Here is a 71,731-nt window from a genome sequence, read left to right as displayed (position 1 = left end):
CAAATTCTCTTTTTTTTTATTTCTCCCCTTTGCTTCTAATTTATGAATCTTTATTTATTTGTAGAGGCCAAAAGTCAGAAAGTGTTTTCATCCTTTCCCTGCATATAGGCACAATACGGTGATTTACCATGCAACCGAAGACTTTAGATTTATTACCTCACAGCATTTATTGTTTTATTTATCCACACAATTCTTATTTATCCATTCAAAGGATTCATCCTGGCACAATTCAGTTTATTGCAGTGGTGAGATTCTCATTCAAATGTTGAGCTTTGGTGTTCTTTATCAAAGTTACTATTTTAAAAACCTCCTTATCTCCAAATACCCTTCATTCGCAGCTGCGAGATATCTGTGTGGGAAATAAGAGACAACTTAAAATTGCATGCCAGATCTGCTTTATTTGCAGATGTGCCATGTACACAGAACGGCCACCTGTCCTTGCCAGCAGTAAAAAAGATGTACATTAATGTCTGCATCCAGCTTTGCAACGACGAAAGCTTTCTTTTCAAGGAAAAAACTCTGGACATTTCATGCACTTATATGGTATTTTGTAGCCCTAGTACTTTAGAGCCAAAGGAAATGTACACGTCCAAGAGAGTTTGCTGGATACACAGACAGTATTCTTGGAACTGGGTTTAACTGTAATCATCAGGGAAATCACTTTGTTGCTTTCCTTATGCTAGTATAGCCAATGTGCAATGCAGTGCGAGCCTTCATCCAGAGCAGGAACTTTTCCGTTCTTTCTGAAAGCCACAATTTCATACATGATAGACTGATGAACAACACACATACACAAAAACATACAGACTTTTGTTCTCTTTGCACTTTATCTCTGGGAAGCCTCACACTCACATGTATATTATTAATCTACCAGGTCTATTCTGGAGACTTCCAGTTCTGCTCCAGATCTGCCTCACGGGCTGAGAGTCATCTCACCTAACATTAGGCATCTGTAGCATAGACGTCTACAGCTAAACTAGGCATCTGAATTGCCTTTTGTAGTCAGTGGAGAGAAACAGGCATTTTCAGGGACCAAAGTTAGGGACCTTTTTATTCAGAGCTGGTCTGTGTTAGATATTTAGCCTGGATGAAATGGATTTTGCCCTAAAATCCACTTAATAGATCTTCACTGTCTATAAAAGGAGCTTGGGTGATTGGCTCAGATGTATACATATATGTTATAGTGACAGCTGAGCCCTATCCCTTCTGTTCAAAGTAAAATCTCATTCTGATTTGACATCTTCTGTGGATGCGTAGTGGGTTTATCTCCATCTAACTAACGGAGACATTTCAGCCTTCGCTACCAAAACCTGTTTATCACTTTCTCCGTCACCATGTACTGTACCACGATCTTGCTTGTCAGTCAGACCCATATGCTGGGTATCAGTTTTGACTTCTTTCACCTCTTTTGAATTCATTTAAATACAGACTTTCCCAATTGTTCAGGTTCCTCTAGGATAAAGCCTTTCCTATGCATCTCACAGGCAAAAATTCTGTGCAAGCTTTAGGTCTTTTTCATGAGTAAGCTGTAGAAATTGTCTACAATCAAACTACTTAAGAGTATGAAACTCATTGATAACTTTACTCAGAATATGGATATCTCTAACTATGCAGTAGTTATATACAATCCATATATTATATGCATAGCCACATCTATACTATTTTACTGGCTTCCCCTTCTGTGTTCATCAAACCTCAGCTGTATCTCTTCACCTTCACTGATGTCCACAGCTTTTCCTTCCTCTGTCTTCCTATCATCCAAGTTGAGAGAGCGGCTCCTGCTTCTGTCTCATACCCTATTTGCCACGTTTTCAGAAAAAACTGTTCCCATTAAATATCTATCAATCAGCCCTGCTCATTGTTCTCCTTCAGATTCCTCCTCGTAGCTCTCCTTGGCCCTGATGCCTAGAAAATACTTGGCAATACATGCTGTCTTGCTGACTAACGCAGTTGCATCGTTTCCTCACTCTCCATATCGGTCTGTTGTCTTTTGTCTTGGATTTAGATTGTAAAGCTATTTCCCCATGTGTATACAGTGCTGAGCTCAACTGCTGAGCTCACCATAGTACAACGAGTAAATAATAACAACATCAGATACACAAATTTTGAAAAATCAGGGGTAAATAACTTTTCACAAAAACTTTCCTGCAGAGATATCCACTGTCCTCTTTCATAAACACTAGCACTGTGCTCCCTTTGTTATAAACTCTTCATTCTTCTGGTTTGGATTCTTTCACTCTTCTAGTTGAAAAACTTCAGCTAGGTCCTGAAGCCAACACACTGTTGCAAGTATGCGCTTTTTTGGTAAAATTCTTTTATTTTGTTTGTGTCTGTAAATTACCACATTTTAGGACAAAAGATCACTACCTTTTTGGATGTGCCCAAAGCAGGCAGAAAACTTCCAGGCTGCAGCAGGTTTCTCCCATCTGTTGCTCAGACAGAAAGGGTTACACACTTCAGTTGGGTATTGGTGAGACAAGGTTTATTGGTGATCTTTGTTATTAGACCAGCTGGTATAAGTTGAAAAATTAGACAGCTTTCCAAAACATAAGCCCTTCCTATGTCCCAAATATGTCCAAAATGTAATGTATATAAAATGGTTTAACATATCTCATGCCATAGAAACAAGAAACAGATAAAACACACCAGGAAAGGTGTAATATACAGCTAAGCCCTGAGATACCACTACATTTGGTCTAGAAAGAACACAGTCAATGCTACGTCAATAATCTAAGGATTATTTTTGTCAAAGGATGCTATTCTACGTAAGTAGATGGAGTTTTTGAAATAGGTATTTAAATACCTCATAAGGAATTCTTTCAGAACAGAAAGAAAACCTCCACTGATTTTATGGAGTGGCTAACAAGTGCCATCCTAGCATGGAACCCACACAGAGCAGTTACGGCTGTGATTACAGTCTTACGAGATAAATATCTTACTTTGAAAAAGTCCTTCTAGACCTCCCGTCCTACCCTCAAACAACCCTCATGTTTGAACCTAGAGTGTCATTTACAGAGCTGCAGCTTCTCCGGGTCTTTTGTTTTGTGTGGTGACTCATTTCTGTTTTATCATCTCCAGTGAAATCTAGGTGGGGAGATAATAGGTGGAAGAATTAAACTACTACGCTGCAGTAATTAATAATGCAAATATCTTTGAGAGGTGAGAACTATGTATTCACTGAACTTGTTTTTCCCAAATGTATGAAAACTGAGCACTGTCAGGAGGCAAAAACAGTTGATCAGGGAACTAGCTCGGGTGCCTGTCACCATTAAAAATCTATCTGTGCCTGCTCTAGGGTTAAAGCATCTGTCAATGCAGACTGTGGCTGAACGGAGCTGCTCAGAAATGGATATAGATGGCTACAGGGGTTTCATCAGGAATAGAAATCCTTACAAGCTCCATCTCAGTGCAATCAGTCAGCATTCCCTCTGAACTCTGCCAAGCCTTTTGTAGGCACCTCAACAGCTTTGCCTTGCCTTGTGTGCCCTGTTCCTCTGGATAACTGTTTCCTGCTCTCCACTAAACATGCCTTCGGTGTCGGGAAATGCTGTTGATCTGGCATGATGCCCGAAAGCTTTTGCAGATGGGCAAAAATGTTTTATTCTGATAAAGGGCTCCAGATGCAAGAATATCAATTCTCAAGAAAAAGGGAGGAGAAACCTGGTGGAATGGAAAGAACCCTCCTTTTCTCAAGGACAAGCGATGTGCTTAATAGTTTTTCTAACTCCCTTTTGTGCTCGGCAGCAGCAACTTGTGCTCTACTCATTATTTTGTCTGTGGAGGAGGACCTAGTCTTCAGCTTGGTGTTTTATCATCCACACAAGTAACTTTTAGGAGAGGCAGTGGACTTTTACCTGATATTAGTCATTTGATTGCAGTGATTGCTGCTGCTTCAAATCTGTTGATCCTGACGTTCTGGTAACATCTGCACACGACTTTATTACAGTTCCAAGCACTGTCACTTTCCTTCTCTTCATCAACATCTTGATCTGATGCAGTGTCTGTGCAGCACTGTGAAATTAGTCACCTTTATGTAACACAGCACTGTTCCAAAAAGCACATCTTTTTTCAATTTATACTTGAAAATTTCAGACTTTATTTAATAGGATCCACTCAACAGGGGCCTATTCACATTCATATTCAGGTATGAGTGTGGTCTGAGAGGAACTAAAGACTGTAATATTAAGCCCTGAGTTAACCTATTCTTTTTTTCTGTTTCAATTGTAAGATTAAAAGTCTTGGATTGTATTGCATCCCTTTACTACACTCTTAGCAAGACACATAGGACAGAAATCGCCCCATCCTAAAGTAAATGCCTAAAACAGAGTAGATGAATGGTGCTGCCTCCTCCCCTGATTGCACATGGACCCCAAGGTGATTAGCTGGGACAAGAGTCACCTCTGCTATGGACGTGGGGCACTGGGGGCAATGAATCCCATCTAAATTGCCTGAAAATACCTGCAAATACTTGAGTAACTGTGTTCCAGCACAGACTATGTATGCTCACAGTTGCTATGGGACAATCACCTCTTTGTACTGCCAATGAATATAGTTCGTCCGTATAGCTGAAGCAGTCAGAGCAGTCAAGCGGATGGGTCAAGATTCACGATAGCTCTACATGCGCAATATTTGTTTCTTTCTTCATCCCTGAAAACCTAAGGAATAAGGGTACTAGTTGTTCAACTATAGCATATATGTTAGGTTTACATCTTTATTTACATAATCACATGGTGTTTTGTCCCACAGAACAGGGTACAGAATGATTTCACAGGAGGAAGGAATTAGGACAGCCTTCCATCTGGCATCTGCTTAGCTTTCCAGCCTATATGCATGATGTTTTGCATAGGGGATATAGGAAATGTAATGGTAAGTTGCCTGTGAATCCTGTTCATGGTGCAGTCAGGGAGTGAGGGGAATGGTAAAGGATGAGAAGACAGTACAGAGAAGTTAAGTTATTTTTCAGCATCGGTTTTCTTCACAAAGCATGTATGCTGGGAAGTGGCAGAGAATGGGAGAAAAAATTAGGTTATTAGCAAAGACTAAGGAAGGAAGTTACGAGAGTGTAGAATAAATGGTAGCATGACTGAAAAACTGTGGATACCCATTGTAGAGCTTTGAAAGAGTTTAAGATTCAATGAGATGCCAATAAAACTATACAGCATGCTTGTGAATGCTCATCCAGTGTTTTAGTGTTGAGAGGACAGGGGAATTCATGTTTATTTTGTGTCTGGAAACTCCAGTATTGGTCTCTGAAAAGGAGCATCAGCAATATGTGCTTCATTTAACCTTTCACTGCTTTCTTAGGTGTAAAACAGAGGCATTGTCAGCCCCATGGTTGCTCTAGTAGCACATCCTGGCTGGACTTAGATCAAGCTCCTCTAGCTCACGCTCTCCTCCTGAATGTTTGTCTATATCGTGCAGACGAGCACGGTATAGAACGCCCTCTAGTAAGTGCTGATCCATACTTGCAAATCCATATAGTAGAGATGTTCCTGATCTTATTCACTGTCATTTTTCTGGAGAAGATGCCCTGCAGAAAGCAGAAGCAGAAAAATGCATCCCATATGAAAGTCATATTGGTAGACCAGCTCCTAGGTTTAAATCCGAAGTGTGATGTTTTATGTTCTTTCCAAAAACCTATTTTGGCCTTGCCAATGGTAAGTCTGGATAGCCTTGGAATGTATGTACATGTCTATTTATCACAGAATCATCTTTAAGTATTGGTCAAGGTGATATATTGTGGCTGTCAGTGTTCTACCCAGCAATGTGCAAAGTTAGCAAGCACTTGTTTTGCCTAGTTGTGAATGTTCCCCAGGGCTACATCCTCCCACCTGAGAACCCAGAGTCCCTGTGCTAATCAGTAAGGTAATACAAATTCAGTGTCACCTCTAGGTCATTCCTGTGTAAGAATGAAAGGGAAAGCTCTTCAAAGGGCTAAAAGCCTCTGAAACTTTTCTGCTGCAGAGCCCTACAAGTGCTAACCACACCAAATTGCCTCCTTTACCTAGCAGCTAACTTCCCTCTCCTTGTATATGTTCCAGGATAAGTATCTGGCAGGCACATACGGGCCACTGCCCTTCAGTCCTGTAAGTCTACTTTTAACTCTCCACCCTGGGTCTCCTGGGGTTTCTTCTCTCACTCCCAGCCACATACCTTACTGTCTTAGGCTCCACAGGCCAACAGCCCATCCACCAGACAGAGTCTATAGACAGATGTTCTCTTCCAGAGCCAGCTGTTGGTGGAAGAAGCGACCACTTCTGCCTGTGTCATCGTGTCTCCCCACCACAGTTGCTATTCTTTCTTCCCTTTTAAAATACCAAAGCCATGGGTTTCTTCTGGTGAAGCAGTGGGAATGCTTCCTAACCCATTTGAGTGAAAAAACAGCCAACTTGGCTTAGAAAGTTTAAATACTTCATTTTCACGATCTAGGTCACTTTTTGCCAGAGATGGGTTTAGAAGTGTTTACACAAACAACTCAGCTGACAGATATGAGGGGTCAGGAATCCATGGAAGAGAGGCAGCGAAGAACATTTGGGAGTGATAACTTCTTCCAGTGTCACAGCTGAATCTAGAGGAAGGTATCGGGTCACAGCCTAAAACTGCCTACTATTCAGAAAGAACGTGGGCAGCCGATGTACACAGCTAGTAACGAAGCCATGCTTCAGTGCCTGGGATACTGGTTAAGCTACAATTCAAAATGGAATGATAAACTAGAAAGATGAACAAAGCATGACAGATCCTTACTCATCTTTTGACAAGGAAATTTATGTCTCGCCCTTACATTATAGTACTCTGAATCCATCAATAAAATAGGAAGAGGAGAAGAATCAGGTGACAGAGAGTTAGACTTGAATGAGCCTTTGAATAAGTTCTTTACAAGGAATAACTAAGCTATCCAAGAGAAGTAAAATACCATCACAGGCCAGACACGGGAGAAATCAGTACTCCCTCCACCCATGTTCATCACGGCCAAGAGTTAACACTGAGTAGCCAAAAGTTCGGAGTAGAAGCTGCAGTACTCGGCACAGCCTTGCCACGCTGCCAAATGGCAGGAGACAGCCTGGTCCTCGCAGCTTGCTGTCCTGCTACAGTACCTGCACTTCTGCTGTAATAACATCTTACACAGACCTGGGAGTGATGATGGGGACAGTGTCACCTACTCTGTCATAAACGCCAGAAGCAATGCTGTCCCCAGATCTATTCTGGCGAGAAGGATTAAATGAGAGAACAAATGCTCTTTCTACTTGCCATGGCTCTTCCAAAGGAAGAGCATCATAAAACAGACATCAATAAAGCATTTTCTACCCAAACTGAACTCTTGCTTACGTAACAAGAAAAACAACTTGTAGTATTATCTGTAAAATTGCCATCTGGGGGCTACTCATATCATATTCCTTGTTTGGAGCAGTGTCCATGGATTTATTTATGAATGTTCATTACTCAGCTGGAAAAGAGGTGAGAAGTAGGGAGGCAAAACCTGCAGACTAGCCAGTATTATTTAAGGAAGGAGAGACCTGGAGACAGAGCAAAGAGTTTCTGAAGGGATATTCTGGGATAATGTGCTCAGCTAGGCCACTGTGTCTAATAAAGAATATAGCTGAAAGAAAGAGGTTGAGAGACGGGCAGTAAAAATCATGTAAGAATGGGAAACCATGGGTATTAAAGTGCTGAAACTTAATTTTAGAAACGGGACGACGAGGGGAGACTGTGATGAAGTGCATGAAATGAACACTTAAAAGAGGCACATTGGGATTCTTCCATTCATGTGCTTTTCACAAGAAGCCATTCACTGAAACAGAATAGTGGTCAGCATGAAAGGAAGGAGGGAAATATTATTTCAAACACTATACAACCTCCATTGACTTCCAAGGTATTAGGGTGAGAGATTAGCTGGGCTGAAGAAAGTATTTTCTGAATTTTTCATGAGTATTTTCTGAGTATTTTCATGAAAAATGCGAACATCCCCACTTAAAAGAACAGAGATCAAATTGTGGTATGGAAGAGATATAAACCCTAAAATTCCACGGCATGAATGTAGCCAAACTGGAAGCGATACTGTTAGGGAGAAACCACTAACCGCAAGTATTCATGCACCTGGTTTTATAGGATCTGTCCATTACCAAGGATAGGATACTTAACTAAACAGATCACCGTTCAGATCCAATATGATCATTCCTATGCAAGCACCAACACTTTAGTGGGCATCCTGATGAAAGATGATGTCAGAAAAATTTAGACTTCTATATTGAATCACCTTGTTTGGCTTTCGGTGTCAACAGTATAAGACAGTGAGATCTGCTTAATCTTGATACAGTGTTTGTAATTTTTTTGTAAAAGACCTTCAGATCCTCCCTCTCACTACAGTGACACTTGAAGTGTCTCGTGCTGTAGCTATTACATGGGAAAATGCGTGCGATAAAACCTTTGTCCTCAGGTGTCTCCGAAAAGGTACACTCTCGATATGAAAACAGGCTCCCACTGAAGGCAGAATTTGGTGGGGGTTCTCGATTGCCTTCTTCTAGCTTTTTTGTTTTTGCAGACTCAGCACAATGTTAAACTCTTTGACAGAACTTCGGCATGTAATTACAGCTGAGAAGGTGCGGAAATGCTGTGTGTATAATAACTGCGTGTGTATACGCATTTAAATTTAGCCATATCTTTAATTGCTGTGAAATTGTAAAGCAAAGTACAATCTGGTTTTAGTACTGGACACACTTCTTCAACCTAGAAACAAGGTAGATGATAACTCTATTTTGATTGTTTGTGGCAGCTGGCTATATTCCAACATCTATTTAAAAAATAAAGCCATGCCAATATGAGCCATAATAATTCCTGGGATTATATTAGAAAACAGAGATATGTGAATTATTTTCTTTACTCAAAAGCTTTTGAGACTTCTCCTTCTGGAGGATGTGTCACCAGCTTTTGGTAAGGAATTTATTACTTTACAAATTGCTATGAATCAGAACTATAGCGTATATGAAATGAAATGAACACGCACAAGGGGAAGACAGACGATCGTGACCAGCAGCCTGACGGCCAGTGCCTGTTTAGCTGCTGTGGGAATCTGTGTATGAGCGTGAGTATCATTAAGATATTACATCTTCTTTAAGTGTGAAATGCCGTTCCCTGGGTAAAACAAAACAAAGGCTAGATTAGGTGATCACCATTGTTACAAATCTTAAGTGAAAACAAAGCAGTCTTCTTTTCTTTTCCAGTATTTAAACATCTCATTGTTGAGGCAAGAGTAAAATAATGCTCTTCTGCAGAAGCCTATACATTATCCTGATGTGCAGCAGCTGAAGATTTAGTCAAGGTTGCTAACTGGGACCTTCTGCCTAAACCTCTGGCCTCCAGTTCAGGTCTTTAACCAAGTGGCTGCATTCCAGCGGGTATCTTCAGGGACCTCGAAAATATGCTGATCTCCAGTTTTCTTTGCAGTCTGTAGTCCAAGATGTAGGCAGGGCTCCTCCAACAACAATTTGAAAATGCAGTTCTAATATTACCTCTTCCATGTGTCTGTATTGTATTGAAACTTGACTTTATAAATAAAATGGTCAGCTTTGAGGTGGTTTTAGCTCTACGGATGAATTGTGAGAATGGTGTTGAACTGTGGCATTTCGCTATGAGCTCAGAGAAGCTTCAGGCTGTGACTCATGGTCACAGGCAGATTAAAAACGGCTGTAGGGGCTGAGACCTATAATGCGAACACAGATTTCAATGATGTCCTCCACTGCGTTGACACTGGAACTTGTCCAGTCCCTTGATGAGCTGGTTCTGGGCACCAAAGTGGTAGGAAACTACTTCAGGGGGAAAAAAAGTGAAAGCTTTCTGCTGATTTATTGCCTCGGAGTGGGTCATCGAGGGTGATATGAGCATGAGAGTTGGCACTAGGAACAAGATGGGATCATATAGCCAGGGACTGATCAGGGTTGTGGCAATTAGACTGGCTTAAATCATCACAGAATTGTCACCAGAGTTGGACAACCACATGGCTGTGGATGGAGATGCTTTCCTGTGCTCAGCTGGGCTAGCTGCGGGTCCCCGGCCTCCTCCTCCCACCAAACGATGCTGTTGCCCGAGATCTGCCAGTAGAGCTGCCCCGTTCAGTCACAGCGAGCCAGGACGCTTACCGTTAAAGGAATTAAGCAAACCTAACTATTTGGGACTGAAGTGGGCTGGGAGACAGGTCTGCCAGCAGACAGGGGACAGTAACCTCCAGAGGAGGAGCATGGCAAGAGGTTCGATGGGCTGGGTACACAGGGTACTCGCAGCGAGTACTCCTGTGGTCATAGCTGTTTATAATATGCATGCTGGTTTCTACCCTTAAAGAGCTTTATGATCTTTATCTTTAAAAAAATAAAAAATAAAAAAAAACAGAGCCAGACTACTAGGTGGCTTGATAACCAAATTTATTCTTACAGGGAAGAAATACCAGGTCTCTTTATTTTAGCGGAGAGAGACATAGCAAGAAGAGATGGTAAGAGCTGGAGCCAGGCAAATTTCACATGAGAAATAAGGCACAATTGTTCAACTGTGAGAGTGATTAACCAGTGGAACAGACTACCACGGGAAGCAGTAGATTTTCCATTTCTTCAAGTCTTCAGCTCAGGACTGGATGTCTTTGTGGAAAATACTTTTAATAAACATGAGATTTTGGGCTCAACACTAACTCGGTAAAATCCTGTTGTGCTTATTAAACAGGAGGTCAAGCTGGATGCTATAATACCCCTTCTACTCTTAAAAATCCATGAAGTGTAAATGAAACAGCTATTGAGCTCCACTATGGAACTGGTCAGGGCATACATTCATATGCTTTCCTTGTCAGTGGCAATGTTTCGGCTGGAATATTGCAGCTCCTGATGATGTGGTATCCAGGACAGCATCCTACTCCTGCTGAATCCTTCTCTGAGGTCAGTCTGTCTCTGTTTGAAGCCCCTTAGCTATGATTACCTCCAATTCAACATTCTTTGTGTCTAATTCAGATTGTGTTATATAAAAGCAGAACCACAAATTATGGGAAGAAGTATGCTTTAGTACCAAGTGAAAGGTAAGTAGAAAGAAGCAAACTTAGATACAACAGATGCTACACGTGAATGAAAGCTGAGTAACAAGCTTTTCATGCAGTCTTAAATCCGCAGTTTTCTCAGAAAGTCATCTCAAAAGCTCTCCGAGTCCTTCAAAATCTGATTTTTTTTCCCCTGAAAATAATAAAGCAGCTCTTAAAAGAGCACTTTCCCTCAATAGGGTCCAAAGTCCATTAGTGAGGAATTCAGCATTATTATTTACTTCAGTTTTATACCTGGAAGTGAAAAAAGCGAGTTGTCCATAGCTAGTCAGAAACTAGTGACAGTGATCCTGCTGCCTATATCTCAGATAAGTATCTGACAAGATTACAAGTATACAAATATCTTTATTACAAGAAACCCAATTTATTTTCTTCAAAGGGTTTTCTGTGGTTGTCTTTTGATAATAATCCTGAAGGAAGCGGGCTAAGGGATTCTCTTGCTCATAGTTGGATCTGGCCCTGATGATTTCTACCAAATACAGTCGAACAACAGACAATATATAGTTAAAAGCTGTAAACATTTCTGGTACCCTCTGGAGTGTCACTTCCATCCATTTAACGTCTCCTTTAGACGTAGTTAAGATGTTAAGAGTCGATCCATAGCCAGCAGTGTGGGTAATGTGCAGCCCAATGGCAAATGAATGATAGCAGGCGGGAGAAGAGTAGAAGCGAAGTGCGGGCTGCTCAGCCTGAAATTCAGCATGCAGCTGTGCAGCTGCTTTGCACGCACAAAGCTAGATGCCTGCCTGCCGCCTGAGTATTTACATGAAACCATGATTAGGAACGGTTAGCAGGTATGCGCTGGGACTGTCTGTAGCACTTGGCTACACAATTTAAAAGCAGGCCTTCAGTTTGAGGCTGAAGGAAAAAAAAATAAGGCGGCTATTCCTATCGTTGTTTTACAGTATTACAACGCTGTTTTCATCCGCGGAAGAGTCACAGCAAAGAGCCAAGCATAGGCCACGGTACGCAGAAAGGATCTGAAGGCTCCACAGTTTTCGCAGTGAATTTTTTTCTACCAGCCAACTTGATAAACCACTTCCCAGCAATAAGCCAACATACTCACTGTGGAAACATTAACTCTTAAGTTTCTCAAGGATTGTCAGAAATACGTAGCTACCCTGAGCTCAAATCTTACCTTGGTACTAAAGGTAAAGGGAACAGGCCAATGAGACTTTCCCCTGATTCTGCGGCTATGTAATCTGTTAGACTATTTTATTCTCTACTAATCCCTGTTAATTCTGTGGTTTCTTCTTGTCTGCCCTGCACCTGGAACATGCCTGTATAGAAGGGAACCCAAGAGGCCATTGGCCTCATTGGCCTTATATAGGATCAGTTATGCCTAAAATATTCCTGACTGACATTTCTCTAACCTTAAAGTCTCCATATACCATCCTCCACAGCAATCTTTTCCTTTTCATTATCTATTCCGATAGTTTCCTATACGTAAAGTGAACCTTCTTTACTGTAATTAAAGCCCATTGCTTCTTGTCCTACAGAAAATGAATTATTTCTTCTTTTCAATGGCCTTTCACTTCTTTCATGTCTATTATCATATCTCTTCTCAGATTTCTGTTGTGTAGGGTAAGAAGTTCCAGTTTGTTCCATTTTTCCATTGCAGGTCATGGTTTCAACCCTCTCATCGTTCCTGCTGGTTCTTCTCTGGACACTCTCCAGCTGAGTCATATTGTTCTTGAAGTGTAGTGCCTGGAACTGGATAAACAGATGAGACCTTAGCTGCAGTAGCTGACATTATTCAACCTTTTATCTGTTATAATCCCCTCAGCCTCCTGCCTGAAACCTCATCCTTACTTCTGTGTTCTCTGTCCCATGCTTGTGCAGTTGAACATTTCTGCCTAAGTGTAGTATCTTGAATTTATCCCCATCAAAAAGCTATTTTCAGACCCTTTTAGAAGTATGTGAAGAGCTTTTGGAATTCTAATCCTATACCCCAGTGTATTTTCAGTCCCCTCTCACCTCTTTGTCATTTCCATGTGGAATGTGCCCATTTTCCATTCCAACAGCTAAATTATTAGTGAATAGATTGAAAAAGACTTAACGAGGGAGAGTTCCACTTGGTAATGCTGCTATACTAATAAAGGATGGCAGCAAGGAACAGTACAACGCCATTGCAACAGCACTCTGCTAGTCTGGTAGTACCCAACACAGACATTGACCAAGTTTGTCATCTCCAAACATTTTCAAGGTCTTCAAGTGGAAAAGTGGTGCAAAGCCATGTTGGGCTATGGTTTAACCTCTTATTTTTAAAAGCAGCATCAGCGTATGTATTCCGTTCCCTACCTTCCCTTTGGCACTTGCTCATACCCCTGCACAGCCTCTTCCGTCAGGCCAACACAACTATTTGTGTAGCCAAGTGGTAAACCAGGTTGCGGGAAAACTAAAACAGCACAAAGGGGAGAAGTATAGCTCATGGCTAAATGCATGCCCTGAACCAGGTCACTGTGGAGCTTGTGCCCACACAAGGAAGAGGACAGGAAAGTGTGCCTGGACGTGTATGCTCACAACGGGTTTAAGAAGAACTCAGCCCTTGCTGCTGCTCAGAGAAATGGCCCCATGCACCTCTCTGCTCTTGTCTTCTCTCTGAGACTGGGTGTAGTACTTAAAACTACTCTATTCTTTCTGGCTTGGTTAGTTTTCAACCTGATCGGATCCCTGATCTGGCTGACCGCATATCTAAACAGTCGGTAATGTTGGCTCAAGACAGGCATTGGACATAGCAGAGAGGTCCCTCAGAAAATAGTTTCATGACTGGCTTTCATCTAGCTAAAATGGCCCAGAAAAGTTGCCTTTATTGTGCCTTCCCGCAGCTCAGTGTGTGGCTGCGTGACTGACAGAAAGGACACAGCAAGTACCAGCAGCGTACCCTGGGGCTGTTGCACCAGTGCCTGAGGTGCCTTAGCCTTCCGTATTGCTAAGGGCCTTCCATCTGCAACTCCGTACCTGCTTTCCGCCCCCAGCTCTGTGTCCTCTCACCCCAGCCGCCTTGGCAATGTTTCCCAGAGCCTCTGGAGCAGTAGCTTTCCCTTGTTTTTCTCATGCTGTTGTTCTCATGCTGTTGTTCTCATGACCTTGCACCTGCAAACCCCCGATAAGTGTTCGCGGCAGGTTCTCATGGGAAGCGATTGCCACCAGTGTGAGAATCACCCCTTCTTCCCCGCTTTTCCTACTCTTTCATTGTAGCTTTTGGTTTACATTACAGGGGGCACAAAGCTTAACAACCACCCGGCGTGCGGCACCTGCAACACAAGGGGTTACAACCGATAGCATTTGGGTGGGTCCCAATAAACATTATATCGTTACCATGGGAAAAGCACTACCGGGGGGGCCTGGAGAGGAGTCCAGGAGAGGATGCTTTCTGGGGACCCTCCCCTCACTTTTTTCTCAGCTGCCCACTTAGAAGAGTTCTCCCTTTCCCTTCTCTTTCTCAATTTCTCTCTCTTCAGTTTATTTCACTCCTAGATTCAATGTATGCCCTCAGCTATGAACCCCACTAATAAATCTTTGTGCATGTGAACTTGTCCCCACACCCTATGTGCAACAGGGGAAAGGCGTCGAAGGCAGGAGTTCCCCTGACAGCCCCTTGCTTTAGCAACAACGCAGTCTTAGACTAGCTTTGCAGCATCTTACAGGGAAGAGTGCAGTTCCATGCAGTTTAAATTAATGGGTTTAATCGATGGGTTTGCCATCACGTGTAATGGAGGGGAGGGAACACAGGGCTGAGGCAGGAGGGAGAGTGACGGTGGAATGGCAGCTGCATTGGATTGGAACAGAGTGAAACCATACTCTAAGTGGGAAGAAAAGCCATTAATACCCAAGACTTTCCTCTTTGTAGAGAGTTAACAAGTTTACGTGAACTGGTGTGACCAGAGGAACGGTTCAGGAATAGAAAGCCGTCAGTCACCACAGAGACAGGTAGATCCTGGGGAGCAGGGTTCCTGGGAGAAGAAAGAGCAACAGCAAAGTCATGAGGTGATAGGACACAGGAGCTGCTCCAGCAGCTGGTGGCGTGGACTGTTGCCCCCTTAGCACTGCTGGCAAATCTGCGCCTGCACCCTGTTACAAGGTTTCACAGTTACTTTGGAGTTTTTCCAGTACAACTACTGAAAAATTAAACTGAAATATGAGCTGAGAGAATAACCCATTTATTTAAAAATAGATTAACCTTAAGTGTCAGACCATTTTTCCCAGCAAACAATTCCTGCACCATGCAGCTCAAGAAAGCCTGGATTAGAAAGAGTAAGTATGTCTCTAAGGCATATCTAAATCATCAGATTTTGTTGCAGCTAATCATTGCACTGATATTTAGCACTGTGAGTAGCTTCCGAAGATGATGCCAACACAGTCATCATGGCTCTGTGTGTTTCAGTGGAAAATAATTTGGGCTAAGCATTGTGCGTGGCTAGAAAAATATTTAAGGGAAAGTGTATTGTCATGCTAAATTACATAGAAAAACTAGGGTGGGGCATGGGAAAAAAGGCAAAAAGTACATACAAATAGAAAAAGGCAAAAGCTACATTTTGCAAAATTTTATTCAGTTATCCATATATTTTTTGCATTAGCTGTTCCTTTGGTGAGTGATGCTTACACAGAACCGACGACGCGGCGCAAGGACCGACTCTCTACGAACTTCCCCGCGGACTGGCTGTGTCACAGGGTTGTTTATCTAAGAGGATTCCCTGGTGTTAAGGAGAGAGCCAGGCCAAGGGTAGCCTGCCCAAGAGGCACCAAGGGGTAATGGAAGCATGGGGCTTCTTCCCTGGATGCTCCTGACCTCTTGCATCTTTCCCAAGTTGAATGCAAATCTTGGTGGGGATCATCCTTGTAGTGTTTTTTGGGAAGATGTGGAGAAAATTCTAGGGAGGCAGCTGCACATACTTCTGTTCACTATACAGACAGGGCAAGTGAAATACAGTTTATCTGAACCTTAGTTTCTTATACCGGCCTTTCAGATTCTTTGATGCTATGGTGATGGATTTAGTACTTTACCATTCACGCTTCTAGGAACAAGTTCTGGGACGGCCAAAAGTATGGACATCAGCCCTTAGCATTTAGCACATTTTTAATTGCTGCTGATACAGGCGTATCTGCCACACCAGCAACTGAGTCCCTGTTGGTGATGGAGGCTGCATTGCTATTGGACTTTGTCACAGAGCCAGCGTGGGGCTGCAGATCCCCCACATTTCTTCCATAAACTGGGGTCTAAAGTCCCTTTGTAAATATGCTTCATACACTGTAAATGTGCCTTGCTGGTTCAGTGAGAGCTCCTTCACACACAGAACAAGCTATTCTGGAAGAAAGGTCACTTTAAACTAGACTAAAGGCTCTGTTCACATGAGCTGTGGGTCCATGAGGATTTATTTGGTGACGATACTGGCTTAAGTAATTCTGGCTTTTTTCCTCCCACCTCCCTCTCTTCCCACCAATTGTTCATGTGCCACTCCCTGCACTGCGCCAGCAGAACTGTTTGTGTAGCTACATCGTGAACAAACAAGGGAACTGAGCTAATACAACTAGGCAAAATGGAGAAATAGTTTGTCGTCTTCTGCCAGCTCGTTTGACCTGTGTGATTCATTACACAGCTATATAAATCACTCCCTGGCAGAGAACAGGAGGGCAGGTGGAAGCAGAAGAAATCAGACGGATGGGGTGGGATGGGACTGCCTGAGCAGCGCTGCTGCTGACCCTGAAACCACAGACTGAGTTTAGGCTTTACTGATGCTAACTGCACGTTGTTGCCCCTCTGTCATCACGGCAGCAGAGTTGTTAAGAGTAGCATAGACAGTCCTATTTGACCCAGTTTGGGTCAAACTCTTTCACCCTTGAAGACAAACCGCAAACTCAAGTGGCACACAGGGAGATTTCAGGAGATTGCTGAGCTGTAGCTCACCACTACCATCAGGACGAGATCTTGTTTCTCAGCCATCTTTCAATCCTGGCTGCAGCTTCCAGCCTTCCTTTGCACCAGTTCTGGTGGTCATCAGAGAGTTTGCAAAAGTCTGGTCTCGTTCCTTATCTAAAGAGAAAAGATCAAGTTACTTTGTGCTTGATCAGTTTTCTTCTGGGTTAGTGAGCTGAACTGGCTCATTGATAGCCTTTTGAAAAGCAGAGCCCATGCAAGAGAAGTGGTGGAAAACCAGAACTAGGAACATGGAGAAGGTTTGGAAAGTGGGGTGGGTGAGATAGCCTTCCTTCAGTAGTGTTGAGTTGTTAGATCAACTCAGCTGTCTCATCTTCTGATTCAGATACACCTTCCATTTTTATGCAGGTTGTTAGCTCTAGCAGATGGATAAAATACATGACTTTTATCCACATCATCCTGAACTTCTGCAGCAAGATTTATATGTGTGAGCTGTTCCTTGCTTTCAGAGCATGAGTCAGCTAAAGGTTTGACCCATTAATCTTTCAAAAGTGAGAAGGAAAAAAAGACCGCAGCCTTTTCTGGCTGTTGCATTCCCATTATGCAGAAGGGATGCTATATGCTTCTGTGTTAATGCTTTCTCATTGGTTTCTAAATTTGCCGTTTTCATAAGGCAAAAACTACGATGTTAGCTGTCAGACTTACAAACTCAACTGGTGTTCTGAAAATCCAGCTGTGTTTTCAGATTCTTAATAAAAATACCACTAAAACAGCCTCTGTAATTGGAGATTAACTGACAGGGCTCTTGACAACATATGAAGCAGAACAGAATCCACCTCAGTTGCCATGGCTATGTTTTCCCATCGAGCTAACAGAATTAAAAAAATTACTTTTTCCAGTTAATTCAGCAATTCTGACCTATACACACATAGAAAACAGTTAATATCAATAAGAAGGAACACTTTTTATACAGCAGATGCCGGTATCAGGTAATTTAGGTGCAGGGCTATGTCTGTACATAGGTAAAATAACTGTTACCTGAGGCAGCATAATATCAGGGGCAGTGCGAAGGCCAGGGCCCCACTGTAAATGCCGGAGCTCTAAAAAGTCAGACTCATAGCTGCTCCGCTGAGTAACGGCAGAGGTTTGAGGGCAACAGGTACTGCCTGGGGAGAATACCTCTCCAGCCTTTTCCATGCTCCCTGCGGCAGTGGGCACAAGCAGCTTAGTTTTCCAGGGCTCTGCTCCCTGATCTGTCTGCCCACTAGCTCTCTGTTTCAAGGATCCTCCTTTCCCAGCACAGCACAGCCCTTTCGTCTTTCGGATGGCAAAATTCAGCGTTACCTACACAGCTGAGAAACCCTGAGCTAAGTCTTAGTCTCTTTAAACCACCACTATTTGTTACATTCTTTCTTAAGTATCCTCTACTGCCTGCTCTTGGATAAAGAAGTGCTGGGCTACCTGGACCAGCTGTTTGCCAAAACCACCACCAGAAGAATGCAGGAGGGTGGAGGTCCTTCTGTTTTATATAGACTACTTGAAGCATATCAAGGAAGAAAGATGCCAGGGGAGATGTCTTGCTGGACCTGTTGCAAAGAAGAAAGAACTGGTCAAAGATGTGAAGGTGCAGTCTTGGCTGCAGCAAACACAAGACTGTAGAGTTGAAAATCTTGAGAGAAATGAGCAAGGCAAGTAGTAGAATCACAACCCTGGACTTCAGGAAAGCAGATTTCGGCTTACTCGGGAATCTTCCTGGCAGGATCCAATGGGGGACTGCCTTAGAGGGCATGGGGCCCAGGGCAGCTAGTTGATCTTCAAGGAGAGCCTCCTCTAAGACAAAAAGCAGTCCGTTCCGATGTGCAGAAAATCAAGCAAGTATGGCAGGAGGCCAGCATGGATGTACAAGGGACTCCCAGCTGAGCTCCAACACAAAAAGGAAGTGTACAGAAAGTGGAAGCACAGATGGGCTGCCCAGGAGGAATACAGAGACATTGCTTGGGCACGCAGGGCTGGTGTTAGGAAAGCCAAAGCTCAGCTGGAGTTGAAACCAGACAGGGAGGTGAAGGTTAACAGGAAAGGCTTCCGTAGGTACACTGGCAGCAAAAGGAAGGCTGAGGAAAATATGGGTCCGCTGCTCCATGGAGCAGGGGACACAGTGACAAAGGACATGGAAAAGGCTGAGGTACTCATTGTGTTTTTTGCCATGGTTTTCACTGATATGGTCTGCCTTTAGGCTTCCCAGTTCCCCAAGTCTAGTAGCAGCCTGTGAGAGTGAAGCAGTACCCAGCACAGCAGTTAGAGAGCACTGAAGCCAACTGGACATACACAAGTCCACAAGACCCGATGGGATGCAACAAAGGCTGCTGGAGGAGCTGGCCAATGTCATTGCGAGGTCACTATCATCTTTGAAAGGTTATGGAGATCTGGGGAGGTTCTTGATGACTGGAGATGGGTAAAGGTCACACCTGTCTTCAAGGAGGGCAAGAAGAAAGATCCAGGGAATGAGAGGCCAGTCTGCCTAACCTTAGTCCCTGGGAAGGTGATAGAGCAAATCCTCCTGGAAGCCATGTCCAAGCATGGGAAGGACAAGAAGGTGATTGTGAACAGCCAGCATGTATTTATCAGGGCAAACTGATTGCTTTCTACAATGAGGTGACTGGCTGTGTGGAGAAAAGGGGAGCTGTGGACATTGTAAACTTTTTGCAAAGCTTTTGACATGTTTTCCTATAGTATCCTTATAGTCAAATTGGTGAAATACGTCTGGGTAAGTGGACTACAAGGCGGGTGGAAAGTTGGCTTGGCCGTTGGCTCAAAGAGTGATCAGTGGTACAAAGTCCAACTGGCTGCGGGTTACTAGTGGCATCCCTCAGGGATTGATACTGGGGCCGGTACTGTTTAATGTCCTTTACTGATGACCTGGATGATGTGATGGCGGCAATCACAGGGAAGTTGTGGACAATACTAAACTGAGGGCGAATGCTTGATAAGCTGGAGGTCGGGGCTTCTATGCAGAGTGTCCTAGACGGGCTGGAGGAATGGATTCACAGGAACTTCGTGCAGTTCAACAAAGGCAAACGCGAAGTCCCACGCTAGGGGAGAAATAGCTTTATGCAACAGTAAAGGCTGGGGGTCAACAAAGGTGCCGAGCGGAAAAAGACTCGGAGGTCCTGGTGTACAGCGAGTGGAACGTGAGTCAGCAGAGTGCCCTTGCGGCAAAGAAGGTTAACCATACACGAGGCTGTTAGCAGCAAGAGTGTAGCCAGTAAGTTAAGGGAAGCGGTTCTTCCCCTCTATCTGGCCCTTGTGAGACCACATCTTACAACTGTCCAGTTTTGAGCTCCCCAGTACAAGAAACACGTTGATACGCTGGATTGAGCCCAGCAGAGGGCCACCAGGCTGGTCAGGGGACTGGAGCTCATGATGTGCGAAGAGAACCTGAAAGAACTGGGTCTGTTCAGCCCTAAGAGAAAGCTAAGGAGGGAGCTTAGTGCTGTCTACAGCTGCCTAATGGGAGGATGTAGGGAAAACAGATGCACAGGGAAAGGATGAGAGGCAAGGATGAGGGGCAAGGGACACAAACTGAAGCATGGGAATTTCTGACTCATTACAAGGAAGAAAAAAGATTACCATGAGGGTAGTCAAACACTGAAAACAGGGACCACAGTGGCCACAAAATCTCTTGCGTTGAAGGTATTGAAAACTGGACTCAACGAGGCCTTGAGAAACCGGCTTTAACTGGCCCTACTTTGAGCAGGGGTTAGAGATAATGAGCTCTGGAGGTCCCTTCCAGTCTACACGATCCCATGACTCTGTGAAGAAGCGTGCCTTGAAGAGAATGAATGAAAGCAGTGAGACTGATTTACTTTCAACCCACATATATAAAAAGTATTTCAATGTCCCTGACTGATCCAGAAATATGCTGGTATGGGAAAAAAAAACCCCAAACGAGCTCATCTCTTAAGACCCCATGTCTTCAAGGTATTCCAGAAATTCTTTTTTTTTTTTTGACATTTACTATTGCAATCCTATGAGAACTCACCTTTGGCAAAATCCTCCCATATGTATCAAATCCAGCCCTTCCAAGTACCCACCGTATGCTTTTAAAATACCACTAAATCATCGTTACTTGAAACTGACTGCAGATTTTTAAAAAATATTTTATTGTTCTCCCATTTTTCTCTATACACTATGTCAAGGGCCCTATTACTTCTTAGTTAATAGAAGTATGGTATTTATATAGCAGTATCATACTAATTAAACAAATTATGAACTATAATATATATATTTTTTCATAACACCCCCCTGGGATGTAAGAAATGCTTCTGCCATAATACAGTCGAGAAACTGAGGTACAGAAAAGCACGGAGGCTTTCCAAAGAGAATCTTGGCAGAGCACAAATTGAAGCAAATGCTCTGAACTTTCAAGCTTGTGTTTAACCACACAACTAATTATTTAAATAGAAGCTTGATGAAGTGTGCTATGACTTTTGGAAACTCAGCTCCCCTGGTGTACTGGCCTTTCATGTCTTCTGAGAAAGCAAAAAAAGGCAAGTGGTTTAGGCTAAGAACTGTCTAGAGAGGCCAGCAGGATTGTCACCTGGTGAAGGAAGTCCTCTAGCATCCAGAAGATAGGAGAAGGCATAGACCAGTCTGGGCCCAGTAAGTTGGTGATGGAGACTGAACTAGTTGATTCTGGGTGTGGGTGGGGAACCTTCCTGCATGCAGGCCAAGAAGCACAGGCGAGCTGAGGCTTTCACTTCCCTTATGTTTTGGATGAGCCAGGGAAACGTGGTGGAGTTGAATGTGTAGCTGGCCGTCTGGAGGATGTCAGTTGACAGCTGCAAATTGAAGGGGAGCTGTCTTCTCTCCAGTAGCTCAAGGGCACCCATGGGGAGAAGTTAAAAACCCTCACCACTTCAAACTTTGTGCCTGCCCTTCTTTCAACAGGTCTGCAGCACAGTCGTGATTTAGTCTTAATTAAGATGCCAGTCTAAAAACATCCTGTCATATTTTAAAAACAAGCCTGTTCTTTCTTTGTGTATTTTCCCACAAACACTTTTATCACAACCTTGATCTTACAGCACAGACCCGAGCAGAGCTTTTATTAATTGTAAGCTACAACATTTCGCTATATATTATGTAATGCTTCATTGGAGCCTACAGTTCTGCAGATGAAAAGAGAGACCGTTTATTGCCAAAAACACTGTAGCACATGCACCATTTTAAGCATATCTCTTCCTCTTTATCTCTGAAGGTTATGCGAGATTAAATTTTACATACAGGGCACGGCTCACCTCTGTCACTGCCCTCAAAGCAATCACTTTTCGAGACTGGAATGTCTCCCTCAGGGAGGAAAGACTTGTTTCTGCCCCTACAAGAAAAGCAGGTAAGATGCTGTGCCTGTGGGCAGATTACTTTTCCCCTTTGGTAGAAGTTTTTTTACTGTTCATTATTATGACTCTGGGACCTGTGGTTTCTGAAATAAATAAAAATCTGGCAACTGCAGTTACTTCATCTATAGCTGTAATAGGAACTTGCCAGCGAGTACAGTAGCAGGCAGCAGAGCAGAGCCTATCTTCCTTCTCCGGCAACACCATTTTCAGACTAAAAGACTTTTGGAGAGCAAGAAGAGGGAAAAAAAAAAAAACCAAACCCACCCTTTAGGCGCAAGAAATGGCACTCGACAGCCACGCGGAGATGGGACAGAGGGACCGTTAACACCCGTGGGGACAGGAACTGCTTGTTTCTACCTCACACGCGTCCTCGGCCGGCCCTGCCTAGCACGGCCGCGCTACAAGCAGCGATCTAAAGTGCCACTAGCCGTGAAAAGACGGGTTAATTTAACGCCTAGCCCTGCCGAGGCGAGCAGATACCGGGCGGTCCCCTCAGCCACCGGCCCCCTGAGGCGCCGGCAGCCCCTGAGGCGCCGCGCGCCGCCGGGCGCGGGAAGAGGGCTTTTTCAGCAGTGTGGCAGCTCGCCGCTCGCCGGCCGGGGAACGGGGCGCGGGGCTGCTTTACGGCAGGCGTTTCGACCTCCCCGTCCGCGCTTTGCGGCTGCGTGGCGGGGTGGGGGGCGGGGAAGATGTCTGAGCGGGGAGAAGCCCCGGCGGCGGCGGTGGCATCGGCGGGAGAGATGCCGGCGAAGAAGCAGAAGCTGAGCAGCGACGAGAACAGTAACCCCGGGGACCTATCCGGCGACGAGAACGTGAGGCCGGGCGGGGGAGGAGGCGGCTGGAGCAGGGGGGAGGGGCGGTGAGGCGGGAGCGCGCGCGCGCGCGGCGGCCGCGGGGCCTCGCGCCGGTGGCGGGCGGGAGCGCCGAGGCGAGGGGGGGGCCGCCGCCCGCCCGCCCGCCGGGCTCCGCTATGAGGGCACCTCCCGGGCCGGCCCCCTCGGGGTGTCCCGCGGGCCGAGGTCCCCGTCCGACCCCGCCGGGGCTCGGGCGCATCCCGGGCGGGAGAGGAGGTGCGGGTGAAGAGGGAGAGGAGGGTGTCAGCCCGCCCGCCTCGGCTGGGTGGCAGCCCCTCGAGGCCGACGGGCCGTTGGAGGGAGGCCCCGGTGGGAGAGGCCAGCGTGGGTCTGCGGGGGGAGACACTCACTTTTCCTCCACGTGGGTGAGGGAGAATTTGAGGCCCAAACTCTAAGCGGGCTGTGTCTCGGAAGTGTGCTTCAAAATGTCAGACTTTCCTTTTTTTTTTTTTTTTTTTGCTGCAAAACAGCAAAATTTTCCATCTTTCTCGCAGTTTTGCGTCGTGTGTCTTCACCGTCACGTTGCAGAGTAACATGCAGCATAAATTTACGTGTGCAGCCCTTTGGTGAATGAGGAGTAGGGGATAGTGCTCATGAGCTTCTGTCAGCAGAAGGCAGCAGGGGCTGAGGACTGCGATCTCTAAGTTAGGCTACAATCTAGCGTTCAGAACAAGGGTAACGTGACTGATATAGCATAGCTTGATACTTCAAAAACAAACTTAATCTGAGATACCTAGCGATTATTTTATGTAGTTACTGAGTGGGGGATGTTATTTGGATATTAGCTTTATGCAGTGTGGGTTTTTTTTCTGGTTAGAGCAGTTATCCAGAAAGAGAGGGATCTGGACCACATCCCCCACAAACTGTGGCAGTGCTGCTTGTGATGCAACAGGCAGGTCCAAGGTGCTGCGCACCACTGCTGCTGAATTTTTTTACTGCTCAGCAGCATTTGTGAATCTAAGTGTAACTTGGTGACAAAAACATTCAGGTTTGCTTTGGTGTCTGTTGTAGGCTATCGGTGACCACAGATGTGGTCTGTCTGGTTATTGAAAATGTGACCTGTTTCAGTGGTGAAAGGACTCCCTTTTCAGGAGTTTGTTACTGGACTCCACTACTCCTGAAAGGCCAGGATTCTGCTTAAAAGTTGGCAGAATAGTATTGATTTGGAAAAAGGGTGCATTTTCTTCCACAAGTATCCTGGATGCAAGTTTGTCAGTTGTGTTGTAGTTGCATCATACCAGGTACCTGGTGTTCTTATATTGACAATATCTGACTAGTTCAGAGAAAACTTCAGTCTGGTGAAGTATTACGACTGTGATTAGCAAGGGCGCTTGGGAGACGAGAATTTGGCAAGCTCTGAAATTCCTTAGAGTGAAGGAGAAGAAACTGGAAAACGTAAAAATTGTTAAACTCGGTTATGCGCATTAAGGGAAGGTTGGCTCTTTTAGGGGTGTAACGTGAAGGGAATGGCTCCAGGTTTGGGCAGTTCACTTAGAGGCTGTGTGTTGTCTTTCCTCCTTTTTCTCCTGATGTCCTGATTTTCAGAGTTGTTGGGCAACCAAAGACCGGTACACCTCTACCGGCTTCTGATGATACAGATATGAAACTGGGACAAAGAATAAATGTTTGGTGGGAACTGGCATATTAATGTTTATAGCTGACCTTATTCCATATTCCTAGTGGAGCTCCTGATGCAGCTTCATGTTACACTTAATCTCCTCCAGTGACAGGCTGTTGTCTGCCTCTGTCTCCCTTAGTTCAGATCCAGAAATTGCATGGCCGTGGGATGAGTTGTTTTCCCCCCCAAGTGAACAGACTGCCTTGCCAGAAAAAAAAAAAAAAGTTGATTTTTAACAAGCTGAAGTTACTCATATGGAAGTACAGGGTTGCCAGTTATGATGCGGGTGAAGTTGAATTACGTTGTGATGGGTGATGCTGGGAATAGAAATGTCCTTTTGAGTAGTGTCCTGCAGTCAGACTGCATATGAAATTGTAGTTTCTTGTTAATTGTCCAAAGCTGATCTAAAACTGCTCGGTGACTGGGTGGGTTGTTTTGCACACCCCTTTTTTTCAGTTCTCCCCATCTTACCTTAGCTCTGGCTGCTGACGGTTGGAGGGCCAGTTGGATTAGTTAGCTGATCAGACAGCAAACTAATTTTATGTTTGGTTTTGTTGGTTTTTTTAACTTTGCTTTTAGTTGAAGCAAGTATCTAGGAGAGAGCAGGAGGGAGAGGTGGGACTTCCTCTTCTAGTGGCAATGCTGACTTACTGCAGAACTGTGCTGTGCCTGATGCTGCTGAGGGTGTACAGAAGTCTCAGAACAGTTAGATTCTTGGTATGGCTAAGCATAGTGTTTTTACACAAACAACCTCTTCCTTCAGTGCTTCAGAAGTACTCATTTCATCTATGTCAAAGATGTTTTCTAGGGAAAGCGACCACTTCATCTTTAGACATTTTCTTAAGAGCAGCTACCAGTATTCTGAAGAAACTTCACTAGATCACAGTTCACGTCTCTCCCTCTTGGATTAGTCCTCATGTGACTCATGTTCTGTTTCTAGGGAGGAATGCTATTATGTTAGTAATAGATTTAAATACGTGAATCTAAATAACACCAAGTCCTAGGAGATCTTCTGTCCTTATGGAGGAGAAGGCAAAGTGAAAAGGCCAAGTGCTGCAAAATTAGTTGAATTTATACAACAGTTAATGATATCTTTATTACATTCTATATAATTTGAATGTTTTCAGGATGATGCTGTTAGTATTGAAAGCGGTACTAACACTGAACGCCCTGATACACCAACAAACACTCCTAATGCACCAGGAAGAAAAAGCTGGGGGAAAGGAAAATGGAAGTCAAAGAAGTGCAAATATTCCTTCAAATGTGTAAATAGCCTAAAGGTAGGTATGTGCAAGCTTCAACATGGGAATGCTGTGTACCCCTTGCTGGCAGTAATGTTAATGTTGACTGTGAGACAGTGTCAGGATAGATATTTTTAAATATCTGTATACAATTATGTTCCGTGCTCATTTGAAGAAGGTGCCTTTCTTATTTGGAATAGCTGAAGTTTTGAAGAAAGAGGATACTGAGAAATAGGAAACAGTAGGTAGTGCTGCAATTAACCCAATTTTTGTACAGGTTTGCAAAATTACATGTGATATGTTATAATTATGTATTTCATTGAAGCTGTAGTTGCTTGAGATAAAGATAAGAAACTGGATAAACAAATTCAAATAAAACAAAACCTGTGACAACTTGATACAAAGCACAGAACCTGTACAGATTTTTCTACCCATTGAAATGTATTTAAAAAAAACCCCAACAAAACAACCCAACAATCTTGGAGTATCTTTTTCCTCACACTTACCAGATCATGTATTTTCTGTCCTCTGGCAATTGTCATAAATGCTCTATAGTGCAATTTGGTTAATTTATCGTGAGTGTTGTGATTATGTGTTCGCACCTGATCTAGGTCATATTTATCTTCCCACATAATACCTGATGGTGTTAAGGGATGTGGATTCATGGTCTTTACTCCCTGTTCTTGTGTTTTAGGGTATTATTGTTTTCTTCTGCACTGGTGACAGACTATGGTGGACTGAATGAATTTTCTCTTTGATTCTTTTACACTGTCAGGATTCCCCAGCCTTGTGTGGGATATTTATGTGGCAAAAGCTGTAAATATGCCATCTGATTTGATTTTTACAAGATTTCTAAATAAAGAAAAGATTGTGTCTGCAACGAGATGGGAGTTTTGTTAAACTTTATATTTAGCTAACAAGAGGATGTGTGCAGCTTCGTAGTGGATATTTTCTGCAGAATTGCTTTAAGAGGTTTTTGTCATTCCCCCACGCTTAACTGTTGAGCTGTGCTGAGGTAGCTGTTTCTGAACTTCAGCTTCAGACTGCCTCACTGAAATGCTGGGGTAGCTGAGCGGGAGGGGAGGAGAGGTTTGGAGCATGGAAACCTCCTAAATGAGCTTTGCTCATAACAAAAGTTATTTGGGAAACAAGTTGATCTTAATGTGTTTTTTGAAGTATAAGAATTATCTCCAGTCCTTTCAGGGTGTAGGAGGAAGGGAAGTTCTTTCATTTTCACCTAGGTAGGCAGCTGTTCTGTGATTCGCATGAATTGCCCCCGCAGATAGTGCTTTTTGTGGCTTCAAGTCATACTTCAAACACAGGCGTGGGCCTTTCGGCACCCAAACATTTAACAAGTTCTGAGTTTTGCTAAGTATATTTGTTTTCTGTCTGTAGACCAAATATTCCAAAGGGGTTAGTACTTTTCAAGTGTCTTCTGGGAAAACTGAATATTCCCTCACCCCAGTTTCAACCCAGGCCCCACTATAGGGGACCCAAAAGACCACCCTATGAAGTTAAGCAATCCCTGACTTCTGTGGATTTGGATCAGGGCCTGGGAACAGATTCCTGTGCAAGTGGAATCAAGCTGTGAGGGTGTAAATGTAGCGTTTCAGCTAAGTGGGGTATTTTTATTATCTTCTTTTTCCCATTTCTCTTTGAACTGAATTTAATGCTAATAATAATAAATGTGCATGTTAATACAAAGACTAGGTAGCAGCCAAATGTAGTAACTTCTTTTTACTTTATGTTTGAGGAAGCCTCTCCTCTTTTCTTTTTCCTGTTCTTCCATACTAATTTTGCAGATACTGTGGAGATAAACTCTAACGACTGAATGTTGTATATGGGTTCGGAAAGACACTTGTGACTCTTTGGATATCACATCATATATCGCATAGTTTATATGCCTTTGAACTATGCTGTAAGGTACAGGTACTGAAATTAATGAAGAGTCAACATGATTTAAAGACATGGAGATTAATTTTGATATTCTTTAGGGATGTATAAATTATGTGTTTTTCCACTTTCCTACTCTTGTTTTTCCCTCTTATTTTGCTTTTTACTTTTTTTCCTTGGGGAAACAAAGAAATATGGCCATTACAGTCTGCTTTGAATGTTAAATGGTTATGATTCAGCCTGAAAAACTTGGTGCTTGCTAAATATGCTTTTTAAACACTACTGTGGAAGTTATTTTGGGTGAAATTTAAGCATCAGGAAAACAAAAATATAACTTGGAAAATGACAGGAAATAAAAAACTGCCTTTTTTTTTTCTTTTTGCAGTACTAAGTTACTGTAAGGTGTACTGAAAAATCTTTGCTCTCTGTGGGCTGAATGGAAATGTAGTTTATAAATGAGCATATACAGCTAACAGATGCACATCCTCACATACATCCATATATGTTTTGCTTATAGGTCCTTCAGCAAAGAACCATGTGTGTTCTGCTTTGATGTGCTCCCTTTAGAACAATGCTATTATTTGCCCTACCCTTTGCTCTTGCTTAGGATGTGGCTCAGTGGTTGTTAGCAGTCTGGTGTTGTGTCTCAGCTTCTACTTGCTGTCCCCTGAGCTGGGAATCAGTAACCAACCACATGCAGGATTCTAGCTTGTTGATGTGTGAAGGAGAGGTGACTAAAACTACTGCCAGTAATGGCTTGCTTCCACTTCTGAAATCTGGAAATGCATGTGTGGGCAGTTGGTTCCCCGCTGGCAGTGTGGGTGACAGCGTATTGAAATGCGTTCATGTAGTTGCAGGTGATTATTTTTTGTGTTGGCATGGTATTACTTCACTGCCTTCCGTCTAAAAACAGGTCTAGTCTTATTCTCTGACTGAACCTGAGTTGACGTTGAATGAGTAAGGGCAGAACTAACCATTGATTATTTATTTGCTTTTGTAACAATCTTCTGCCTTCTTTCTCTGGTGCATGAAGAACCCGAGTACTTTGGGTTTTGTGCCCTTTATTCATACCAGGGTCAAGATGGCATTTCACAAGTCTACTTTTGGACCAGCATCTGGGTCACTCTTCTGTCTGTAGAAACCAGTGGTCAGATTTGCGTGACATACTTGGCATCTCAGGATAACCATAATGTGCAGCACCTAAGAGTATAATGTTTTTAAAAATGTGCTTCATTGTTTAGCACTTGGGATAAAAATTAGAGCGGACAAGTATTATCGAAATAGCTATGTGCTGTCTCTGACCAGTGAGGATGATGGTAGTTTAAATGAGGTGAGCATAACTTCTTCAGACGCCCTAGTGACTTTCTGCAAGGGCCTCTGCCCGACTCCTTCATCCATTAAACACCAGAAAAACTGCGATATGTACGGTCAGGCTCTTGGAGGTTGTAGCACTCAACATGAGGAATGAAGTGCGGATGATGTAAGTAGTCTAAAGACATTTGTCTTGCAGAGTAATTTTTCCAGGGAAATAGGTTGTCTTTGAAAAAGCTTACTAAATACTTCAGGTATGCACTCAAATATAGAAATATAGAAACAGTATCGCCCTCTGTTGTATCTGTCTACTTATTACGTATCACCCTAGTCTGGGTCCTACCTAGAAAATCACAAACTTATCACAACTTATGCTGGAAAAATATCCTATCTTGAGGGGGAAAAACATCTTCCTTTTCACTTTTCCCATTTCAGTAAATTTATCAGAAACAGTGCACGTGACAGAGAACAAGGTTATTCCAGAAAAACAAGCGCAAAACCTGCTAATATATCGCTGTAATAAAGCAGTAAGAATCCATGCATTTTACCTGTGTTACCTTCATGCAGTATGTCAAAAGCCCTCAGTATTCACCAGCAGGAACTCTTTCACACAGAAATTCAAAACCAACTAATTATTAGTGGAAAATCTTTTTTTTAAGTATTCTGTATTTGACCTCTCAGCCATTCTTTTCAAGGAAGACTTAAATACACTCAAAAAATAAGCCTGGAAAGTAAAATTCGTAACTTTATCGGACACTAAAAATCATGGCCTTGTGTGTGCAATTTTATGGCATACAGTTTTCCTCATTCTTCATCTCTAATTAAACTATAATGCTTTACAGATGCTGAATACCTGCTTTTTCCTTTTGTCCTGGGGTCACTAATAACCTTGCTACTTGCTACCTTTCATTTTATGATGGGTAATACTTCGAGTTAAACTTTGAACAATTCTTTTTAATCTGTATTCAGCTTTGAAAGTTGTTACCTCTCTTTAAGAATTGCAGGACGGCCTTCATCTCTGAAAGATTTTTTTCTCCCTTCTCTTGCTAGCTCTTCTAGCTATTTCTGTTAATAACAGATACTGCCTTTCTCAGTAAATAATGCTTAATTTAAATTAAAGTCTTACAGGCTTCCTTACTTTTCTTTTTCTGAGTAGTGTTGGACTCCCCACCCACACCCCCTCCTCAAATTTATTCTTTGGTTCTTGGGTAGGCCAGAGCTGCCAGGGCTAATATTTCTCGTGTTGTTTCTGAGAAGCACTGCCATTTGAAGGCTGCTTAACAGCCGTCATGAGACACTTCCTTCCTGCCTGCACTGTCCCAGACAGTCCCCTGTGGGGAGGCACTTTAATGAACATTATTCTTACTGAAAACATCCTGTCAGGACAGGCCAAAATACTGTTATCAATTATTAACAAGCACCACCATATTCATCACAATTCATAAACATATCTGCTTCTTTTTTTTTCTCTATTAAACTGATGTAAGCTGTATAAAAATAATACTTGGCATTTCTCTGGTAACTGTGAAGGTGATCTGGAAACACTTCGTAGACATGAACTTTGCAGCAGCATTGTGACGTGCTGGAGAGAGTTCATCGTGTCTGTGATAGAGTTGCAAGACCTAACTGTGCTGTAATAGTTAAATGTGGCCCTTCTCCACCCTTATACCAGTATAATCCTTCTCTGTCCTGATAATTCTCTGTGAAGTTGTAAATCCTTGTGTGGAAGTAATTGTAACAATATAAAATGCATGTAGATGTGGCCTTAGATGCAGAAGTTGCCTTGTTGAAAATTGCAAAACAAAGTAGTAGAGCTGCAAATACAACTCAGGAGTTCTGCCAGCTTCTGGCCATAACTGTGAGACAACAGTTCTTCCCCTTCACTTTTTAAAAGCTTGGTGGGGGAAGAAAGGAGGGGTGTCAGAATATTCTTTTAACCTCCCTTAAGACAGCCAAGTTAAAACGTGATGTTACAAAACTGTTCTTTTTAACTGTTCACTGTCTGAACTTATACTGGATGTGAACGCAGTAGTTTGAGGAGGAAAAAGTCAATTAAACAGTTTACCACCACAGCTGAATTTCACAGAAATAATATGCCTGTGGGTTTTATTTTTTTTGTCTCTAATCTTACTTTACATCTACAGGAGGACCATGGTCAGCCTTTGTTTGGAGTCCAGTTTAACTGGCACAGTAAAGAAGGTGATCCTCTCGTTTTTGCCACTGTAGGCAGCAACAGAGTGAGTAATCTGTTTTTAACCATAAGTCCTTCCGTGTGGTTCTGCTTGCATTCTTTTTTTCAACCAATCCTTTTACCCGTGTTTAGTACGGGCACAGGATGCTTCATATAGAAAGCTTTATTTCTGAGGTGTGTAGCATCTGTTATCTGGGAGAGTTGCATCCTCTGGATTGTTTTATGAAGTCATATGTTAGTTACTGGGGAATTTAGCCTATATAGTAAAGAAAAAAATCCTTCAGTAATATAAACATGGGATAAGGAAGAAAGGTGCGTAAATGTATCTTCTCGCTAAAATTACTCTACTCAGATGTTATTGTTTCCAAAAGGTCATATGCTCTAAAATGGGATGAGAAGTGTCTGCAATGATGCCAGGCAGCTCAGTAGCTAAATTAATGGCCTGTGTGGAGTGAATTTATAGGCTTTTTCTGAACAAGGATCTATGTCATTTCAGTCTTGAAAATAACTCCTGAAGTGCATTCTATGCAAGTGGTGTGAATAAACAAGGAAGCCTTTCATTTCCAGGTTTGTTCCACCTGGCAGTTACCAAAAGTTACTAAGATTAAACAACGTATCAATGGCTCATTGAAAGACCAAGTCATGTTAGAGATGGTGTGGTGAGTTGACCCTGGCTGGGTGCCAGGTGCCCACCAAAGCCGCTCTATCACTCCCCTCCTCAGCTGGACAGGGGAGAGAAAATATACCGAAAGGCTCAGGGGCCGAGATAAGGACAGGGAGAGATCATTCACCAATTACCGTCATGGGCAAAACAGACCTGACTTGGGGAAATTAGTTTAATTTATTACCAATCAAATCAGAGTAGGATAATGAGAAATAAAAACTAAATCTTAAAACACCTTCCCCCCACCCCTCCCTTCTTCCTGGGCTTAACTTTACTACTGAGTTCTCTACCTCCTCCCCGCCAGCAGCACAGGGGGACGGGGAACGGGGGTTTGGGTCAGTTAATCACAGGTTATTTCTGCTGCTCCTTCCTCCTCAGGTGCAGGACTCCTCACACTCTTCCCCTGCTCCAGTGTGGGTGTCCCTCTCATGGGCTGCAGTTCTTCATGAACTGCTCCAGCATGGGTCCCTTCCACGAGGTGCAGTCCTTCAGGAACAGACTGCTCCAGCGTGGGTCCCCTGCGGGGTCACAAGTCCTGCCAGCAAACCTGCTCCAGCCTGGGCTCCTCTCTCCATGGGGCCACAGGTCCTGCCAGGAGCCTGCTCCAGCGTGGGCTTCCCACGGGGTCACAGCCTCCTTCGGGCATCCACCTGCTCTGGCGTGGGGTCCTCCACAGGCTGCAGGTGGATACCTGCTCCACCATGGACCTCCATGGGCTGCAGGGGGACAGCCTGCCTCACCATGGTCTTCCCCACGGGCTGCAGGGGAATCTCTGCTCCGGTGCCTGGAGCACCTCCTCCCCCTCCTTCTTCACTGCCCTTGGTGTCTGCAGAGTTGTTTGTCTCACATATTCTCACTCCTCTCTCTGGCTGCAATTGCTGGGTTTTGTTTTTCCCCCTTCTTAAATCTGTTATCTCAGAGGCGCTACCACCATCGCTGATGGGCTCAGCCTTGGCCAGTGGTGGGTCCGTCTTGGAGCCGGCTGGCATTGGCTCTATCAGACATAGGGGAAGCTTCTAGCAGCTTCTCACAGAAGCCACCCCTGTAGCCCCCCGCTACCAAAACCTTGCCATGCAAACCCAATACAGATGGCTGCAGTAACTAATTCCAAATAGAGTTTAATCTTACTAAGACAATTCAAATAATAGATTTAAATATCTGGGAAGGACTGCTGACAAGTCCTGGAGTGGTGCTTTACTGAAACTGTTGTGAGCATTCTTTTATCAAACCATTTCCACCTGTTGGAAACAAACAGATGATGGATGAGATCTAAACCATAAAGGCACACTACCTCTCCTCATCAGGAAGTGAATACACGGGTGCATGTGATTTCCTTCTGAAATATCACAAGTAAGCAACAATCTCTCCCACTTCTTTTTTTTCTCCAGGTTACTTTATATGAATGTCATTCCCAAGGTGAAATCCGTCTGTTGCAGTCGTACGTGGATGCTGACGTATCCTTTTAAGTTAAAAAGCCACTTGTTTGCTTCCTGTTTATCAAAACTGAAGAGGCTTTGTAGGAAAAAGTATGTGAAGGTTTTGTCTGTGATTTAATACTTTGCTCATGTGGCACATTCCTTATGTTAGGTCCAAGTCTTACCTCTTTCCCACATCCTAGAGTCCCTCCTGTTGAAAAAATATTAAAAACGCAGACTCATGGACCATGCTGTATTAAAATATTTGAAAACTGATTCTCCATCAGTTTAGTCTTCCCAACACTAATATTTGTGTAATGTTTCACATTCACTGCTTTACAGTGGTCTCTGTTTCCCTGTGAACTGGAACTGCGTTTAAAGCCTAAGAATTATGTTTCATGCTCTGAAGTGGTAATAACTTGCGTTGATCATTTGCAGTACACAAGTCAATAACTTGTGAACTCGGTCTTGATTCATCCTCATTTTATGCCCAATCTTCGGATGATTTGGAGAAAGAGGTTGAAAAGTGATGCCAAGAGAGAAGGTGTTCCTTGTATGTTATGGAACAGAAGTGAGGAAATTGGCATCTATAGAAAAGGTGATGTTGCTTGAATTTGCAGATGTATAATCAAATATGTATCTTTTTCTTATTGGGTCCAGCAGAGACTCCTGGGTACTTGCAGAAAATAGCAACAAGTTTACTTAAAAAAAAAAAATCACCTTGTTTAAAAAACCCCCAAAATCTCCTGTTTCTTCTGTGTTCCTTAATGTGAGATGATGTAGGCAGATGAAAATTTCTATACCTGTGCGTGGACATATGATAGCAATACAAGCCATCCTCTTCTGGCTGTGGCAGGGTCCAGGGGTATTATTAGGATAATTAATCCTATTACAATGCAGTGCATAAAGGTGAGTGCTCCAAACTTCGAGATACAGCTTGCGTTTCAGTAAGGCATGAAACTTATGTCTTCTAAGTACGTGTAAACATGAGGGGAAATGATAACTTGGTCTCTGAATTCTATCCCAGCACTACGTGGGCCATGGAAATGCAATCAATGAACTGAAATTCCATCCAAGAGATCCAAATCTCCTTTTATCTGTAAGCAAAGGTGAGGAAAAAAGCCTCTTTTGTTTTTGTATAAATCAGGATACTTTGGATTGGATTTTGGTCTTGAAAATGGCCAAAACCTCCATGAATTTTTTATGAATGGCACTGAACAAGTTTACCTTGAAAGTCTAGAGCAAATCTTGCTCTTTTATGGCTATATATCTTGTACATATTAAATCCATGGCCTACAATAAACATAATCCGCCTGTGGTGCAAAGGGATTGTGAACAGTGCTGCTTTTAGGAAAGAAGAAACATGAGCTTTGGGGTTGCTCTTTCCTTTCTAACAGTCGAGTTAAATTTTTTTCAGTTGTTGAATCATGTTGCCATCTAGTGGGGATGTCTTAATGTCGCAGACGGCATTCACCACTGTGTTCATGGGGAAAACGCCGATTCTCTGTCGCTCAGGAGCAGCTCTGACTTTAATTGGCCTTCGTGTAAAAAGCATATTAGTGAAGGGAGAAGTGAGTTTTTGGTATGGTGTCTTATGGGCTTGTCCAGAACGTCTAAACAGTCACAACTTCCTAATCTTGACTGTTTTGTTAAATAAGGAAATACTTGATCTGCCGCAAGAGCAAGCCTTCAGGAATGCTCGAGTTGGAAACGTTCACATAAGAGGACTTTTGACTTTAGCGTATTTGGTGTTACTGATGAAGCTACATGAGAATAGGTGTTGGGAACCTCTCTGATTCTTGCAACTGTCAAGTTTGGTCTGTGGGTCTGTAACGTTGAATTTCTTGAGTTCTGTGTATTTTTTAGGTTCTCTTTTTATTAACATTTTGACATCAGCCATAGTACTACAAGTTTTAATGTGCAGTCTCTGCACCAGGTACTATCTCCAAGAGGGCATGAGGCAGCAGAATACTGGAGTCTCAGAAGTGCTTGGCTGAGAGATGAGCAGAAAAAGAGGAAAATATTTGGGACTGTGTGGCCTTCCAGTTGGTGTTGCTGTAATTCAGTGCAGTGTACTTGTGGAATCCAAAAGGGAAATACACTCGAGGTTCCCATTTCCAAATGGGAAATAGAGTAGAGGTTCTTCTTTAGAAATTATTAAAACTTTCTTTAAACAAGTGGATTAGTCCGATTGACTTTGGAGTACATATTGTTTATAGAAACAGTTTCTCCCATCACTACAGTCTGTGGTTCTTAAAGATTAAAAAAATGGAAAATCAAAACTTCTCTGAATGCTGATGTAAGAATGGCTGAAAGGAATTCTAGCATTTTTTGATATATACAATTATTTTTGAGATAAGACTCAATAAAAGCATACTTGTCCAAGATCAGACTCTTCTTTGCTTTTCGGATGATCTAAAGATCCAGGTGTATTTTTGTTAGAAGCTGTCCCTAGGGGCGGGGGGTGGGCACACTTTCTCAATTACAGAATTACTCTAACAATAGTTTAGTTGTAATGGCAATTTTAGTTAATGCAGCTCCATTGTTTCTTACAAGTGAAGAAGAATTAAGTGCCTTTCTGATGTTTACATGAACACCTGTTATTGAAAGTAGATAAGCTGAAATATATTATTCATATGTACATATAAAAAGCAGCATGTAATTTTATTTGTTCTTTATAGATCATGCATTGAGACTGTGGAACATCCAGACAGACACGCTGGTTGCAATATTTGGAGGAGTAGAAGGGCACAGGGATGAGGTGTTAAGTGCAGTAAGTGGAAGACTGTGGGGCAGTGATTTAGATTTACAAAGGGTAGTAAGCCTACAATATGCAACTTTTTATCCTCTTGTGCACTGTTTTGATATTATACCTACTTAAAAAAACCCTGAAGTGCATAAATACTGTTTTAAGGGGATAGACAAGTTTAAATCTAAGGTGGTTTGATTGATTTGGCCACCTCTCAATATACAGGACAGGTGTTCACTTTCTGTGTCTTTCAATAGCTAGTTTTCTCACAGTCCAGCCTAGAAGTAAACAAAATAGAGCTCAGTGGGGCTAGAAACAGTAAAAAGTTTTCATGATGGTCCCACTTTTGAAGTTCTTGAGGTCTTATGAAGCCAAAGCAGCAAGAACAAATAAGCCTTGAGAGACATGGTAGTGAAGGAAAGAAGTTATTTCAGGTGAGTTATGCTGCTTTTCAGTGGCTGTGAACAGACACTGGTACCCAGCAAATAGCAACTAGAATAGTTGACTTCTAATACGCTGCTCTTAAGAACTGTTTCCATTCCTGTTGCGTGACCTGAAAGGTGAGGGGTGCATCTGTATGAAACCTGACACTGTATTATTCCCTTGTGGTTCTAAATAGTCGTCACCCATGTCGTAGCCCTGGAATTCTGCCAAAGTTGCTCCATAAAATGAGAACTAGGGAATTTACTGAGGGGGGAGCACTAGCAGTAGATTCATTGTCTGTCAGTGCTGTTGAATATGCCTGTCTTTCTTGAGAGAGAGTAAATATAATTATTAAGATACTGTGCTTCTTTGCAGTGAGCAGGATTAAGTTATTAGTATTTTTCTATTTGAAATACACAGTTTTATTGCATTCTCTAAGCCAAAAATGCTGTTTTGATGGAAATGATGGAATAAAATCTGAGTTGATATAATGCAGCTTAGGCTGAGGGTCCTCAAAATTATTTCATATACATAGGATTATGATCTTCTTGGTGAAAAAATCATGTCCTGTGGGATGGATCACTCTCTAAAACTCTGGAGGATTAATTCCAAGAGAATGATAAATGCCATCAAAGAGTCTTATGAGTACAACCCAAATAAAACCAACAGGTACGTAGTCTTCATCTTCTTGGCTGTCTTTGCAAAACGTGAATATTCTCATCAATGGCCCAGGTTAATTCCTATCCAAATGGGGAGTTCTTGGGGATAGTGAGTGACTTGGGGATTGTGCTGGATACTGAATCTCTCTAGAACATGTGTCTTATTGATGTTTGCTTCGGTAGAGTTTTATTGAATTCAGATTTAAAGTCCTGACACTTTTATTTTTAAATATTTTAATTATTTCTTATCTGCTTGACTAGAAAATGTCTGGAATTATTATCTCTATCATTCTTAATTAAAGCTTGTATTTCACTGTGTTTCAAGATGTCAATGGCTTTTCTTTCCCTCACCTCAAAATTTCTAGGAAAGAATAAAATCCGTGTAATTAAATGTAGCAAATAGTTTTATATTGAGTAGTTATTACTAATTATTGTATCTGTTATTTGACTTTGGGGCGGGGACAAAAATGTTTATGTAGTAATGACCTTAATTTTCATCATTCTCTGATCTGACCTCAGATATGAGTAAATTGTCAAGTAAACATAGCAATTAGATACATGATAGATAAATCCTCCTTTATGAAGTTCCTCAACTTTTTAATCTTAACTTCCAGTTAAACCATTGAGAGAATTGAAGAGTCTAAAACACACTGAACGTGTTCAGCAATGAGACTAGCTGTGAAAATACTCTCGCTTTTTTTGGTAATGTTACCAAATATTAAATGATGCTTTTTTAGCGTGCCTTTTTTAAAATGATGATTTTTTTTTTTTAATAGTGTGCATTTCTATTTAACAATTTAGATGTTGCAGAAGCAGCATCAGGAAAACAGCTTTAATTGGTTTTTGAAGTATTTGGCAACAGGAGCTGTATTCAGCATCTGAAGGAGTGGTTTTGCTCAGCACTATCTCTGCACAGTCTTGTACATGGGAAACTAGTTATTTCATTAGGAATGAGAATGAAAACAGGGACTGTTCTCATTATTATTAAAAAAAAGCAGCATACAAAATATACTTTGTTATAAAACTGTTAAAACAAAAAAGACAGGCTTGTCCTTTGAACATCAAGATACGTTAAAACTGGCCATTAAAAATTAGACTTGTGCTTCTGTGTTTCTCTGAACCTCACTTGGCAATTTTCTCCATAGGCCTTTTATTTCCCAGAAAATTCACTTTCCTGACTTTTCTACGAGAGACATACATAGAAACTATGTTGACTGTGTACGATGGTTGGGAGATCTAATTCTTTCCAAGGTAATGTTGCAGCTTTTTCAGCTACATTACTCTTATTTGCTTGTTTTGAGGATCTTAAACAATACAAGTTTTACTAACGTTGGGTCTTAGGTTAAATGACTATGCTGTGTCAAATGATTTTATGGAGTCTATTGTGAATTTTGTCAGCTGTCAGGGTGTGTGGATAAGCAGCTTGTACTTAAAAAAGTAAAATTATTACTACAGCTGTACCTCTGCTAAAAGTACAGGGATACCAGCTACCCAGAATCTGCATGGAAGGTACAGAAAGAGAATATATAGATACCGATGAGGGGTCCTGCTGCTAAAGGGAGAAAAGAGGGTTTCCATAATGGAGTAACTTTGATTAATGTGTTGTGTCCAGTAGTAACATTTGCTTGCAGATATTAAACGAGGTGGTCCAACTGCCTCGTTGCTAGAAATTGGTGCGTGCAGGGTCCTGTTGGTCAAGGGGATTGGGTGAACAATCCTCAAATCAAGGTTAATTTAAACTGCTCATGAAAGTGTGTTTGAGCACATGTGGTTGACTTCCTCTGAAGTGGGTGAGGGAGGGCTCCTGCAGCCCTGTTACCTGGCAAAGCTGTGAGGGCAGCAGGCTCCCAGCGGTGGGCAGCGATGTATTGTTGGTGATGTGGCTGTGATCTAAGGACAGAGGTGAGATTTTCAGTTGTACTTTTTTTAATGTTATTGGGGAAGCTGTGAGATGAGATATTTGGTTATAATTATAGTTAGACTGAATGTGCAATATAAATTGTAAATATAGGTGATTTTTTTTTTTCATTGTTTCCCCCTAGTCTTGTGAAAATGCCATTGTGTGCTGGAAACCTGGCAAAATGGAAGATGATATAGATAAAATCAAGCCCAGTGAGTCAAATGTGACCATACTTGGGAGATTTGATTACAGCCAGTGTGATATATGGTACATGAGGTTTTCAATGGATTTCTGGCAAAAGGTATGTGTGAGCTTTGACTTTGCTGTATTTGAAGGTGCATAACTTTTCATTGATTCAATATTTATGGGCGTAGGAAGTCTTCGTTCATGTGGTGTGATGTTTGAGAAGCAGAATGATTTGCTGCAAGGGACTTTGTATGAAACTGGAGGAGCTCCAGATTTTTCATTCTTGGTTCTGCCTGGTGGAAAAAGTTCCACCAAATAAATATTTATTTTCCATCAAGGGTATGTTTACTGATATCTTCCTCCCCCATCTGCAGAGGTGAATAATAAAGTGGAAGAAAGGAGGCAAATTTTATAGCATTTCTAGCCCCTCCAGCAAACTCATTAAGTCATTCATGTTCAAACATTCACACACAATTTATCAGCTGTAAGGCTTTTATAAAGTTCTGACTGCCATTCTTTGAGATAGTATTTTGAAACTTCTGTATTCTCTGCTTTCCTTTAAAGATGCTTGCTCTGGGCAATCAGGTTGGCAAACTTTATGTTTGGGATTTAGAAATAGAGGATCCTCATAAAGCCAAGTGAGTGCTTACTTTTTTTTAATTTTGTTTTTGTTAAGACAGGGAGTTGGGGTACTTTCCTTTTTCCTTTACTGATAACTATAGAAATCCTTTAACAGTAGTAGTCACTTTCCATTTTAACTACTAGGTAAATAAACATTCGGAGCCCCTGAAGGTTAACATTTATCATTTTTTACTGATTTATTATTTATATTACAGTAGTGCCAAGAGGCCCCAATCAGATTGTGCTGGGCACCATATGTAGATACAGTAAAAGACAATTTGTTCCTCAAAGAGCTTACAAACTAATTAGGTGGAAAATTTACAAAGCGATTAAGAGAAGATGTGCTAGGTGGGCGTAGCACGTGACAAAGGAGAAATAGGTGAAAGGACTAGAGTAATGAGAGTATAAAGGTTAGCTATGAGCATAATGTGGAGAACACAGTATGGCTTTCTAGTTCCTCACCTGTGTAGCCAGGAAATTTTACAGCAGGTCTTTATATATAAATTTATATATGTATCTCTATAAAAACATACAAATAGATATAAATAAATAATAAATAATGTATATATTATTTATAGATATAATAGGTGTATAAAATGTATATACACTATGTATATAAATAATATGTATTATATTTGTGTATACACTATATAATAAATTATATATACTTATATAATATATAAAATATAATCTATATAAATACATGTTTATGTGTGTATATATACACACACGCAGACACACATGAAGTTCCTGAAAATACTGCAGTCTTTAATCACCCGATTACAATATTTTATTCCTAACCACTGGGAAAGAACACTGATGATGAATCACATTATTTAGGACTTCAATAAGCTTTCAGTCAGTGCTTCAGTGAAAATTGGGTGGATGAGAAACGGCGGTGGGTGAACAGGAAATTACTGCTTTCCCAAGTCCACATTTGGAATACAAATACATCATGAAGGGCATAATCCTGTTGCCCTTCAGTTTGTCCTAGGTCACATAAGGAAGAGGTTGGTGAAACAGCGCTCCGTAACGTAGTAGCAAGTGCAGATTTAACGTTGCAGCTGAATAATTTTCTTTTATTTGTAGGTGTACGACTCTTACCCATCCTAAATGTGTTGCTGCCATTCGACAAACCAGTTTTAGCAGGGATAGTAGTATCCTTATAGCTGTGTGTGATGATGCCAGTATCTGGCGCTGGGACAGACTACGATAAATTACTTTTTCTTAATTCAAAGTAGAAAATATATTTTCAAATTATAATACAGTCTGTTAACTCGCTAGTACGGTAGATGCATTTAGTGTAGACTTTCTCGAAGGTTCGGCAGGCTGGAGCTGAACTTAGTGATGTTTACATTCTGTGTATTGTTCTGCTTGAAATTGCTGCTTTTAATAAAAAGAAGTATTTTTGTAAAGTTTTCTGAATTGTCCATTTTAATTATTTCCCACAATGAGCTTTCACTTATGGCCTGTGAAATTGCTTTGCATACAGCTATCACATAAATATACGGTAATGTGCTAGAAATTTGGTATGTGTATGCTTGCAGCTATATTTGTGCCTTTTTGACTGAAAACCTAATGAAGCTATTGAATATTATCCAGGGACCACACAAAGGAAATACTACACTTAAGAATAGAGTATAAATAAATGTTAAATCACTGCTAAATGTATTTTGAACTTATTCCTTAAGTTAGTTGCACATTGAAATTGATTAAGTTTTAATAAACACAAATTGGGATGTGTTTTTCACCATTTCTGTTACAGATTAGGAGAAAAAACTTTACTGGCTTTTTTTTTTTTTTTGTGGATCACATTGCTCTGCTGTTGGAATTCTGGCTGTTTAGTTACTGCGATTATCTTAAATCAAAAAGTTGGTTATTGGAAATATATTTTAATTGCCTCTGTTGTCAGTATCCCCAAATAGCCTCATCAATGTTTTACTTGCCCTAGGAATAATGAATTCTAAAATCAATACTATTTCATATAGGTTTAAAATATGTACAATTAATAAAAATGAAAGGGGATGGCAGATATCATTAACAGTGATAATCTGTGTTCAAAACACTTGTGTATATCTTGTCAGCGTATAGCTGAAATGTTAGTGTTTGTATTCTGGAAGTGGTCCAAGACATTGCACAATAGCTGTGTGTACCTGAACGAGGAAGAAGGTTAGTAACATTTACTGAAACTGAGCTATTTACATACATTTTTCCTACTGTGCTCTTCTTACCCTTCACCATAACACATTACTTGAAAAGAATGTATTAGGATATTATATAAATACAAGTACACTATCATTGGCAACGTAATAGTGCTTTTTTTGATCAGTAGATTAAGTTAAGTAGTCCTGTCTGCTACTGACCTCTTCAGTGCATATCTGACTTTCATCTTTCAGGATATTGCTTTTTCCTGTTTGTTACAGTTTGGGAAGCTTGTAAATGCTCTGTTTAGATAAACTACATGTTCAGTTTGAAGTAATATGACTAAGCCAGTTTTGATTTGTCTCCTTGGGAGCCTGCAAAAAATGAAGTCCAGAACTGGCAAGCAGTTTACAAGTCTTAGTCTGTAATATATGATTTTTCTAATCCTTTTTTTTTTCTTTTTTAAATGCTTGTCCTTACTAATGGGGAGGTGTGGTAGTACCGTTGTAGCACAGGTCTGTCCAAAACTAGTGTTCAATTGAGCTGGATTCTGGACCTTCTTTTTCTTGCACAAGCCAAGTGGCCAGCATGATCGTTCTCGGAAGGGGTGCCCTTGACTACTGATCATGGGGACACGATCGGGAAGCCAAGTATAAAACCACAGAGTCAGGCAGAACCAGGTACGAGCTTGAGTGCTGGAGGGAGGAGGCTGAAATACCTGCAGAGTTGAACACAAATTAGCTGGAAAAGACGACAGGCGAGACTGGAGCTTGGAGGCTGTTTTTAACCTCTCTTTCTACAGAACTGCTGGCACGGTATGAACCAGCGTTTATGCAACAGCGCTGGCCCGTATACCTCATAGTGCATTCTGTGGAAAGTATGTGGGGTTGGCAGAGTCTGCAAAATTGTGGGGGTGAGGATGCGGTTGGGAGAGCGCTCCAAAAAGGCAGTGGGAGTGCTCAGGCTTCCTACAGCCTTCAAGGAAAGAGCTTTGATCAGATGAGCTAAACTGTATTGAGAACACTTGGGTTGGAGGCTGGTACCATTTAGCCTTTGCAGATGCTTTACGGTAGCATGCTGTTCGACTAGATCTTCTGTGTTTTCCCATGTCCAGGGCTGAGAGTGAAATGGGATACAAAAGCAGGAGGGATTTCTCAGCCACGGTGGGTTTTTTGGTATGTAAGTGGTACGTTCTGACAAATGAGCTGCTCTGTTTGAGAGGAAGGAAAGGAAGGGTGGTGCTTGACTAGAGAAAGGCTTAACACAGTTAGCGTCAGCTTTCATTTTTGTATTAACTTATGAATGTGCTGAAGTCTGTTCTCTTAAAATGCCAACAAATGTTCCAGCAGGTTTGCCCTGAGAAACCTGGATCGAGCTGAAATTAGATTCAAGGTGCTAATGAAGGGAAGAACTAGAGAATGTGAACTTGCAAAAGTAGAGCTGGAGCAAGCCATGGGGAGGAAAAAGTTCTCCTTCACAGCAGTCAGCCCCATCTGCTTTTAGGATTAATAATATCTTGAATATACGCCACAAGGGAAAAAAACTCCTCCTTTTCAACATGCAGATGCAAAAAGCTCAAGTGAACATAGAAGTTGTGTATTTATTTCATTGGGGTGTTTTCTTCCTAGAGTTGCCTAGTTCTAGACTAAAAAAAGGGACAAATCAAATTATTTTTATTGTGCATCTTGTGGAAGATACAGAGCTAGTAAAGTTATAATCATTGCAAAAGAATTTAAAGAAGAAGAGTTTAGTGTTCTCCAAAACCTTTAACCTTTTAATATATACCTTTGTGTAAGCTGAAACTGTGCCCACCCACACACCTTGAGAGCCCTAGTGCCCACGTTCTTCAGCAAAAGTGTGGTTTGACCCTAGTATTGGAGAAACCTACCAAAAATATCCTGAAAGACATTAACACGTGCTCTTTGCCATTGTCTGCAAGCCACCTGTAGTTCTGTTCTTCGACAAATTCTGTAGTCGGCTCCTTCTGTTTCCCATCTCAGCAAAAGGCAGATGAGGGAGAGGGAAAGTCAGGCTCTGCCTGGCTCCAATCTCCTGACTCACACTTGCAGTACAGCCAGGAAACTGTTTCAGGAGGCTGCAAGCGTTACAGATGTCTGTTCTGTATGAACTCTGCGGGAAGAGGACAATCAAGTTGGAAAGTCGCCGTTTCCTTCCACTGTTGCACACTGAGTATCTCTCCAAAGAGATTCATCTTTCATCCCTTCATAAAAAAAATAAGCTGGAGAGAAGAGGTACCTGGAGGTCCTTGTGTTTCTCCACCAACTTTCAGAGACTTAGAAATTGGCTAAACGATTGGCTTGGACTACAGTCCTAATTTTTAGGCAGAGACTTTGCCCAGAGTCAGCAAGAAAGTTTGTAGCACAGCTGGAAGTAGAAAACAGATTCCCGATTGTTAAATCAGTGGTTCAGTTAGAAAGGTCTCTCCTCCTCAGATTAAGGTCATGTTTGCTGGGGTTTTACTCCATCTGGTGGTGACTGAATTAAAAAAAAAAAAGTGTTACCACAATGTAATTTTAAATCAGGTTCTTCTTGAGGCTTCTACTTTTAAGCCAAAGAATTTCATGCAAATGTGGATTGAATTTGCCCTTCCTAGTATATGTAGGAGTGCATGTTTTCTTTGGTGTGTTTCATGCTCTCCTGGGTTTTTTTTTTCACCGCTGATTATGTTGGGGAGCTCCGGTCCCATGGCTGAAAGTCAAGAAATGTACTTCCTCTACAAGCGCTGCAGGGAAGGCTTCAGGCTCGGCTGAGAATGCTTAGCTGTCAGCATAGGAGAGGATCTGTGCGCCAGAAAAATACTTGGTTCATTTCATTATCATGACTCTTTTTGAAAACAAACAAAACTACAAAAAAGCCCTCTGCCTAATTAGAATTTTGACTACTTTTCATGGATTTTGCATCTGTTTCAGCATAAACAGTATTGCTGTTTCAGCATAAACAGCACATATTTGCATTTGTGCTGCTTATATTTTTAAATTTGCCTCTGGGTGTGGGGCTGAGGTGAGGGCAGGCCCAGAAACAGCTAGGCCCCTGTGAAAAGAATCCCCGCTCTGACTAACAATTCGTGTTGACTTGGGAAGAAAAATGATTGGGAAAACATCCCAAAATGGAGGGAAATAAGTCTGTTGTTGTCATGGTCATGAGTCTGCCATGGCAGGGCATCTTCAGCCTCAAAGCCTAATGATCAGTAGACCATCTTTTTTTGTTTCAAGGGGTTTTCCATTTAAGGGACCTGAACTCCTAGTAGCAAGAAACTGGGAACAGCACCAGGGAAAAAATACTGTAAACATAGGAGGACCGTTACAAAATTACGTTACATATAGGTTGTTATTATTACAGGTATTACATCTCTGGAGGTACTCGGGGGAAGGATTTTTTTTTATTGTGTATGGAAAAAAAAAAATCAGTATGTATGTAAAAGGCAGGATAGATTGATGTATGTATTGTATCTTTCTGTTTCTCCTCAGGCTTATTCCTGAACTACTTCTATATAATCCTGTTCTCCCATTTTAAACCACTGTGTTGAGGTAAAAAGTATTGTTGGGAGATATATATGTATATAGATAGATATGTTGAAGAAGTGTTGGGCTGTTCAATCATGAAGACACAGTACAAAGTCCAATCCCTTCCCTGGGATCTCCCATCTGAAAGATGGAGAGAAAAGACACTAAAACACTATTCATCCTGAAACAGGAAAATGCAGCAAGAGGTTTATTCCATTCCTCAACAAGGAAATACTTCCCTGTTCCAGCAGAGAATAATAAAGATAATAATCTTTATTATCCCTCTCACCTCAAAGAAATAGTAAAGACTGTTCTGATATCTCTCAGGACAAAACCATATGGAACAAAAGCTGGCTGAGGTAGAAGATACAGCAACTGCTGAAGCATATAAGGCTCATCTGTCAGCAGATCAGCCGGCAGAATGGGACAGGCTGGTGCAGAACAAGCAAGAACTCGCTGTTCTCCCTGCAGCACACCCAGTGCCTCCGGCAGGCCCGTACAGCCCCTCAGCAGCCTGTCCCCGTGAGTCCGGTGACCTGTCTTCTGATCACCACTCTGGTACAGTATAGGCCGTAGCCCCAGGAGTGTCCATTAGCCCATTCCTCTCCAGTCTTTTTGGCTCTGCTCCTTCCCTCTGCCTGACTGAGTGTCTCTGAGCTTTCCTCGTGAGGATGCTGAATCCACAGGGAAGGATGATTAGCAGCCTGAAGACAAATCCCAAATTAATCGGGCAGAACTAGGAATGACAAAAAACCTGCTGCTCCAAGACCCTGGAGTTTTCTTACATTAAATTTCCCTAGATAAACTAAACGCCTGTTTCCTCAAGCATCCTACATAGTGGTCATATTATCAGATCTCACATCGCTAGTGAAATTCAGCAGTAACTCACCATAACCATACACTTCACAGGTGAGAAAGAAAAAGCACTTATACTTGAGAAGCACAGTTTGGCAGTCCCAACAAACAATCCGTAGAAATTAATGAATTCTTACTTTCATAGCAGTTTTGAAAGGCACCTCTCTTGATACAGTTCGAAGGGGGATGGAATCTTCCTTCTCCAAGTTTCCAATCTGCGAGCTCGGCCACAGCAGGTTGGAAAGAGGAGGAAAGTAATTTACAGTGATGGTCTCAAGCGTGCACCACGTTCACTAAGCTGAGACAACACCTGCTGAACCCACAGTGGCCTCGGCGCTGGGAGAAGTTCTTAATTCACACTGCTGAATTAATTACTCAAAATGCATATGATTACACATATTCATTTACAGCCTTAAAGACTGGAGCCAGGGCAAGAGCAGTCACAAAGCTCGTGCTGGAGAGACCGAGCCATCCCACCCACACGGTCTAGTCTGGCTTCCTGAAGCCAAAACAACAATCCCACCAGCATCAGGGAATAACCAGAACGCAGTTTTGACCAGGCCAGAACAGAAGCAGTTTGTTACTACAACTACAGGAGAGAAGACAGAGCAGCAGAGTGACAGCCTCTGCCGCTATGAACTCTGCCCAGACAGGGCCCTTCCTTACAGAGTATATATACCTTTAGGTTATACGACTCATTCTTCACCAAACCGTGTCAGATAGATAAGCAGGACCATAGAAAATTGCAATGAAGGGTAGTAACACATGGATTACTTCATAGAGGGAGGCTCTGGACAGTCAGATAAGGAAGCTCTAGACATACTTTTTTTTTTTTTTTTACAAATAATTCACTCCTTTTTGTTAATTAAATCGTGCTGATGCAGTGAAGCTGTTGGGTCATGCTGACACACACTTCTTAACTAGTGAGGCCTTGCAAAGGCCTATGAAGTGTTAATTATTTTACTCCCACACCAGGCAGATGCTTCCTTAGAAGCGTGAGAAGCTGAGCAGTGACCACCAGCAGCCTTGGGTGCTGTGTCACAACGTAACCATGCTTTAACTCCGGCTTCCATTTGGTCCCTCTGTCATCTTCTGATACCACTTGTGACATTGTCAGCTACGCGAGGCATCTGCCAGCTGCGTAACAAAACTACCATATCCTACAGCAGGATTTGACAGGTCACACAGGATGATCCTAATGACTGTTGTGGACGAGTGTTTTAGATCACTTAAAGAATCACTGTCAAAGGTATTAGCAAAAGTGATTTTTAACATGAATTTGTAAAAGTGCAACTTAACAGAGTTCAATCGCAAGGTTCACGCTATTACTTACTACATGGAAGAAACATATAGAGGAAAATCAAGTTAGAATCGATTTAGAAAGATTTACACAGAGACCGGAGATGCAAAAAGGTAAGGGAGACCCTCCCATTGAGTCACGAGGTTCAGAGTGGACCCCCGGCTTTCTAAACTCCTCCTCAGAGAGTAGTCTAGGTGTCGCTGGATCCAGACTTAGTCCCAGACTGGGTGAACAGTTTATGGCTAATGGAATTAGCTACATGGATTTCATTAGACATTCACTCAGCATGCTATCAGTCACTTACGGAGGATCTGTGGCAAATAAGGGGTCTCTTACTCTCAGGTAAGGAATTTCAAACCTTGATGTTAAAGAAGCACCTTCCATCCAGGTGTCTGGTGTTAGTTCACTCTGTAGGTCGAACCCTAGGTTTCCCAAAGCAGAGACTCAGGCACAGAATCTTATAAAAATAATTTAATAGAGTGGTACAGCGGCAGGATCAGCTTGAGCTGGGTGCCTCCAGGGAGGGGCCAACCCGAACAAAGAAATCCCTGGGCAATGATACCCTTGCAGACTATTCACCGGCCCTTCACGCACTCTTCACACTCTCTTCACACACCTTCCACACGCCCTTTGGTCCAACAGTGATTCTGGCCTGACACCTTCTGACTCTTTGGATTCCTTCACGGTCTCCAGACAAGCCCTTGGTTATCTTGTTGAGTTGCAGGTGCTGTTGGCAGTTGTAGCCTTGAAGCCTCCTTATCTTCTGATTTAAGGCTGGCTCTGGAGGCCCCTGTTTTAACTAAGTAGGTACACGTTCAGTAAATCTAAGTGAAAGTTTACAGCTTGCGGCCTAAGGCTTCAGCAAATCTAGCTACTCATGCTAAGTAAGTAAAGCTAAGCAAACAGCATACTAAATCACACAACATTATAACTTTAAAAGTGACTCATTCTATTTAAAACAATTATTTAAGCTAAACAACTGATATCTCTTAACATTGAGAGGCGTCCCTGCTCAAGGGGAGAGTTGCCTGGCGTGCAGTCCAGTTGCCGTCAAGGGAGACGACAAATTGGGCTCATCCAACGATCTGTCGGTGGTAAAAGATCTCGTTGCTGGAGATGACCGCCATGCAGCCATGCTGCCTAGCAGGGAGAGCTCCAAGGAAGCTCACTTAGGCTGCCATTTATGGGATAAAGTGGTTGGCTTGTAGTCAAGTTGCATGCAATGGGAGAGGTACGCATGAGACTCCTTGTAGCCACAACTTTCACGGTGTCGCTTTGCTCCTGTGTGGGTTTCCTAGAGGAGTTCTTGCCCCAGCTACGGCTCAGGCCTTTACCTCCATTGCAGCCTGTACCAAACTGCTGCTGGTTTGGTTAAGGGGGGGTTGAGTGCCTCCGTCACAATGACCCATTCTGATTAAGGGAGTTCAGCCTGGGCCTCTGCTAACTGCCCTCATTGCTGCTTCTCCACAAACAGACCGCCTACAGAGGTGTCTTTAAGAAAATTAAGTCCTTGTTGAGCAGGAGACCAAGTATTTCAGGGTTTGGGCCTGGTACGTGGCTTCTGGGAAACAACTCTGAGCTTTCTTCAATAAATTACCTGGGATAGAATTAGTTTTACTTTTCAAAAGCCATTTTTACACAGCTTTCCTGGGTTTCCTCAGTCTTCTCCTGTTTTCCTCCTCTTCTGGCCCCCAGGTTGAGCTCATACCCTTTCTTTCTTGTGAGTCTCTCTGGTGGGGTCTTCAGCTATTATGCAAGGAAAGAGTCCATTTTAGGCTGAGCTGTGAACACTGAGACTGCTCAATGACAGTTCCTAAGGCATCAAAAGGAGTGTGTTTCCATTCTCAGGACAGTTGTTGCTAAGGCTGACTTTACTTGATAAAGGAATCCTTAAAGTCTTTGTTCCTCAGCCGCTGAAACCAATACAAACTTTTATGTTCATGCCAGTGGTTTGGGAGTGAGTCCTCATTCTTAGTTACAGAAAGTAACTGACAAAAGCATGATATATTCTTCAAAATAGTATTTCTGATCAAACTAATCTAGGTCTAGTAAGGAGAAGGGCCACCTGGAGCTCTCCTTCTACAAGATGTCGGGACAGATCTGGCTGAAGCCATCTCACTAGCAGAAATTGCACTCCTAATCAAGAGCCATCCCGTTGGGCCAAGGAGGACCGAGTCAGAAGAGATCATCAGTGCATGCCCTTAGCACAGCAAGCTGCTGTCCCTGTCCTCTGACTTGGATTGAGAGCTTTTTCCCTCCTGCTCATGAGCTGCCAAGCCTGAGAGACAAAAGTCACCTCCTAGGCACTGCTAAACCAAGACTTACACGATGACTTCAATAGCTTCAAAACTCAGCTTCCCCTAGGGGGGGAGAAAAAAAAAGGCTATTTTTCAGAATGTTTTCAAATGCTATTTAGCATCCTGAAGGATCTCCCTAAATGTTTACTCCTTGGTGCACAAACCAACTTAGAAAAGGAAAGAACAGTGTGCACCTGCGATTCACCAGAAAGGGAGAGCTGATCCACAACAGATGGATCTGTACCCTATGCCACACAGGGGCCTTCTAACGTTTGCCATAGGCACCTAGCAAGAAGGACAAGAAGAGAACACACACAATGTTCTCAGGAGTCTGCTCTCACATTACCTTTCCTGTTAATCTCCTTAAAATAATCCCTCTGCTTCTTCGCCTTGGGGGATTTAGTGGGTCTTTCATAGCAGGATTTAAGAACAAAATTCCCCACGTTCAGTGTTACACTGCAGGCTGCAGAAAAGACACCACCAGTTTGCATGAAGGATGCCGCATTCCCTCTGCAGCTTTCATGAATGACCTCATCCTGCCACAGAGATACCTCACAAGTAATCCGCAGTCCGTTGCCTTCAACAGCCCTGAAGGCTTTAGTAGGAAACCAAGTTACATGGGAAGGGATGCCAGTGCCTGGAGGAGCTCTGTCCACATCTTCTAAGGTCTCACTAATCCTTACTGTTAGGAAGTTGAGTCTAATGCAAATCCTCCTTGCTCCAGTTGGAGACCATCTATCATCCCTTATCCCAAGTGTACCTGGAGACCTTTTGCTCTCTGATATGCCAAGAGCGTTTTGCATTCTAATCTTACCCTCTCCTTCACTTGGGTACGAACCCTCCCTGACTAACATCATAGCATCTGTAAAGAGGGAACTCCATCGCTGGGGTCACGAATGGAGCTCCTTGGCAGCGTTAGACTCAGGACACATCCCCCTACGAACAGGCTTCCTGTTTGCCAAGAAATCACTTCTCCCATGCTCCTGAAGAGGCCACTTAAGATACAATTTCTTCACTTAATTCTCACAAAAGGCATGGAAATTTCACAAACACGTGACATGTATGGATCCCATCTTCTATCATACAGAATTCTGTAGAATTCTGCAGGAAATTCTGCACAGGAACATTTCTTAATAATTTTCCTGTAGTCTTCCTGTCTTTTTGTAGTCTCACTCAAAGGGAAGAGGAAAAAGCAGGTGAAACTTGAAGGTGTTGCCCATATTCTTCTCTACGCTCCACAAATTCTGTCTAATGAATGATGATGATTTTGCATGATTGATGGCAGGCTGGCAACACAAAAAGCAATCACTTCTCTATCACGTACATCTTCCAACCCAAGCAAGAATAAGCATGGAGTGTCCTGTGAATGAGTTTTTCCTCAAATAACCTCAGGAGAGGCAGAAAAATCCTGGTAATGCAGTGCTACCCAACATGAGCTGAGAAGCTGCTTGCATCATCCGTCAAGGGTGACAGCAGCAGCCTTACTCACCCGGGAAACAGGATGTCAGGTTTAGGAAGGATGTCAGGAGCTCCAGTTTCTCCCTGGGGAATGACCGAGTTCATCATCCATTTCTTCCTCTGCAATAGGGACAGAGAGAGGCGAGATGATTCCAAGGCAACGACCATGTTGCTAACGAAGGCAGCAAACCTCTCAACTGCTAAAAGCAGCAGCTGCCTCACCAAAGCTCTCCAACAAAGCTCTCTTTCATTAACTATAGTCCCTCCTTACAACAAGCGGACACACTACTACTAGGAACTGATCCTAGGTAGTAATACTGCTAGGCTTTCTGCACAGGTGACACTCAACAGCTTCAACCAGGAGACAAACTCTTGACCAACAGAGAAGCCAGTGGAGGCAAGCACAGCCTGCCTCCCTGGCTTCAGGCAAATCCTTCAGCCAGGCACTGCCTGCTTTCCCACTTATGCTTAATTGGCAAGTGCCTCCATTACCCTGCCTGGTTCTCCTACCCTTTCCTAAGCCTTCAGCGACAGGACACTGGGCTGGATCAATCCTTGGTTTGACCCAACATAGCTCTTCTTTGGATCTCACATGTCATCAAGACAATTGACGACGAGACTAAATCTATAGAGCACCTGTATTACTGTACATAATGTCTAGGCCAAGTGGTCAGACAAATCACGGCGTGCCAGGGGACAGCAGTTCAACAGGCCTTCGAGATTCGGTCTGAAATCCTGTAAGTAGCATTGCCAAAGCAGTAAGACTTGCATTGCTAAGAACTTCTTTAAAGTTTCCTGTTGCATCCAGGCTGAGAAGAAATTTTTCATAAAACCTTCTTTTGGCTTTCTTTTGCCTGATAAAAAGGACACCCATGTCCAGGAAAACAAAATCAATATTCAGTCTGTTTGAGATGCAGCGAGAGATACGCATCACGGTCTCATTTATGCAGTTCTCCACAGTGTCACGGGGATTTGATGTCTCCAAGGCTACGGCGGCATAGTCCAACGGGACAGCTGGTGCAGAATCTATTAAGCCACACAAGAGGAGCAAAGAGACTTACACAGCAAAGACGATAATTGCAGTCAAGTTTCAGCAGCCTTCAGGCCCTCAGGCAATGCCTTGCTACAGAGTGGTGGTCTTGAGCGCCGTGACAAGGCCATCGTAACTCTGCCCACACTCAGTGTGCGGGCACTGAGGGCTTGAGAGACTTAGTATGCCCTGTCAAACATTTCCAATTATGAAGCAAAAGAGAAGAACTCCTCCTGTGAATTACTCAGACCACTCCAAAATCCCATGAATTCATGAGCAAGTGTGACAGCTTTTGGGGCCAGTGACCATTCCTAGACAGCATTATCAGACACCTCACGTCTGTTTCAAAGGGAAACACGATTTTACTCTGTCTTCTTACTGGGAATAATTCTTCTGGCACAGCCAACGTTAAGAATCTTTCTGACAACATTGGACAGTTGAAATATGGGTCTCTGAACGGGCAAACAATCATTCTTTCCCATACATAGCTCTTCCATAAGAGCAGCGAACATCCCCAGCCCAACTATTCTGACACTCCAGAAGCGCAAAAGGAAAAAGGAACATGGACAAGGAGCTGACGTAAAAGTAGCGCAAAGACCCTTCAGCTAGAGGCGATGCAAGGGGTTTCCAACAATTGTGGTACGTTGGGTGGTCTTTCTGCTCTGGCAGTGGGGAGCAGAGAAACTCTGATAGCATTGATCTTTTGAATATAACTAGAGCTGGACTTGGGTTTTTCTGTACACTTACAGAAAAATCTGAATTGTGGCACACTTGTAGAATACATTTTAAAGCAGAAAACCAACATCCCAGAAGTAAAAGAAAGATAAGACTAATTATATTCAATGACTTCGGCAGGGGTCAGGCTGTCAAAACGACCAGAGGGGAGAAACAGGGCATAAATAGCACCTTGCCTGGTGCCAGCTGCTGCTGAATATAATGACACACCTGACCCCAAATTTCCACGATCTCCACAGAGCAAATGAAAGACATATCATGCCCTAAGTCACCAAGCTCACAGCCACGTTCCTAAATCAACGAGATGACGCCACTGTCTTCAAACACCCCCTCCTGCCCCACAGACTACTCACATCCCTGGCAGGGGCTGCATGGCTGAGCTTTCGACTGATTTAAGACGACAAGCCTTCTGCTGACCCCAGGGCAACTCTGGTGCTGAAACAGAAATTGCAAGTGGTTTGCACCCAGGGACACACGTGTCCCGCCATCTGACATCCAAAAGCTGCCGATGGGGAGGTACAAGAAGTGGTGGGAAGAAAGCAGAGGGGGGGCCCTGGCTCTGGCACAGCAAGCAGGATTTCACTGATGGAAAGTAAAACAATTCCTTTCCTGCCCGTGAATTTCAAACCCTCTCTCTGGAGTGGAGTAGGACACTCGCTCATTCTGACAGTCCCTTTCAGACACTGATCGTGAAGAGTAACCAAATGACCAGGGAAAATTGGCCACAGATTTCCATCAAAGCAAGAGGCCAGGGCTGGGCTCCACAGGAGCTGCGAAGACTTGTGAATCCCCAAGTTTCTCATGTGCCATGGCCACTTTCCCCCACATTTGATCCTTGGACAGACAGCCTCTAGACTTCCACCCAAGCAGCTCCAGCTCTTTTAACCAGGCAGGAACCCAGGTTGGCTGATCCCCACTTTGAGGAGAGCTGGAACCCTCTGTGCCCAGCATCATCCAAATCCACTGGAAGTCAGGGCCAGAGCTTGGAGCAGAACCCAGACATTGTGGCTGCCCTATTGTCCCCCTTGGAACAAGCGGTCAGATCTGCCACCAGTCCTGCACACCCACCCACCCCAGACCCCAAGGCTGAGACAGCAGTTACTGTAGTTAACCGTTGTTATGAGAACACTCATGAAATGGCTCCTGATGCTCCTACCTTTGGTCATGCGTGACATGAGTGTTGGAAACAAGACTCTTTCAGATGCCTTGAAGTCACCTTCCCAGGCCCAGAAAAAGGAAGTCATGGTTGTCACACCCACGCTCTAGGTTAGCAGCTGGACCTGAAAGGGCAAAGATATTTCTCACTTGTGCTATCACAACCCCCCTCCTCAACCTCCACTTGACGGAACGGTCCTCCAGCGCTACCTCCCTGCCTCCCTTCTCCTTCACACTGCAAAGCAGCTCAAGCGAAGAGCAGCTGTGAGAGCAGCAGGCAGCACTGCGACCTCCCAGCCACATGCGGGCAGGCAAGGAGAACAGGGCTGGGCAGCAGGAGCCACCGGGTCACAGCCAACCCCACCATCACACATGGATCACAGGAGGGGCTGCGGCCTTCCCTGCTGGAGGAGCATATTTTCTCTCTCCCCTGAATGAAGAAACATGAGAGTTGTTTCTACAGTGTCAGGGAAGAAGCAGTTGAGTGCTATTTGGTATTCCCTTCCTCAGAGCCTGAAATAAGCAGAGAGGTTTCCTCCCACCCATAGAGACCTTTACTTCCTTCCACCATCGTTATCTCCAGAAATTTATGCAAATCCATCATGAACATGTCCATAGGTCTGACTGTGAGGGAGAAACCTAAAACAGCGTATCAGAAAATTAACTTCCACACCCTCTGTACTAAAACATTTCCACACAAGAAACCATTTGCAGAAATTCTGTACAAGTAGGACATGAAGCTCGGTTGCAAGCCTGTACCTGGGCTGCGAGTAGTGAGCCCCAGCCCAGCAGCACTGCACGTTTCCCCTCAGAGGGCTTTAGAGCAGCCTCTCCTCGAGAAAGCAGGACAAGCCAGCAACAGAGAACAGGATGATGCACACACAGACAATGCCTAGAACCCACTCTGAGGCATGATAACTATCCCCGTTTACCCATCAATCGCACTCGAGCGTTTCAAAAGCACTAGGTGGTCTATCTTCTTTTGCAGCAACAACTGGGTGGGGGGAAGAAATAAGGTCTCCTGCTTTCTCTCTCACCACTGCCTTTGTATGCGGCTGCCCCAACACTACACGCAGGAAAACAGACTGCGGGGATGGCAGGCCTACTTCAAACATCAAGCAAAGCATCTGCAACAGACAAGGGTGCTTGGTGTCCTGGTTTTGGCTGGGATAGAGTCATTCTTCATACCGTAATTAGAGAAAGCTGAAGAGAAAGACAAATTCATCAAATACCTGCACTGTCAATAACCTAGCAGCTCTCATCGCACTGAACAGTCCGTGGCTGCAAAGTACAAACCGACAACTCTGAATTGGCCTCTCTCAGCCGTTTCAAAGCTATTTGACTTGCAGCAGGGAAAGAGTCCTCAAAGATTTCTCTTCATTACACTTTTGTACAGGAAAAGTTAAAGATAGGTACCCAGAGATAAAGCTCAATAGTGCCTTCAGGCCAAAAAGAGGGAAATACTGTTGTACCATTTATATGAGCTGGGGACAGGAATATTGATTGTCCACAAAGAACTTACAGTGTAAGTACCAGCAGAAAAACCATCAGCATATTCTCAGTTGCCTGATCACCCTTCAGAATGAGGTAAAGGAGGAAAAACTACATTTATTTTGTTTACAACTAAACACCCCAAAACAGCACACAAGTATGAAACAGCGCTGCCATTTTTCATCTTGTAATTTCTTCCAATTTAAATGCAGTTTCAAAAGAATATTTCTACGCATGCACATGGAACACTGATTTCTTGTTGCAGCCAGGTGCTTCAATGAAAATAAACCACGCCGACAAGTAGTTTTCACGGATTTTAATTTTAAATAATTTTCAAGAGTAATACAAAAGTTACAAGTTTGTCTATTCAGACTAATCGTTTCCTCCCCCCCCCCCCCCCCCCAAAATTCTTCAGTGGAGTTACTTGCTGCATCTTTCAGGTAACTCTGTTTAGAAAGCACTTCAAATGACACAATTTAAGCTTATGTTTTCCAGAAGAGAGGGTTCTGTGTCAGACGTCTCTGGAAGTTCTCATACCTAGGGGAAAAAAAAAAAACAACAAATGCAAACTAAAAACCAGAAGCTGCTGCAATTAAAATGGCTTCAAAAACGATACAGGTAATTTATCGTGTTCTCCGCATAGACTAAATTATATCTACTCCACACCAGGAAGTGAGTAAATCCAAAATCCTCCTTTCTGATTCCACATCAAGAATACTCACAGAGAGACTTGTGTATTTCAACAACAGTGTGTTTTTCATTACAGTGGTATCCCAGAGGATGCTCATTCAAGCTTAGTAAAATTATAAGCTAATTAAAAGTGGCTATTTTGTGCCTAACATTTTTTGGGCTAGGAAATTAAAGTTCGGGCAGGTAGAAGTGTGAATCTGAGGCTGCCCATTATCCTAGTAATCAGGCCGGGTATCTCACAGAAGAAACCCCAGCAAAACCAAACCAAGAAAACCTCATGCCGTTTAGGGATACGCTGTAATACTGGGAAAAACAAGGTCACACCACTGCTTCTGAATCCAGTTCAGCTGTCCCTGTGCTCCCCCTTCAGTGCTGCTCCATCTAGGATGCACAGAGCCAGCTTAGCACTTCTCAGTTCACGAGACAGTGGACACGAGCTAGCAAGCTTCACAGACTCCAGCAGGCTTGCAGAGAGACCACAGCCTCCAATTCAGGATCGCTTCCTCGCAGGCTACGTGTAACCTGCTCACAGGCAAGGAAGAGGGGACTGCAGAGAATTCTGCGCTCAAGGCTATGCATCCATTTGCCTTGCAGTTCCAATAGAAACCTTGAGACAAAGTAGTCCCCGTTACCTTTCCACCCTCACCAAATAATTCTAACTTCCATGTTTTTTATATACAGTAAAGTTTTAGTAAAATTTAATGAGGAAAAATAATTCTCTAACACATAATGGAATCATGTATGCACACATGCTGTCCTAATGTCACTTTCAATACTCACAGAAACAAGCAAGCCACAAACAAACTGAATATCAGAATTCATTATTGACCTACAGTGAAGAAACAGGGAAAGTACACAATTCTTGTGACTTTCAAAAAAAAAAAAAAAGCCTACAAGCTTTGAGCTACAAAAGCCTAAAAACCCCTTTCGATCCCCACAAACCCAAGCTGTAAGGTATCAAAAGGTACTGCCAATGAAACAGAGAAAACAAAAAAAGTTCTTCTACATCTCATAGTTCCTAACCCAATTCAAATGAGAAGAGAGACTCTAAAGGGTTTTAAACCCACTCAAATTAGAGAAGGGCTCATTTATGAATGAATTTTTAAGCCAAACTATTGAATTTCCCTTGCAGCCAGCCCACTGCAGAGATCTAAGATACTCTACATATCACAAGCTGTAATTAAACACATCATAATGACTCACGAACAGAGCCAAAAAATCTTGTTTTTCTGTGGCTGTAATCACATTAACAGATTTCTATACACAAATGTGTTCAGTTTACTAGAGTTATGCCTCACTTCACTGCACTGTTTTGAACAGCCAAAAGCAAATTCAGCATCATCCAGGCAATGACCAGCCATTACCCTGCTTCTTTAGCCTGTCTTCCCTTTGGTTTCTCTCATCAGAGGCCTTACCCACATATGTTCATGGAGTGCGTAGTTACCTTCTAAATAGAAGAGATCTGCATCAAGTTACGCTCCCGAAGAAAATATATTGCTTATGTTAACTGCTTGCATATTTGTGAGATCTGTACTAACGATAAAACTGTAATCAGAGAGCCCAAAATACTGTTTTAAAAAGGGGTTGGGTTAATACTGTAGAGGCTAAAGAGGGCTAGCCTGATAAAATGCAGGAAAGAATTTTTCAGACATCCTAAAGGACTGCCTGCAGTTCACAATTTATCTCCAGACTAGACGGGCTATCCCCATAGACAGTTATTTCTTAAAACAGTCCCTGGAAAACAACTCTCAGACTTTTGTACTTGTGCTCAAGGGTCTTGGTGACAGAACCAGGTCAACTAGGAACATGATTTCTCCACCTCTCCCATATTCTTAAGCAATGTAACTATGCTGGAATTATGTCTAGGAGGAGACCAAGCATAACAAACAAGCACAAGTTGACAAGTATCAGTGTGTTCTGTCTTCCCATGACTCCAGAGCATTTGCAGAATCAGCAACATAGCGCAAATCCACACGTAAAGGGCGACATTTCTAGAAGCAAAAAAAATTCACAGGCTGTATAGCACTTTTCTAATAAAAAACTGATATGAAGAAGCTGACAAATAAATACAAAAACAGTGGACAGAACCTCTCTGTACTCGAGATAAACAACAACAAACACTTTTAAACATTTTTGCATCATCTCACTGAATAGCATGACAGTAGTTCAATACTTAGAAATCAGCTGGTTTAATGCCTAGAAAAAAGAACACTTGTTACTAGAGATCATTGCCATTACCATTTCAGAACTACATTTGCAGGAATGAAAGCTTCAGAAGGATTTGGGGTCATCTGTGCCTGAGTAACAGCAAATGAGGAAGCAAAGTTATAGAAGTTATCCAACATCTTCTGAGTGAACTGAAATAAAAAAAAAAAAAAAAGAGACATTTTAAGTATGTTCTTTTTTCAATTTGAATTTTTGTGCAGAAGTTTAACAGATATACAACTCCTATATGAAGTAAAATCAGCATTGTCATCTAAAGCACAATGGAAAAGTGGATATAGTAAGTCCACGGATGTCAGTTTTAAATTGATCAAAACATCCTAACTCTCAGTCTTGCCCTCAGATCCATCCAGAATCCAGAAATCATTTTCAGAATCTTCACTTGCCCTCTCCCTGCCCAATTTCATCCAACTGGATAAAGACCTTTGGGAAGAACATTTTCTTGTTGTGACAAAGAAGTGATGCAGTGTCAAGAGCTGTCCCTCTCCTCCAAATTAAACCATCAGAAGAACTGTAGACCAGCTCAAAGCTGCCATTCCAGCTCACAGCAACACACTAGTTATTAAACCAGCTGAAAAGTCTGCAATCTGCCTCGTTACAACTCGTCAGACTCCAGCGACAGGGAAATTTCCTTTAGCTTTCACCACAGAAGGGCTGCTATCCTGGCATCCTCTGCCACAAGATCTTGCTGGGGAAAACAAGAAAAAGATGCATAGGAAACTCCTACACTGTAGGAATAAGGAAGAGTGAAAGAGAGGCCAAGAAGTAGCAAGCTCTTTGTGCAGAGGATGAGGCTGTAGGACATTCCCAGCTAGTCTACAAATACCTAAGCCTATGGTACCTCCTTCTTTCCCCTATTCTTCTTATTTTAAAAAAAGTACGCATTGTTTTGGTGGGAGAACAAACTATTTTCATAAGACAGTGAAATGATGGAGCAAAACAGAGCCTAGGGCGATATATGCACACTCTTGTGCTTCCCTCCACCTGCTCTGACAAAAGGAGTGGAAGAACTGATGTCCTAGGACCCAGGAGCCTACCCTCAGTCTCACCCCACTCACATGCAGAACTCTGTGGGTTTGTCCCACTTTTTTCCCATACACCTTTTTTATAATATAACTATATATAAAAAAATATATATACAATCATAAAGCTTCATAAAACTTACTAAAAATGTAGTGGGACAGCAACCCCTTAACTTAAGAGTAGCAACAGATGATTTTGCCTTTAAAAAAATACTTTTATTGCTATAATGTAGCATTTCCAAAGAGATGATGTCAAGTATTAAACAAAAGCCATCAGTCATTCACAAACATGCTCCCAGTCATATCCCCTTCCTCTGCTATCTACTCCCTCAAAGGTTTCCTTCAACTATGACTTCATACGTTTTCTCTGTAGGAGTAACTATTACTTCAGCCTTTGGCTGAGGTGCATTCCTTGAAAGCACTATACAATTTCAGTTAAGATGCTACTCTTTTTTAGTAAAAAATCCACCTAAATGGAAATAACATTTGTAAAAAAGTTATGCAATCATGAGGTTTGTTTTTTCTTTAAATATTATTGCCAGAAAAATCCACCAGCCACCTTGCAAATGACCTCAAGCGGCACATTATTACCTCATGACTTAACTACTGCTATTGTAAAAACTGGTGGAATCAGAAATATTATTTAGATCTCATTTGCCCACAACTCCAGAAAAGCTCAATTAAACGTATTATACAAAAACAGCTGTCAGTCAACTCCTAGTCATGATAGCTTTCTCCAAGAGACCTTACCTATTTGCAGCTATTATGTGTATAAACTGCCAAAGGATATCAGCTACATTATCAGGATTACTGTTCAATTACCAGCCTACCTCAGCAAGCGTCTGTAAGAAAAGCGAGCAAGGAAAGAAAAAAAAGCCTCAAGAAAAGCCTCACCAACTGCTGCAACGTTAAAAGATAATGCCAGAGCCATCAGTGTTAGGGCAATCAAGACCTGCCACGCAGATCTAGCTTGCCTTGAACTGCTGTTAGACGGCCAACTAACTGCCAGTGCTGGCTGAGGATTTCCAGAGGTTCAAACTAACAGACAGGCTGGGTAAAAAATGGCAAGTGTTGCAGCCCAAGGCCTGATCCACAGGGAAAGAACTGGAAAAAAAAAAATAAAATACATCTTTCTGTGGGAGAGGACATGATTCTGTAGTTCTGCAGAACTACATCAGAAGGATTTCTCAAGGGTCAGTGGTACACTTGGATATCTATCTGCACCCATGCCTGTGTCTGCCTTGACTTTTGAGTAATTTTTGACCATCCCTGCAAGTCTACGCACTGGCGTTCCAGCACCTACAAAACAAATCAAAGATCCACTGTCTCTCACATGAATTTAGTCATAGCTGCTCCTAAAAGGGAAGTATCATAAATATTTTTACAGTAGAGTGGCATCAACACAAGTAAGTCTATTGGCCTGATTCCACTGAGCATGCAAAATCCAGTCCTTTACAGGAGACATAGTTTTCTAGTGTAAGAAAAAGTCATTTCAAAATATCAAAGCATCCAGCCAAATGATTGATAATGATGAGGCTGGTTACAATCCTATAGCCACCCATAGCAGGTTTTGTTTTCGTGTTTTTTTTTTTTTTTTTTTTTTTATTAGCTCTTCAGAGGCTCAATTCTTAAGACTTTCATAGTACAGAGAATTTCTGAAAACAGAATGTCCAAGCTACCTCTGTGAATGAATCTACTGATGACACAGCAGCATTTGCAACAGGAGTCTGCTGGGCCAGGTTCTCCAGCAGTTCCACTGAGATTCCAATCTGGGCCACCGTTGGTGTCTGCGGGAGGTTCATGGCACCAAAGGGATGTTGACTTCCCTTCCCTGAAAGCACCACAAACAGCACATTAGATTTGGCACACATGTAAAGACTGCGTTACTTAAATCACTGTGTTTCTTCTGCAGAAGGTATTCCTCAACTCCCACCAGAGAGATCTCCCTATCTCAGAAATACAGAAAAATCACACAGTCCAAGCACAGGCACAAGTACACACAAGCACAACAGATGAAACAGTGGGATAGGTACATTTAAAACACACAGCAGATCTTAAGAAAATTTCTAAAAAAAGGAAAAATTAATTTTAAAGCTCCCTATGAAGTAAATGGATTCAAGAGGAAATACGATCTGTGAGTAAAAGACAGCAGAACCTTTCTCTATAGGAACCAAGCCTTTAATTGACATTGTAACAATTGCAGATAAACAGGAAACATGCAGCACTGCTGCACAGTTGTTTGATTCACTCATTCAAACCAGGTTCTTGTGAACCTGTTTGCGCACTGAAAAATAGAGAATGTTACTTCAAGATGACTCTGACTTGAAGCTATCCCTTTGGAGGGCCGGGCAGCCCCAGATCTCATCTGAACTGCTCAAAACCACCAACAGCAAAGCTCAAAAAAACAGCCACGGAACAGAAAGGCCTCTGACTTTGCAAGAGCCACAAAGAAAACAAGGAATTGGGCAGAAAAACATCCCCAAACTGCATACCACTCATACAGGCATCATCCCAGCCCTCTGCCATCACTTCTGACCTTTGTCTACTGAGTATTAACCAGTACTTTCAGTCCCAGCTTCAGCCAGGGTCTCTGCAAACAATGACAGACACCTAGAGTCACTTAAATCATGCACTCCTCTTCGTCAGCATCTGTAAAGGAAAACACAGGAAAAAGGCCTGGGGGACCACAATGCTATTAGTAAACAAATACTAATACTCCACCTAAGTTTGAGTGAACACAATAGACAAGTACCCTCTTAACACAGAAGTGATGTTTCAGTAGTACCCTCTGGCCTCTTACTAGCAGGAGAAAGCAAACCTAGTCAAGAGCTGTCCTACAGACCAGTCAACACTATCTTGAGCTGCAAGAAAGACTAACTGAAATCTAAAGCACCATCTGACTTAGTTCCATGGTCAAAAACTCAGCCAGCAAAAACAGCACAAGTTTGAGCAGCTGAGCTCAGGCTCAAGACTGAAGATCTCAGAAACTTGACAATTCTTCTGCAGGGACACAAGGCACTACCACAAAGAAGCCAACATTCAACCCATACGGAAAGCACATTCACAAACCCAGCACTCTTTTCAACTAAAGCCTAGTGTCACTCCTCACTCCAGATCTACAACTGCAATATAGCCCTACATTTATGAGTAAAGCACTCACTATTAAAATGTTACTTTAACAGAAGGCCAGTAAGAAGAGAGTTCATCTCCTGAAGCGCTATTTAGAAGCTCTTCTGAGAAATGCCACTGCTGTATGATCTCATCTCTATCTACTGTAGATAGATGCTTGCTTGATAAAGGTAAAATTTATTAAAGTATTAAGAAAGAGAAAACCTATTAAAAATCAAATATCACACAAGTTCATTATTAAAAATCCCAATAGCAATAGAGCTAGTAGAAGTTTTACATCTTGTAATGTCTTCACCTGAGAAGCTGACATTTACAATAAAAGGATAACATCTTCAAGCAACAGGCTCCATCAGAATATATCACTACTTTAGAAAGACACTCATGATCTAAATAATAAAATACATCCATTCTGTCACTTTGCATGCACTCCCATGGAACCACTCTCTTGGAAAGATGTCTGCCTAAAAGGGCGAGAGAAAAGCATCCCCTGCCGTCCTTACGCCAACTGAAATACCCTTCACGTTTTCAATGCTTGGCTGTTGCAATTAGTATTCCAAACCTTACAAATACAGAGAACACAGTATGTTAATTGGTACTGAAATACAAGCTTAGGTTTTCACAGTCAGACTCTACACTCTCCAACGTACTATGTCATAACAGAGCAACTGCAATCAGAAAAATATTTTTTCTACCCCTTTCTTTCCCTTCATTGAACCCTTGATTCAAGATAGTGAGCCCTCATCACCTTTCAGCCCAACCATGTCAAAAACCTTACCCATGTGTAGGCGTCAAATGCAGACATTATATTAGAGGGTATACTTGTAAGTGGAAAACAGCAGCACACACATCATCGCGTGCTGCACAGCAGAAAAAGTCTGTAACGGAAAGGGCTATCCTGTAACTTTTATCCCCCTTGTCAACCTACTTCCAGTAAGGGTGCAAGATCCCAGCCCAAGGTTTGTTTTCTGTTTCTACCACACTTTCAGGCACAACTGAAAAATAAAAAAGCCCTTACAATTCCAAGGCAAGGAGTATTTCTAAGCCCCTTCTTTATGCACAATCACATGAAATTCATGTGAGCGGGGGGGGAGTTGATTAAATAGTCTTATTTCCAACAAACATGAAGATTGCATCTGAAAAGAAAAAAATAATTCAGATTTAATGCTTATTGCAAAGCCAGACACCATCTTACATGATAGTTAATCCTCAAAAAGAAACATGTAATAATGCTGCACACTTCGGGCCTTTGACTCCTAGACTTATAATCAGTATCAGCAGATGCAAGACTTCACTTGCTAAATCAAGGGGTCAAAACAACAACAAAAAAGCAAACAAAAGATTCACAAACCACGCAAGCACTTTTATTTCTAGCCTCACAGCATAGCTTTTAAGAATGGTTAAAAGTTAGCAAGAAGAACAACAGAAAAGCCTGCTTTTAGATATACGTTTGTACCGAGACTACTAAGAAATACAACTCAACAAACTTTTCCTGATTATAGAGGAGCTCTAAAGGAATCTTTTAGAGGGTATTATGACACCTTCAAGGCCCAATCTGGAAATCTCTTCTTCAAAGGTTACTTGAGTTTAAATAGCACCTGCAGTCAAGGAAAAAGCATCCAGGTTCATAATTTAGTCTCTACTCCACAAATCACTTTCACGTTGAAGACTGTATTCCAAAGCGGTTTCCCCTTTAGTTCATCTATTGAGACAACCTTCTGGTATCCCACTTGGAAACACTGCAATGTTCACCTGCACTGGCTTTCCTAAGTGAGCATGGGACAGGAAGAAGGAGAGAAGCAAACAAAAAACCTGGGGCAATGCCATTTTACTTGACCCTCATAGTCCAGAAGTCTAATACCACATCCCCAGATACTGTATTTAACAGCCCAATCAGTCCTTACAACAACGTGCAATGCGGGCAAGTTACATACATCACAAAACCTGTACAGTTCCAGGGCATTTCAGACATTAAACATAAACTTAATGTAAGAGTTACAAACAATACCTTTAACCTTTCCCAAAGTCTGTGTAATAAAACTATGCCACTTCAGCTGGCCACTCATGTCCACATAAGAAACATGCTGGCCCTCTTCATCACACAGCAAGAAACTCTGCTACAACCACTGCTTCACAGGGAACTGACAAACAGGGACACAAATTTGTTCCTCTCAACAAAGGATTAAACCCATAACGCAGATTTCAACAGTCAGTAACATCTCTCAATGATTCCAGCTCTCTGTAATCCCTCTCTGGTCTCCCCCTTCTACAGCCTCATAGTCTTCTCCATCATACAATTGTTTATGGTCATGGAAACTAAGGCTGTGTAGCTTATACCGACTCTACAGTCAGACATAAGCTGCAGACAACAATGGGAACGGCGGAGCTCTCTGTTGTTCAGATCAAGCACAGCACTGCAAATGCATTCAACCATGTCACAGAGTTCTTCCTCAAGAGCAGCCCTTACTTGGAAATTATGGCTAGTCATGCAAAAAGCATCTGAAAATGTGTTTTCCTACAAAGCTGTCTGAAAGCATATAGAATACAGTAAGCTGGCAAAAAAACTGGCAATACACTTCACTGTTTCACTAACAACACAACTTTGGAATACACAAAAACACGCCGCCCCGTCCCCCCTTCCTGTGGCTGTTCTCTCTTCTGAAGAAAGCCCATGTCACACCGCCATCCAGGACAGATTCAAAAGAAAGCATGTCACTTTATGAATTAATATATTTTATCACAGCAACCTCAATGCTTACCTAAATAGAGATTCAAGTTAAGGCTGTAGACTACACTGAAGCCTAGAAAAAATGTGTATTACTTTATCACCATAACACTTTAAGCTGCTTGACTGACAGATCTGTCCTTTTAATAAGACAAAGGTGTGCCATTGAGGCGCTTCGTCATTTTTATAACATGCACAGCAAAACCCCCATATATTTAGGAAAACACACCCACACCTACTTCAGGTAGCACCAGCATCCTCTGGCTCCCATGAGAGTCAGACTTCTCTGCTCAGGTCTATATCAAAAACATTAAAACATTTGGAAAGCTGCTTTCCAACGACGACACCCTCTACTGGACAATTATATAAGGGGAAGCAGCTAGCCGTCTGAAATCACTGCGTCAGATTTTACTCATTGCAAAACCTGTCTCTGTGCTATGAATAATACAACCGCTTAACAGTGGAAGCTGAAAGAAAACGTTGCAGGCGTGTCTAGACAAATGCCTAAAAATCATGCTATGGAAGTTACAGGATCATTCTTCCTCAGGTTCTCTATGCAGAAGCACTGGAACACATGCCAAGCCTGCTCAAAGGGATTTCCAGATCAACACCACATACAAGAGAAGACGAGTGAGAAATTTCGCTAGGAACATTAACACACAGACAGACTTCCATAAAGCTGACAGACTGCTTCTAGTACCGCATGAGCTCAGGACTATCCGAAAACACACGGTGGTCTGCCTCTTCAAGCACCTTTTTATTCAAAACCACCTTCAAACATTTATCCCTTTAGGCATGCAGGAACACATCTGTTTCACTGACTGCTATGGTTTACCAGTCTTACCAGATTTCAGACCAGAAATTTTGAAGATGGCACTTGGCTTCTCATTAGTGACAAACCCCAGCAGCTGCCACACTGCCATCCCACTCTGGTCCGGATAACAAAAATAGACAGATCCTCCCATTCCTTCTGGAAATGGTATAGTTCCCAGCATGAAGACCACTACATGATTGATGTTTTCATAGTCTGGTAAATCAAATACAAATTTGTCTTCAGCCACTTGTTGGGGCGCTGCTTGTACCTAAAGAGAACAAAACCTTTATTAGTATTATTGTTTTTAATCTTTGACTGTAACTGCAAATTTCCTTTTACTGAAAAACACCTAAAGTGGAACATAACAAAAAGTGTGGAATGTACTAACCTAAATAGCAAACAGCCAGATAAAAGTCAAACACAGCAGAAGAACAACTGCAAAAAATATTACTAAAAAGGCACAACAGTCTTGTTCTACCTGCACTGAACATATATCCCACCCAGGACTGCAGGATCAGAATACCTTCACTCCCCATGTGCGTAGGAGGAAAATAGGGTGCAGAAGAGGTTGCCAAGTCTATAAGCAGTGGCTGTTGACCACCTGGCTGGCACAACCCCAGGATCATGGAAACCTGTTCACATAGGAAATACAATAAACCTTGAGACAGGCAGTAGAAGGATGGCTAAATGCCAGAGCAAAAGATACCCTCCTTTTTACCCCAGGTACCGCATCCTTGCGGCCAACGCACAATCTAGCCTTAAAAAGCTTCTTTTAAGCTCGCAGCTTGTCTCTGAGCAGCCCGAGCCTCTCCAGTAGCAGAGGAGATGGCAACTGCCTCCCGGCAACGAGGCTCTACAATGCAGCTGCCTCTGGGGATGAGGGGCAGCAGCCAGCCGAGACGCCGGGCAGCCGTGACGAGGACGACGAGGTCCCCTCTACCTGGGGCCAAGCCCGGGCGGAGCCCAGCGAGGGCAAAGGCGAGCCCCGCGGGGCGGCCCTGCGGCAGCTCCACCCCGGTCCCGAGCGGGTTGAAGGCCGCACCGGCGGCCCGGGCAGCGCTCACCAGCCTGCCCGCCACCAGGCAGCCGAACATGGCGGCGGCCGCCAAACCCCCTCAGACGCTTCGCTGCTCCGCAGCCTCCATGAGCGGCGTCTGCCGGAAACCAACACGCCCCCATTCACCCCGGAGTCGGCGAGTCACTTCCGGAGCGCGGCCGCCGGGGGATGGAGAGGAGCAAGCGGACTACAACTCCCGTGGTGCAACGCGCGCCCACGCAGCAAGCGGTGCTGCGCGGAGCGGAGCGGGGCCTGACGGGAAATGTAGTTCGCGTCACGGCACCAAATGAACGTAATGGGCGGGAAAGGGAGACGTCTCTTCACACAGCCCTGGGTCTCACCAACGCCGCCATCCCTTGCTCGGTTTTCCGGATTAAAACATGACTGATTTTCTCTGAGTGCTGAAGAGCAGAGGAAATTTTGTGTCTTCTGTACCTAGAAATTAAAGTCAATCTTGCTATGGAAGTAAAAGGCTAGAGCCAAAGTGTTTACATCCAGACAAAACTGGCCAAAGCAACTAGGAGCAAATAAAATCTGCATTCAAAAATAAAAGTGAAAAAATGGAGAAGTTAATCAGAAAAACTACCTGATAAAACACGGTGACACACACCAAGTATATTGACAGACAACTGCTATAACAGCATGAGACGCCACATTACCAAGAAACTCAATTCGTCCTCACAGATACAGTTCAGGTTCCGGAAGTTTACACTGAAGAAGTGTGCACATCGTGTATATTTACTGTGTAAACTGATCTTCAGTGCCATTTCAGAGTACCTACCATTAGATTGCACTTGGTGCTCAGAGCACAACCCTCCTTGACTTCAGTAGTAGATTCCACCAGTGAGATTTCCAAGGCTACATCAAACCTGCCACAGATGCCTGCAAGATAGTCTGATGGCCTGGTTAACATCACATACGAACGCAGAGGCACAAACAAATCTAGTTTTCCAAGGGCAAATGCAAAGACACTTTGCTATGCCATCATCCCTTTCCTCCTGCCAATGCCTCTCAACGTCTTCCAACTTTTGCAAAAACAGGGAAAGGTCATGACAGCAAAAGGAGGCTTTAAACTTCAATGCCATGTGGCAGTGGAAGGGGACTGGAAACCTACGTTTGCGTTTCACAGACATTCGCGCAGCTAAGAGGTGGTAAGCAACAGAGCGTGTGCTATGTGCCAGATTAAAAGGAAGAACCTTCTAGTGGGTGGAAACATCTGCTCACCCCCCTTGGGCTCAGTCCCCTCTTCTGTCTCTGCCCCAGGCTCCCTCTGCAGACCCACGTGCAGTCCTGAGAAATCTCGGCGCACTTTCAGTTTGTCTGTCCAGTCCTCCCCTATTTTCCTAAGACTGTCACCCCGCAGTGTCTTGTTAACCTCTGTCCACAACCACTTCCAGTTTTTTTGTCCATCCAGAGTCTGCTTCCAGGATCCTTCCCAGGCTCCTCATCTTTCTCAGTTATTCACGGCTATCCCTTTCTGTATCCCTTTTAGCCTCTGTCTTTCTGTCATCCCTTTCAGTCTCCATCTTGGGTATCTCATTTTTTCTACTGCCTTCCTGCTACCTGTGTTTTTTCCTGGCAGCATTTCTCACACAATTCCCTAAATCCCAAATCCCAATCTTTATTCCCCACCCCCTCAACTTTAGGTATTTGTGAAAGACATGCCACAAACAACTACAATACAACAGATTACCAGAATGCATCTTTTTCCTCCTAGGTGCTAATGAAGATTAAAGAAATAAGCAACTGAAAACAGGATTTCCACAGGGCAGCTTCAGCACACATTGCTGCTGATTCCACTTACAACACAAATTTTAAAGCTAGACCTAACCAAATTTGATTTAACTGAAGGAGGCTAAAGCAGCTTCAAATGCTTTGGAAGTAATTTTTCATCGACTTTCACATGAACTTCCATTTAAAGGGTAAAGCTATCCCACCTCTATCCCATATCCTTCACTTAGCTTTGAAAAATAAAGGCAAATCTTCATATAAGCATTGGGATCAGTTTGATTTTATACTTTAGAATATGCAGAGTTAATGAGGAAATCCTAGAAATAGCAAATGCATCTCTCATTGATCAGAAAATATTTTGAATGTGTTCTGCTTGGAAGAATACTAGTTGAAATTTCTTCAACGTCAAGTAGTCATTCATTACCTTTACAGTCAGAAAATCCAGACAGCAATAAGGCATCCTTGGTACATCTTCCAATTAATAAATGCATTGGCTAAGCACTGAAAACTAAGAAGTGTATCGTTAAACTGAAGTAGGGAATCAATTGGAATTGGTGAAACCAGTGGTTACTATATCTAAGTAATGTCTCCTGACCTCATTTTGACACCAGTAGGAAAGTCACGATGAAAATGGAAGTTGAAATATTACCTCCCCCTGGATGAAGGTCATGAAATAGGTTCATAGACTCCAGAAGGAGCCTAGCAGAATACTAATGCATAAACAGAAGGGGCAGAGACCAGGTATCCAGAGCCCTAAGCTGATCTCCAAGCTCCTCAGGCTACGCAGAGAGGTAACTGACTCTGCTGGCATTCCCACATCTCTTTAACGATTGCACAAGGTCAACCTTTCCAGGAGGATTTGACGCTCTGCCTGGAGCCCATGAACAGAAAACCCTATGTGCAAGGATGAGTCTGAATGGCCCTATATAGTAGTAATTCCTTTATTTGTCTGGGATTCAATGTGCTGAGGGCACTTCTCGGGTTGAACATTCTACTGAGGGGTGGCGTCACTGAGCAAGGGAAGGAAGGACGGAAGGCAAGACAGCCAGTCCAGCACCCTGCAGGGTAGCACACTTGTTCAGAAACAGGAGATATGGTTTCTAGGCTCTCCTCAGCCTGAGGTGGTTTGAACCCATTACTCTGATTCCCCAAGGCAGCACCCTACCACAAAGCGGTTCTGTATGATTTTCGACATCCCTCCTGTGGTAGCTGGGTCACAACGTACAACTGAGAACAAGATTAATGAACCAGGAGAGAATTAACAGGGAGACATCGATGAGGACTTCCTCTGAGGGAAAATACAGCCTGTAGTTCAGGTTTATGCAATGTCTTTTGAGAACAGGATTAATTAAGCAGATACAGAAGCCCAGAGCTCCCACATGATTATGGCTGGCAATGACCCAGTCACTCAGGAAGATCAGAAAAGAAATAAAATGGAAAGTAACAGTCCATTTATACAGTGTAGTTCTTTAAAACTTTGTCCACTAATCAACAAGTTAATCAAACATGCACGGACTATCTCAAACGCACTATTCACAAATACTAATCTCCATAAAAAGGAGGTGCCATGCTGCCTTCTCCTTCATTTAAAAAAAGACTGATTCTTTGAAGTCTAAAAGCCCAAACGAGTAGCATCATTGCAGACATTTAAGTTAATGACAAACTTTTCAAAAGGATGCTACTGCTCTAATGCCATGTGTAATAGACGCCCATTACTTATGTTTCTAGGTATATGCTTTGTACCTTCAAGTCTTGCTAGTGCTGAAGGCAGCCCATCAGCTATTTAAGCTTTGAAGAATATCCAACGCTTGCAGCAGAAGCTGGAAACCAACTCTTGCCACCACCTACACAAAGTGTAAAGGTGAACATCTAGGTGTTTTACATGAAGTGTAGCGGTGGAATGCCCGCTGCTTCAGCAGAGATGCTGGCTCGGAGCTCAGTCTCGGGAGGTGAGCAAGGGCTCCCAAACCCTGCTCCAAACCTGGGAGAAAAAAAGAGATTTTCATCTCTGTCTTCACTGGATGCCTTGGGAAAAGGGCACTTACAAGCACCACCACCACTACTACTAACTACTACCACCACGGGACATTTTGCTCAAGAAAGATTAAGGTTGTTTTAATTGGCTGATTCCAGGTTGGCAGCCGAGGCTCAAGCAGAGAGAGGCACCCCTTGGGATTTGAGGTCCTTTTAGTATCTCTTTTCATTTGGTGCGAAGCACTTGGTTACGGACCACACCAAGATCCTTCTCCAGCTTGTTTATCACTGCTGTCATATCCATGGAGCAGTTCACCA

General features: G+C 42.8%; 2 protein-coding genes across 6 annotated transcripts; one reads left to right on the top strand and one right to left on the bottom strand.

Annotated features, from left to right (window-relative positions):
• The first annotated feature begins 23,028 nt into the window (after positions 1-23,028).
• Positions 23,029-41,488, top strand: EED (embryonic ectoderm development). Its single transcript, XM_050903499.1, has 12 exons — positions 23,029-23,151; positions 25,939-26,091; positions 31,401-31,493; positions 33,500-33,565; positions 34,310-34,435; positions 34,554-34,635; positions 36,208-36,299; positions 37,234-37,367; positions 38,503-38,608; positions 39,400-39,558; positions 40,008-40,081; positions 41,154-41,488. The coding sequence occupies exons 1-12, from the start codon at positions 23,029-23,031 to the stop codon at positions 41,278-41,280; spliced, it is 1,335 nt and encodes a 444-aa protein (XP_050759456.1). The 3' UTR covers positions 41,281-41,488.
• A 14,968-nt stretch (positions 41,489-56,456) lies between these two features.
• HIKESHI (heat shock protein nuclear import factor hikeshi) lies at positions 56,457-67,763 on the bottom strand. 5 transcript variants are annotated; one of them, XM_050903521.1, is made up of 5 exons: positions 67,716-67,763; positions 66,682-66,919; positions 61,666-61,817; positions 58,980-59,098; positions 56,457-56,588 (listed from the first exon to the last, which is right to left on the bottom strand). In XM_050903521.1, exons 1-5 carry the CDS (start codon positions 67,743-67,745, stop codon positions 56,534-56,536), a joined length of 594 nt encoding a protein of 197 aa, XP_050759478.1. In that variant the 5' UTR covers positions 67,746-67,763; the 3' UTR covers positions 56,457-56,533. The 5 variants fall into 5 exon arrangements, with proteins under 5 accessions (XP_050759478.1, XP_050759485.1, XP_050759508.1 ...); XM_050903528.1 differs by having other exon boundaries at positions 58,980-59,038; XM_050903551.1 differs by lacking the exon at positions 67,716-67,763 and adding an exon at positions 67,592-67,610.
• Positions 67,764-71,731: the final 3,968 nt, after the last annotated feature.

The sequence above is a fragment of the Gymnogyps californianus genome, chromosome 1 (genome assembly GCF_018139145.2).
Source record: "Gymnogyps californianus isolate 813 chromosome 1, ASM1813914v2, whole genome shotgun sequence".
Classification (NCBI taxonomy): Eukaryota; Metazoa; Chordata; class Aves; order Accipitriformes; family Cathartidae; genus Gymnogyps; species Gymnogyps californianus.
Note: the sequence above shows the minus strand (reverse complement) of the source record. Positions and strands in the feature narration are given on the sequence as shown.

Coding starts and splice junctions, on each gene's coding strand:
- HIKESHI (XM_050903521.1), bottom strand. CDS start 67,745: ATGTTCGGCTGCCTGGTGGCGGGCAGGCTG. Junction 66,920..67,715: donor GCCTGGTGGCGGGCAGGCTG/GTGAGCGCTGCC, acceptor TGTTCTCTTTAG/GTACAAGCAGCGCCCCAACA. Junction 56,589..58,979: donor GCAAATGTAGTTCTGAAATG/GTAATGGCAATG, acceptor TTTTTCCCCTAG/GTATGAGAACTTCCAGAGAC.
- EED (XM_050903499.1), top strand. CDS start 23,029: ATGTCTGAGCGGGGAGAAGCCCCGGCGGCGGCGGTGGCATCGGCGGGA. Junction 23,152..25,938: donor ACCTATCCGGCGACGAGAAC/GTGAGGCCGGGC, acceptor GAATGTTTTCAG/GATGATGCTGTTAGTATTGA. Junction 34,436..34,553: donor TTACAATGCAGTGCATAAAG/GTGAGTGCTCCA, acceptor ATTCTATCCCAG/CACTACGTGGGCCATGGAAA.